This window comes from Callionymus lyra, chromosome 4 (genome assembly GCF_982586985.1).
Source record: "Callionymus lyra chromosome 4, fCalLyr1.hap1.1, whole genome shotgun sequence".
Classification (NCBI taxonomy): domain Eukaryota; kingdom Metazoa; phylum Chordata; class Actinopteri; order Syngnathiformes; family Callionymidae; genus Callionymus; species Callionymus lyra.
Genome location: NC_141821.1, coordinates 33,232,375 through 33,300,154, shown reverse-complemented (window position 1 = coordinate 33,300,154; position 67,780 = coordinate 33,232,375). Strand labels below are relative to the sequence as shown.

The 67,780-nt window shown below is 40.3% G+C and overlaps 3 protein-coding genes across 3 annotated transcripts; 1 reads left to right on the top strand and 2 right to left on the bottom strand.

Annotated features, from left to right (window-relative positions):
• Positions 1 to 16,365: 16,365 nt before the first annotated feature.
• On the bottom strand, positions 16,366 to 20,340 carry LOC148082679 (Golgi reassembly-stacking protein 1-like). The gene is made up of 9 exons (XM_087789932.1): positions 20,149 to 20,340; positions 19,619 to 19,699; positions 18,914 to 19,117; positions 18,739 to 18,825; positions 18,443 to 18,573; positions 18,080 to 18,221; positions 17,912 to 18,020; positions 17,727 to 17,849; positions 16,366 to 17,096 (listed from the first exon to the last, which is right to left on the bottom strand). The coding sequence occupies exons 1-9, from the start codon at positions 20,212 to 20,214 to the stop codon at positions 16,873 to 16,875; spliced, it is 1,167 nt and encodes a 388-aa protein (XP_087646058.1). The 5' UTR covers positions 20,215 to 20,340; the 3' UTR covers positions 16,366 to 16,872.
• A 1,076-nt stretch (positions 20,341 to 21,416) lies between these two features.
• LOC148082678 (chymotrypsin-like elastase family member 2A) lies at positions 21,417 to 23,879 on the top strand. The gene is made up of 8 exons (XM_087789935.1): positions 21,417 to 21,475; positions 21,564 to 21,655; positions 21,716 to 21,822; positions 21,919 to 22,047; positions 22,113 to 22,249; positions 22,472 to 22,620; positions 22,689 to 22,838; positions 22,904 to 23,879. The coding sequence occupies exons 1-8, from the start codon at positions 21,442 to 21,444 to the stop codon at positions 22,919 to 22,921; spliced, it is 816 nt and encodes a 271-aa protein (XP_087646061.1). The 5' UTR covers positions 21,417 to 21,441; the 3' UTR covers positions 22,922 to 23,879.
• A 2,295-nt stretch (positions 23,880 to 26,174) lies between these two features.
• Positions 26,175 to 37,031, bottom strand: csrnp1b (cysteine-serine-rich nuclear protein 1b). Its single transcript, XM_087789925.1, has 5 exons — positions 36,848 to 37,031; positions 29,939 to 30,137; positions 28,573 to 28,832; positions 28,211 to 28,507; positions 26,175 to 27,804 (listed from the first exon to the last, which is right to left on the bottom strand). The coding sequence occupies exons 2-5, from the start codon at positions 30,117 to 30,119 to the stop codon at positions 26,896 to 26,898; spliced, it is 1,647 nt and encodes a 548-aa protein (XP_087646051.1). The 5' UTR covers positions 30,120 to 30,137; positions 36,848 to 37,031; the 3' UTR covers positions 26,175 to 26,895.
• Between the last annotated feature and the right edge of the window lie 30,749 nt (positions 37,032 to 67,780).

Below are 67,780 nucleotides of genomic sequence, written 5' to 3'. Positions count from 1 at the left end.
TGGAGATGAAGGAAAGACAAATAAACTCCATCCTAGTTGATCAGTGCAGAAAGGCTATTTTATACAAACACATCATTCAATGAAATATTTTTTAATGAATTAACATGAATGTTAGCATAGCAGCATTCAGAGCCATCATATCTATCAAAGCTACTTTCTCGATTGTACAAAACAATTTTAAAATCACAATAAGGTAGGTTTATTTTGTTTAATTTGGTTGTATTATTTGAGTTGATATTAAGTCAAGTGTTCTGAGTATTTGTGAGTTTTACAATAGAAGCTGCAGTTTTTATTGAGAAAACTTTAAAAGCTTTCTAAATCCAGAGGGTACTACAGATCCCCACCAGCATTGAAGTATATCAGTGCCAAGAGAATATTAGATGATTGAATTAAACACTGCAAAAAACATTAATTAAACAATAATTTAATTTAATATTTTTATATTGAAAGATTGAATTTGTTGAACTACAATATGAATTCAATAATAAGTATATTGGGAGGTTAAATCTGGTTATATTAAAAATAGTTTAATTAAGAAATTGGAATATTTTCTAAATTAATGCATTTTTTCAATTATAATTCCAATAAGTTCAAATAATTTTATATTTATCTTTAATTGGTAGCGTTTTAAATTCAATATTGTCTGGTAGTGCTATTTTACCAAACATTTTATATTAAATGTATTTAATAGATTACGAAAGGTTTCAACATTTGAAATGTTAAATTCAACAATTCAATATTTTAATGGAACTGACATTATTTTATACACCAGAATCTGTGAGTTCCACCATCAATATTTCCTAAAAAATGTAATTTAAAATTGTAAATATTAACCTAATAGGACAAAAAATACAGATCAATATAGTAAGTAACTAAGTAAGGGTTATTTGTGAAGCGCCTTTCTAGACCAGGGTCACAAAGCGCTTTAACAATCAAAAACAATGAACAGTTAAAATATATACTTGAAAAGGCCAAGACACATACAACAAACACAGGAGTCTCAGAGAATCAAGGAAAAGCCTGCAAGAATAAAAATGTCTTAAGATGTTTCTTGAAGGAGTCAGTAGATCATCAAACACAGAGAGAGAGGAAGATCGTTCCAAAGCTTAGCTCTGGTAGGATTTCTCTCCTCTGGTCCTGAACCGTGTTCAGGAACCATCAGTAGATTCTGATCCACAGACCTCAGAGCCTGAGCTGGGGTGTAAGGCTGGATCCGATCACTGATGTAAGGAGGAGCCTGACCATGAATAGCTCTGAAAGTAAGAACCAGAATTTTCAAATGGATCCTGAAAGAAACTGGCAGCTAGTGAAGAGTTTTAAGGATCGGAGAAATGTGAGTTCTTCTACTAGAGCAGGTCAGAATTCTCGCTGCAGAGTTTTGTATTAACTGCAGGCGAGACAGATCCTTCTTGTTTAGACATGAAAATAAACTGTTAGAATAATTTGAACGAGTAGACACAAATGCATGGATTATAAGCTTCAAATCGTTGTAACATAATTTTCCTAAGTTTAGATTTTTTCAGTTGTAGGAAACAGGAAGATGTTGACCTAAGATAAGATAAAGACAGGTGGAAATAATTTTGTGCTCATAATAGTTGCAGCAGAAACTTTATGTACAGAACGTGAATTCTATGGTTCAGTGTTTCAGCCTCACCTGTGAGGGTCATCACTGTGTCTGATGTTCTGACAAAAAGGATTTCTCTGGTGACCTGACATGATGAAGCGCAGATATCTCTCGCTCCATAGATGTTACTCCATCATATAACGAAACCTCAAATGTCAAGTCTTTAGCAGCCGTCTTCATTGTTCCCTGCAAGCTGAACGTATCAACACATGCGACATTTGTGTTGTCACATCAAACGCTCCCCCGCACCGCTTATTTGAAACTCGTACGATAAAAGGTGTGTGTGCCTTTACACATCTATAATTGCATGTTTCCTGAAATGTCGTGACAGTCAATCTGTGGCTGTGAGTGAAGGTTCCTCAGCTGCCAGCTGACTGACTTCAGGGCACGTTCCTGCTGTCACGCCCGCACACCCACCTCTGAGGAGAATAGAAAGAACACAGACCTACGAGCTGTTGTAAGTGGCACAGTGGTGGGGAAACGCGAGCATTGTTAGAAATGCCACGATTTCGAGCCATCTCTCCACAACCACTCATTACCTCCTCCAAATTGCAGTTGCCATGGGAACAGAGACAATCAATTAAACCATGCACTGCTGGAGATCCAATGTTAACCACTGAAGTGGAGCTGGTTTGACTGCTTATTGGCAAATCACCTTTTATTCCAATTAAATCATATAATGCAGCTGATGCTTCTGGTCAATTCTATCGGGAGATTCATAATTGTGCAAAATGGAAATGATATGGATTTTTCATCTATAATCTTTGGGAAGTTACATCACAGTTTTAAAATAGAATTAATGGTCACTGCAATAGCAGCTTTATCATCCTAAGATATTGAATATATCTATTCTATTAATGTGACCATTGTTATTTTAGAGTAGTGGGCATAAACTTATTTGAAACTTTGACCTACTCCACCATGTGACTCTAATGGCTACCATCGGTTCGGTACTTCTTCACAGTGTTGGTGAAACTTGATGTAGGTCTACCATCATCTACGTCACTAAGATGGCAGACCTTGAGGGTGGAAAGTTTTACATTTTCTAGCTGTTTGAGTCTTTTTTGCACTCAGTGCAAAGGCACTTGTGTACTCAAAATATCAAGTGTAAGTGCAGAAGTGTGCAATTTGGGACACACCATTCCTCCAAGGGACTTGTTGTATAAGCAAAGCAGGGTGTGATTACAGCGGGCTGGAGGAGGAGTGAAGCCATTAGTTACATCATAATAGACTTCGCTCTTGTAACCTCTTGTTCGCCAAGATTTCAGACGGAGGATGAAGTAACATCGTCATGATGAGAGACTTACTGCATCTTGGAGAGGAAGACTTTAACATTTAAAACATGGGAGTGAGTCAAGAGAGTTGGGTTTTAACACTAGTTACCCTTTACTATCAAAAACTAAGGCTGGACAAATGTCCTTTCTTTTCTCTGTCGAGGAAATATTATGAATTACCCGTTTATATTTTGTGAGTAAAATACACAGCACTCCATGAACAGAGCGAAGATCTTTTTCCATATGATATGATGAGGTAGTGGCTGAACAAAGTAACACAGTAACATTGTCGATGGTCTCACAGCTGACCACAGCGGAAACTCGCCATCAGCACTTCTAATGACGTGCACACACAAACACACACATATTTTCTTGACTCCCCCTGCAGCTCTTCCTGCCCGGGGGCCAGTGTTGACTGTGGCCGATGACTCACGGGCAGCTAAGTGAGCATGTGTGAGTCAGCCGATGGCTCTGATCTCTGTTTATCACAGTGACTGAAGGCACAGGCAGAGTCATGAACCCACCTGCCGGCGTCTGTTTACCTTTTACTAGGCAAATAGACTCTTTATTTTACGTGTTGGCTCTGCACATAAACGCCGCCGTGGGCTTCTCACTGTGAACTAGGGCTGCGGACAACCACAGCTCATTCACAGCAGCCGATGGATTATTTATTATTCATTATAAATAATCACACTATATGTCAAAGCTGTACAGTATCGTACTACTTCTTGTATGGAATTCTGCAGGATTCAACAATGGCTGTTGTTTCTTTGTTCCTGTGACCATGCATGCCTCCAACATCTCCACATACCATTTATATGTCCTATCTACATTCTTCACCTGCAGACTGAAGGTGTCTTTGTTCTTGAAAATAATTTTTTTGTTTAAATATGTGTGAGACTATAGTAGAGGTGGTGAAACGTCCACTCGACTCGCTTTTGAACCACTTGGATAACCATGACCTGGATGACTGAGAGGCTTCACGGACAGTGAAACATTTTGATTCAATTGTAAGTTTGGTTTTATTTGGCTTACGATAAAATATTAGTTGAGGTATTTCTTCACTTATTTTTGGTCAGAAGAGGTGTGCTTGTTTGTGTTTGAGTGCTTGAATACCAGACAAGTTTGTTAAGATCAGACTAACTATGTCAAGTCAAGGTAAAAATCTGATTTTCCTCATTCAGAAACTCTAGTGACACTTTTATATGTAATGCATAAAAACACGTTCTTAAAACTTTAAAACATTTAAGTCTTTATTGAGGATGTTATGACCATTTATAATCATATATGTAGACTTATAAGCTTCATAAAGTAGTAAAAACGGTGGATGTAAAGCACGAGGTAAATTGGAGGTTAAGTTGGAACACTGTTTTTTTAACATATTTTTTCAATCTGATAATATCTTATTCGTAATTACATTGTAATTACAAGACAGTGTTCCCACTCTACTCTTAACATACTTTATAAACCTTGTTAAAAGTTTCCATACATGACGCCATAATGTCTTCTCATAAATGTTTCACAATGTCTTAAAAATGTGCACATGTATTATACAGGAAACCTTCATAGAAATGAAAATCTTTCTTTTGCCCCAAAATAGTCCAAACCTCAACAGCCTTTAGTATTGTTAACAGACAAAAGTTTTCTTTATTTCATCTGTTGTTGGACGAGTTGACCTCTAGATTGTAGTGTATTTAAGTAACATCAGTGAAATGTTGGGCACAAACAAGCTTGCAGTGAGATCTCTGTGGTTGTTTCCAAGTGGAGGACTGGAGGTGGGGACGGTTTTAATTTAAGTTGGAAAGTGCTGTATAAGGCGGGTTATCTGTGAGGGCAGACTGAGAAGCTTCGAATGACGTCCAGACAGTTAAGCGAAGAGAGACAGAAGCGTGCAGTCCACACACAGCTGGACTTCTGCTCGGAAAAGTAATTACCTTGACAGAAAACCGTCTCAAGAGGAGGATCTGGGCTGTTTGGCAGGACTCAAGCTGATCACAGTTGATCCGTACAGTTCTTCTGGCTCTGCTTTCAAGAGCGCTTGTATGTTCAGGTTCAGGTTTATCATCCGGGCCTCAGGTGTTTCGAACACGCATCATTAATCTCTGTCCAAAACAATAAAACTGCGTAGAAGATGAGACATTTGACATCCTGCTATATTACGTGTTTTCATACCAACAGGATTTCAACTTTAACCTTTTAAACTTTTACCTTCTCACGTTAAAATCTTTCTATTTCACGCATCCGTTCTTCTGTGAGATTCAACCTGAAAAGCTCTGCACTGATGAAGAGAAAATAGTCTCCTGCATTTCCTTCCATACATTCTGTGTCTCCGTTAATCCTCTCCGGTGCCTTCATTTCACTGTAAAGCTGATAACAGTCAATTCTTTCCCGCCATCCTCCAATTCCCGCAAACACACAGCTACTCAATTTTCTCATGGCTGCAAATTGTGTTTGCTCGGAAAGATATTACAGTCAGATAAATGTTTTGGTTGTGAGGCTCATTTGAATGAGCATTTTCAACTTGGCACGTTTTGAAGCATAATAAAGAGAATAAAGGCTATAGTACAACATAGTAGATTAATGATGTTTGAACGGAAATTCATGCACATTTCTGCCACCGTTGGGAAGTGCTGCAGCACTTATTTCACATTCCATCTCCAGAGCCGTTCAGCTACTTAAATGTTAAGAATAAAGTGGGCACACTGTCTTGTCATTACAATGTAATTACAAATAACATGATATTACATGTGTTGTGTCCCCCGCCTCTCTCCTTAAAACTGTTGTTTCTAACAAGCCTCACAACAAGATGCGTTCTTCTTGAAATGGTTTTTCAGCGACAACAAATAAATCATTCTAATAGGTTGAGGAGATTTAAGTGTCAGAGGAGTAATGTTGGGGTAACAGAAAGAAACTTCGGGGAGCAGATATTCAGGATATGGAACTGTCTGAATCTTCCTACTAGCTCAAGTATCAGAGAAGCGAAACGTAGAAGAATGACGAGATAGGAGTGAGAATTTGTTGGAGAAGCACCTTTCGGAAACAGGAGTGTGGTACACCAATATAGTCATGTTGAGATCAGGCAAACCAAACTGAAGGCTTCTTCTAGAAACTATCTTGATGGACCCTCCAGTAGCACCATTCATGTTTCTGGTGTTGGTAACTAGTTCCTCTGAGTGGGTTATGAAGGAGAGAACTGCTGAAACACGGTAAACACATGTAAAAGCAGTCCTCATAAGCAAGTAGTCTGTCCATCATGGTGTCTTCTCAGTCTTTAGAGGCACTGAGGAGGAGATCCACATCCCAACTCTGACTTTCCTGTTCCTAGAAAGACAAAGTGAACCATAGTTTCTTCAGTGTGTCCAAGGTCTGTCCTGAAACCTCATTCCACTGGGAGAACCTCCTGTGGGGAGCATTGAGGAGTCCTATCGACTATAGCTAATCACGCTATCTATAGCGGTGAGACCAGATACTTGAACGCCTATATCCACTGGCCAATCAGATCGATCGGAGAAACAGTTCCATTGTCCTGAAACGTGTCTGGAAATGCAAAAACACAAGCTAGAACCAGGCCGGGGCTGAGATAGAACCAGAACAATGGATTAGAGCTATAATAGAGGATACCTCTCACCCAACGTTGCCATCAGGGAAGCGATAGAGGAACATCTAAACACGCAACACTAGACTCTCTAGACACTAGGGATTGTGTTTCCTTCAACGATATTTCAAATCAACAATAGAGCACTTGCCAATAAAGTTCTTCTTAATTCACAATAACACTTTTCCATGCACTATTTTTTTTATATTTAATGTCGGAGTCTCAACGTTTTCTCGTGCTGTATAATGCCAATAAATATTCTTGAATCTTAGTTAGGAGCTAAGTTAGGAGCTTAGAACAGAAGATCGATAGCTTTACCATGTGACTCACCTTACTGTTTTTCAAACTTTTTCCAATGCGATTTGGGATTTGAAACCATGTTCTCCACAGTGGCCTCCCATAGGTATCAGTTTCAGAGGTGATCTGCACCCCTGAAGAGGGCACCAAACCGTGAAGGTCTTCCACAATGACTGACTGAGTGAATCTATCCATCTACAAACACTTCCTTATATGAATTCTTCATTTACCTGTGGGAGCCCTGAGGTAATGGCCTTGATGGGTTCGATGTAAAAACTTTGAATCAATGAAGTCTTAAAGTGATAGTTGAATCTTCACTAATTTTCTACTCACCCTCATTTCGACTAAGGGTTGGGATTATTTTCAGAGTAATCTGTTCCTTTTAGAGTTAAAGGTAAAAATGCAAGTCTATTTTAATGTAGCGACTGAGCGACCAGGGACAAACTTCTTCCAAAAAGATGCTTAAAAACATCCATACACCTCCAAACTGTTCGTCTGGGATGTCCATCTTGTTTTGAAGTCTGGGTGAAAAGAATTGGCCTGACTTAGACCCAACTAACCTCAGTAATTTAAGGCCTATTTCTAAGCTCCATTTCTTGTCCAAGATCTTGGAGAAGGTGGTGTCTGAGCAGCTTTCTTTGTTCCTGGATCAGAGCGACATCCATGAGAAGATTCAGTCTGGCTTCCGTAAACATCACTCTACGGAGACAGCCTTACTGAAAGTGTCCAGTGACATCATGATGAGACTCTGGTAAATTCACTGTTCTGGTTCTCTTGGATCTGTCCTCAGCCTTTGACAGAGTTGATCACCAGATCCTGCTGAGAAGACTGAGGGACGAAGTGGGACTGTCTCAGTGGTTCTCCTCATACCTTTCTGGCCGCAGTTTTAGTGTATCTGCCAATCAAATGGGGTATGATTACAATAGGTATATATATACTATATATATATATATTTTAAGCTTGTTAGTGGCAGATGTTTAAAGAATCACAAGCCGTATAAACCGGAAGTATCATCATGAGCGTGGGTAGAAAATGAGTGAAGTTGGAATTTTATAAAAAAAAAGATAAACTTTCACATTAAGTACTTGAAGTCTTTCGATATATTCTGTGGAATCAACACCAGTTGCTGTAATGATGTTCTGTCAATCATCAACAACATCAAACTCTTTACAATCATCACACGTTTCATAAACAGGAAGAAAGACCCAGTATTACAGTACAGCACGTTAGCTTATTTACACGCCGTCCTGGCCGGCATGTATGTTTGTATAGGATGAGTGGATAGGGGCAAGGCTGTCCAAGAACTGCTCGGGGAGGTGATGCTAGGCCAAAAGTGAGGCTAACCTTCGGAGACAGCTCCCTATCGGGTCAAAAACGGAGCCTCTGTGTTGGTGGCAATGTCACAGTAAATATGTCACAGACACAGAGGAACAGCAGGGAGCCTACAGAGTCGTCTTCCTACATCCACTCATGGACCCTGCGGGAGGGAAGTCAAACCCTTCTCTCATCTGCTGCCTCTCGCCACAGCCAAGAGCTGGGCCACATGGCAGAAGGGAGGATTTGGGGTGTGACAGTAGCTGCTGGACCACTGTGGTATCCTGACATTTGTGCTTGGGATGGAACTGAAAAGGGCAGCCAAACACTTCCACGTGTGTTTGCTTCATCATTTTCTTCAAAAATGATCTGAAGGAAACGTTCTTAAGTCATATTTTGAACATGGCTTATTGATTTTATTGAACCATAAAAAAAGGAATGATGTAACCGCCCGGGGGCGGCGTGATTAGATAATGGCCTGTTGAGAAAATAAAGGCTTATCTTCCATTTGTCCTGCAGATTTGAAGAGCATCTTAACAGAGCAGCATGTGTTCTGTCTTGAAGGAGCCTCACCTCCCCTTCTGGACACCAATTAGAAGTGGAAAGAAAGCAGGGCACCCTCACCACCCGCCTCAGTGGTAGCTGCTTTGTGTTTGTCTTCTCTCATCAGGACCACAGTGCAGATCCACCACAGCTGCTCGGACGACGGACAAGAGCTTTCAGAAACACACAAAAGTCTGATATAATGTCGACACTTACCTGCTCTCACGATGCACTTCTTTGACTACTGCTTCTGTTTTGTTCTGGAAGCCTCGTCTCTCCACCCACACTCTGTTCTGCTTTATACTGACGGGGAGCTCTTGAGCAACTCAAGTATTATAGTAAAAATCTATCGCAGTGGTGAGGTACATGTGATATACTAGATACTGTCATGTTAGTCGCCATCAGAACCATCCAATTATACAGCAGCGTTTGACTCCACAGCAGCGAAAATAATAAAGGTTTTGTGCTGCATGTGCTATTTTGATTTTTGTTGTTATTCTACACACCCATAGTGAACATCTGCTCACGGTGGTTAAAAAAGAAGGTGCCAGCTGCTGATGCAGGACAAGTCGAGCGGAAGAAATCTGACATTTGACATTAAAACTATTTAAAAATCAAAAGGAAAATTACAATTTCTTATGTGTATGTGGCAATGAAGGGTTGAATTGTCGTTGTGTGACGTCATCAAAACAAGCAACTCCAGTGTGCGTCTTATGCGACTCCTTCTTGGACACAAACACCACACAAGGAGACTATCATCTTTTGCATGCAGTATAGTTTTAGATAGATATTTTACATTTTTAAGCATCAAAACTGTCTTTGCAACTTTAAATCTACAATTTATTTTAACATAGAACATCTAGAACGTCCCACATATTCAAACAAATAATGCCCTTGAATTAACAAAAAAAACAACATCATTTTACATAAAATTTATTTATGACCCTGACCCCATAACGTTGCATGTTTGTTCTGACAAACACACTACTTCTTGAAGCTACGTCACAGACAGCAGATGACAAGCGCTTGTTGGAGCCATGGTCTCAAGCAGGCAAGTACCCCACACAGTTTAGTCTTGGTTGATGCTAAGCTCACCCCAGAACACCTGGCATGGTAGACAGGGAAACTGTTAGAATCAGGTCTGTTTAAAAAAAAACCCATCAAGTGTTGGATATTAGCCATTTAGTAACATAGTAACAACAGCAATATACTTTATATCATTGTCCTCAAAGTGAAGACATTTTATGAGGAGAAAACATGATAGTTCAGAAATAATTCAATCCTGAAATAAGTCCTACGTGTGTATCTTCTCCGTTATGTGGTTGTAAATCAATGTGCTAGTAAATAACTAATGAAAGGTGGCTTGTCCTCGACGATTAAAAGAAAGTAAATGGCATCAATCTTAAAATAACAAGATGTCCAAGCCACCTCCGCAGTCCTGTTCTTTTGGTAAATAAGTCATGACGGAAGGTGGGAGTGGGAGTCGTAAACTAATCAATACGCTCTGCCTTCCAGCTGAGCCTGATGTATTACGATGTTTCTCCCCACCCATGTATTTACATCCGAGCATTCCGCACTTGACTGAGAACCATGGTCTCAGATTAGGGTCTTATACGCCTGAGTACTAACAGTGAGAGTTGGACAGTCATCAAAAGACAAAAGATCCCAGCTAACCATCTTCTGACCGTCAACAGGAAGTTACTTTTATTTGATTGTATCTCCTCAAACGTAAAAAGAATCAGAAAGTTTATACAAGAAAAGGAAGACAGGGATTAATATGATTTCTATAAATAGGTACGACTGCAGCTACACCACAAACGCTTGTTACCTGAGCACCAATTTTGTTTAGAAAAGCACAGAAATCTGCAGTTGTTTACAGAAACAGGGGCTGGTAATGAGAGCAGCGTGTGACACCCAGAGCCATAGTTCTCTTGCATCAGTGAATATAAGACAGAATAAACATCCGAGGTCTGTAATGGATGAACATCCACACAGATTATTCCGCACAACCCCAGCTGCTCGCAGAAAAATCCCACCCTGGCATGTGTGGAGTTGGACTCGCTGTGGGGGCCAGAAAATTGGAGAGGGAGGTAATCTACACCAACGACCGCTTCTAAACCTCTCCTCAAACGTCTTCCCGTCGTTCTCGCTGAGGAGACTCTAATTCTCGATTTGTCACGCTGCAGCGACGGGCTGATGCCTCTGAGCCCGGCCTGCTTGAGATAAAGCGGAGCTGACAAGTGGGCTCATCTGCGTCACACGGTCCCTTGAAAGAGTCCAACGGTTGAGATGAAAATGCTGGTCCACAAAGGCAAGCGTTCATCCAGAGGTCGAGCGCTCGACAATCACCTATTGGCCGAGGGGAAAACGGAGGGAAATGAAGCTGAAACATGTGAAGGGGTCAACACACACGTGGCTGATGATAGTCAGGGAAGTTTGAGCGTTTTATTTCATGCACTTGCTGCCACTTCTCAACTTAATCCTGGCTTCACGCTCCCAGGTGTCGCAGAAAAAAAAGCAGTCTTCCTCCAGGGATGAAGACAAATCTGCCTCTTTGCTCTCTTTCTTTCTCGCCTCCCACCACCCAGGCTTTTTCTTTCCTCGCCCCTCCCCCCTCCAGCGAGGAGTGCCCTGGTAAATTATTGAGGCATATTCCCCTTTTCTGCTGCAGTTTTCAACCTTTAAACTCAAATTCACGTCCCCAATTTTATTTTATTTGATGTCTACGACCTCAAATGATCTGAGTGGTGATTTCCCCCTCCGATCACGTGTTATAAAAACTCTTATGAGCTCACGTTAAATTATTACATTTAAAATATTAAACGAGCAGAAATACGTCATGGCACGCAAAGATGTCGCTCAAAATGTCCCGCTACCTTCAGGCTCGACCAGAAAGAGGTGACATGTTGTAGGGGCTCAGAAACACATCGATCCATTGACAAAATCCACGAGAATACGATCAAATAAATCGGGGGGCGTCTTTCACGCTCAAGTGAAATCTAGGCTGGTGTTTGTTGCCCTCTACTGGCTAATAGTGGGAATGCTTCTTGGAAAAGCACGAGATTTCTTTTCTTCTCTTCATAGATTTCATGAACTCGCATGTCTCAATTATTCGTCGTTAAAATAATTTTGAGAAAAATGTCACTGAATAATAAAGTAAAAAGAAAATAAAGTTTGAATAAGAAGGAATACTCTGATCAGGGAAAAGGAAAGGCTATTAATATCCTTATAAATCTTTGTCAAAACAAGAATATCTCACAGACACATCCTGTGCAGGCAACTTCACACACACACCTTTGGGAAATTAGAAACAAAGAAACAACAAAAGCTCAGGAGAACGTCAACAACACAAGTTTCCTCAGCTGCACAACTGCTCCTCCTCTCTTTGAGATTTCTTCATCAGTTTTTAAGTCTATAATATCTTGTTTTTTAATAATTGGTGAAAGCTCCCAGCTCCCGTCCTTGGACCGAGGGCAGACCACACAGAAGAGGCGCCTCAATTAAAAGGAAGCAGAAGCCTGTTTTATATTTAACAAAGTTCTGCACATTTGCAATTCTTAAACATTTTGTGGCTTCTCTGAGGTACTGGATATTTTTTTAGCATAAGGGAAATATAATATTGAATCTCTGTTACAACATTATTAAGGTTTTAAGAGCGATCAGGATCGCTGAACGTTCAACGGTTGAACTTGAATAATATAGTGCAGTTGGGCTGCTCAGAAGTTGAATTCAGTAACAGACAAATAAAGAGTGTTGGATCAGGTCTGAGTTGGATTTCGGGAGAAATATAAAAATAAAAACAAGTATATAAAGGTTAAAAGAGAAAAAGCTAAGGATGAAAAACCTTCGAAAATATGGGTGACATCTCCCCCAGGTTCTGGAGGAGAATTGTGTTTAACGGTGTGGAAGTGAAATGAGGCTAGACTTCCCGGTAAAGACGTGACTGTGATGTGGAACAGCGCTTAACGGAAAAAGGTGTGTAATATGGAGTGTTGCCAGAATCAGCGGAAAGGAAGGCTCCGGCTGTGAGTGAATGGGAAGGATTTGTGAGAATGATCAAAACAAGGAAGACTGAGAAATTGGAAGGAAAAAGCAAGTGGTTTAAAAAAGATGAGAATGCATTGTACAGTGATGTGCTGATATTTGGTGCTGACATACTAGACGTTTTGAAGGTGTTTGAGAGTGATAATGAGGTTTGAGAGTGATAATGAGGAGAAAAGGGTGGGGAGATTTCCCTGAGACAAATAAGAAAAGCCATGTCTGAGCTTTACATTAAACAAGCAGTCAGACTTGAAGCTAGCGCCAGAGAGTCTGAGACTAACAAAAGGATGACAGATGAAGACATACACCCTGCAACTTTTGATTTTTTATACCAAAATGATTGCTGAGACTCCTCCTCCTATAAGAGAGGGAGGGTCTTCTTGGCTCATTCAATTGGTTAAGCTGCCGAAAGGAAGTTACATCTGCTTTGGCCTGTTCAGCCACTGAATTAAATACAGTTTTTCAAGAGCTAGAGCTAACAGATGGAATAATGCAACACCCTTTGAGCTTTTCAGAGATGACTTGTGGGAAGCAATTAGAGAAGTTTTCCCTCAAAAAGTGAACCCTGAAGCCTTGTATAAAGCTACACTGGCCTATGATGGTTCTATGAGTCTTGAAGACTATTTGAACAAAATGGGGTATGAAGAAGAAATATGGGCGCGATCCTTAAAAAATAATAAAAATACATATTGATATTTTCTTTAGACAGATTTGCTTCAATGGGCTCCTGGTTTCTGTGAAGCAAGCCCTCCTGTCTGTGGTAAATCTGTACACTATCCCTATGATTGGATTAATGCTCTCGCACCATTATCTAGTAACTACTTGGAGAGTAAATCCCAGGGTGATGAAGAGTTAAAAAACTTACGAATCAAAGTACTGAAGATGCAATTGAGAGAATTACAAGAGAAAGACAAACATGAAGCTAAGGTCCTCCCAGTCACCCTCCAACGTCTGTGGCTCCACCTCAGCAACAACCCTTCCCTGATCACATGATGTACCAAAGACCGCCTAGACGGAATTTCCAGTCCAGGGGTCTCCGAAGTATGTCTCTCTCACAGTTGCTGTAATCCTTGCAGCGTGTTGGCTGTGAGCAGCCCTGATAAGAGAAGCAGCAGAAAAAGTTAAATGACGCCTGCTATCAGAAATACATGAACAGCTCCTTCTATACAGTTTTGTGGGAGGGAGAGCTGAAAGTAACATTTCACTCCCAACTTCACCACCTCCACATGTTAACTTTAAGATCAATGAAGTCAAATTGCCTTCAGGAAAGGTTTCTGATCATTTGTGTGTTAGAATGTTTGACATAATAACCAACCTTCCCTCCAGAAAAACTCTCTCTAAGGTCAGGTCTCACATCTGGTGGTGGTGTGGAACACCAAAGCTTTACGATCATCTCCCACATGACTGGGCAGGCACCTGCACCTTAGGGAGTATGCTGTCTCCAGTTAGCATAGCCAAAGTGAACCGAGAATTCTGGACAGGCACCCAAAGTGACAAGTTAAATTATATATCCTCATTTTATGTTCTCAATTGTAAACCTTGACAATATAACCTTTTACTCAGTATCAAAAAACATTCTTGTTTTTTATCTTTTAAAAACTTGTTACTCCCAAAACCAAAGGTTCAAGAGTTGAAGCCAATAGCATCTGTGCCTCAACTTTGTACAAACCTTTGGGTGCGCCTATGATAAAATGAACAGAGATCTTTGTGCATCGATTTTTCCTGAGCTGTAAAAAGATATATATGTTTTAAGGAGAAAGCTGTCAGGCTATGACTTCTTCCGTGTTGAGATCAGAAACTTGTTCGGCTATAAAAATGTCAAAATGCAGAAATCATCAGTAACCCAGGTGAAGGGTAACAAGCGCGAAGAAAGACTGAAGATTCAGTGTTTAGGGCCGGCCCCAAAAAAATATACCAAGAATGAAAGTAACATGTGTTGTTCATAATGGAGTCAGATTTTGCAAACATACCATATCCTAAGTTCGCAATTGTATATTCAAGCTACTTCACGTGTAGGAGGAGGGCCCGGGGTCTTTAAAAGAAGGGACATGCTCAGAGGTTTGCATCCTTCCTCTAGATGAAACATGGTGTACACCAGGATTTCGGACAGACTGGACCGAGCGCTCAAACTTCTGGTTGTTCTGAATAATCTGCATTTTTTGTTAACTGTTGTATTTGAGGACTTGTATGGCCTACCTTTGTAATCGGACAGGAAGGAGGATTGAGTTCTCTTTACTTGTTAACTTCACCACTGTATTGGCTGAAGGAGTCCATGAACGATTGAGTGCCACTTCCCTAATGACTTAGTAAAACAGGCTTGTTCTGGATCAAATGTTAGCTGAAAAGGGAGGGGCTTGTGCTACATTAAAAGATCAATAACTTAATTCCCAACAACACAGCTCCTGGTGGTAAAATTACAAGCGCAATACACGGACTCAAAGCCATGTGTATTAAAGTTAAAGCCATGTCAGGTGTGGATGACAACTTTCTCACTAGCTGGATGGAAAGATGGTTCGTAAGCTGGAAAGGTGTGGTCATCCAGATCACAACTATTCTGCTGGTGGTCCTGATGGTCATAGGGTTCCTGGACTGTTGCTGTATTCCGCTGGTCCGAGCAATTGACGCATCAATAAATAAAAAACTCTGAGCTCCACCCCCTCATGAACTCATGCTGGCCCAACAACCATAGCCTGTGGTAACAGCCCAACCTACATCTCGGTCCCTACCATCAGCCGCACCACCACCCGAAGAAGAAGACTACCTACAGCTATGCCCTGCCGGAAGAACATATCTACAACTAAAGGGATTGGGAAAATCTCATTAAAATTAAGGTTGGGATGCAAGAAGTTTTTGGGGAATTGTTTATTCTTTTATTCTTTATTATTCTGCTCTTTTTTGCTGCATAGTCATTGTTGCTCTGACACTCTATATGTTAATCACAGCATCATGGAGAGAAAGACATGTTTATTTTATACACATACATGCTGACAATAGAAAGATTCCTATACTCACTGATGATGCAACATACGACACACTTTGTATTCGGGTGTTATTATTTTTTAAAGTTCCATCGAGTGCATTCTCCTGGTCCTCTGCCAAACCATCCGATGAGATGTTGGGGGGGCATCTCGGGACATAAGGCCTGTTTATTAATTTAAGGATGGTGCCGGGAGTTATGTGCTTCGGAACATTGCTTGATAAACTTGCTTGCTTGGCTGATATTTACACAAGTAGAGTTTCAGTTAGTTTTATTGTACTCAATTTGTTTTGAGATCAGAGTGGGAATTATAATATCTTATTTTTTCAGTTACTCTACCAATGATAATCTGGCACAGCTGAAGGTTCACAGGAGGGACAAGCTGGTCAACACATCCCACAAGGAAACTCTCAGGATGTTGACCTCAGAAGAGTAGATGAAGGACAGAGCACTATTTATGCTATTATCGCTGATTCCAGACTCAAGTCTCATTTTTACTTCGTCCACAAGAAATTCCTTTATTCAGAGAAAGAACCTGTTAGTCTGGAAGTCTTAAATTCGTGCTTTCTTTAAACTTAAGACGAGCCAGCCGTTCAATTCTCAATATTAGTGAAGCGTGTATACATAGGTGTATAAAGCAGTGCTGGGTTTTGATTTGGTGTACCAATATCTTATTTTGTTGTAAAGGAGACGTAAAACATTTGAATAGCTTATCTTTTTTTAATATCTGACAATCATTAGAAGCGTAAACCAGCATCATAAATTAACAATAAAAGTAACAGAAGTGTAACATCTTGTCAATCAAAACAATTGCAATCATTTAAAAAGGCAAGTGGATTTGAAAGGTGTGATTACAGACTTTCATAAAAAGGCACCTTAATTGAATCAACCTTCATCTTAAATCATATTTTAAATCTCTTACTTCAAATGATGAATTTACTCTTCTCAACAGTCACATTGTTATTCAATTTAAAATCATTAAAATATGCAGAAGTTATAAATTACATTCAAGATATTGATCATTCCCCAACATTCAACTCAAGTCTATGCATGTGCAATCAAGCAGAAATAAATCAATGGCTTCTGTATTCCAGTTAAATGTTAAAGACTCCCCACAGCGACACCACTCAGCCCCATTTCGCAGTAATTGTGCGACAAACGTGAAGGATTTCTAGCAGCTTATTCTCATTACATCTTCCCTTAACTGTTAAGTAAGTGATAAATCCTCGTGGTCTCCGGTCTGAGGTGCGTCCAAGGGCTCCGGGTGCTGAGCCTCAGGTGGGCTGGTGTCCGGCTCTGTGGTGACCTCCAAACTTTCAATTTCACTGACGGCTTCAGGCGGGAGGGTCGGCAGGGAGACCAAGGCTTGCTGAGAATCCTGGACTTCCACGTCTTCCATCTCAGAAGACTGTTGGTTGATGGAAGAATCATCTGGAATTCAGAAATGAACACACAAAACAACACAAATTAATAAACAATAAATAATTACTAAAAAAGCCAACTTCAAACACAGTGTTCATTCACCAGGAAAGGATATTAAAACACTGACCAGATCAGTCTTTCCATCGTCGTCCAGGTTAGTATATTAATATTTGTGAAGGCACCAGTGTTATGAGGGAGTACTAACAGTACAAAATATATTTTTTCTGTTTTGGGTGGAAACACTGCACTCTAGTGGTCTAACGCAATCATTGCAACAATGGAATCCCACATGAATATTGTGTTTTGGTGGAACCCTTTTTAAACATAGAATCCAATGCTGTTCACATCAAACAAATAAAAATAACAAAAAATAAATAATAATTGTAGTTTAGTGCCAATGCTTAAGTGGAGTCATCTTGCAGCTCTCTATGTCAGGCCTGACAGTAACAAGAACCTTCAAAAATACTATTTAAATTCTCGTGATTTGGTCAAATATAATCTGGGATGTTTATTTAGGAACATATTTATAATCCCAGATGCAGAAGGTAATATTTCAATTTTGAGATTTAGCATTAATAAGAGCTGCCTAAGACTTTAGTGTAAACATTTGTTATTTTAAGAACTTTTCAGTCGACTTACCCAAACTTATCTGTGCACAGGATTCGTCCCCATAGTTTACGATTAAGGAGCTCTGGTCCACTTGGTTGTCGTGACTGGTGTCTGAAGAGTGAGGAGCTGATGACTCGGAGAGGCTGGACAAATCTGCAGCGAGAAAAAGGGTTAAATCACCTGAAGCAGAAACATGAACGACATCATCAACTGACCCGAGATCAAAGGCGGAGAAGGCGATGAGGTGGCTTCACAAGTCTCTGCGACCTGACCAGATGATGTCTCGTCCCCACTCGACATGTTGCCTCCACTCCCCGAGGACCGCTGAGGACGAGGTGCTTGTGAGAATAAAGTCAAATAACAGTCTGGTCTGAAGTTCTCACCTCGAGCTCAGAAGAGTCACTGGTGATTTCCTGACTTCCATCAGCGACTGTCGACTGAAGAACAGCTTCACTGGGGGGGCGGCTCTCAAGAGGGCGACTGGGGATCCTATGCAGGTAGCCGAAGCCAATGCCACAACCTAAGCTGGAATTCAAGCAGATATTTATCACTTGGATGATTGTTTGCACGAGAGTGACAGTTGCTTTGAGGGATTATTGTATTAAAATGCTTGTGAATATTGAGAGCAAAATGTGTGGATGACATTATTGTAGCATCATAAATAAACTAAATGGCAAATGCTTATACTTACTATCATATATTACTAATTTTCTTTTTTGTGGTAAGTATTAGAGGAGAAATCTTACCTCCCTTCTCCACCCCAGGCACCATTTGGGGTCACCATCACCTCTCTGCACTGATCAGACGGAGTGTTGTACACAAGCAGTTTGAGCGGTTTCCCCTCAGAGGCTTCCACCAATGAAAAGAAGTCTTCAGACTGTGAAAAGTAAAAACACTTCATGTTGATCAAAATGTAACTTATATAAGTAGCACACTTTATCATTCTTGATGTGAATCATTGGACAAAACACTGTTGTTGATTTAACATTTAACGATGGGCTTTGAAGTATTATCAATAAGAAACTAAAATGAGGAAACGTACGTCTTGCAACACCTGATCAGCTCCGACAATAAAGTCTTCATAAGCAACAAGTCCAGCCATCGCAGCAGGAGAACCTGCCTCCACGTCCTGTTACAGAAAACATAATTAATACATTTTTGTTGATTTTCTCAAGAAAATATATTAGAAATGATCTACAAAGATGGAGTTTTCTTACTAAAACATGCCACACGTTCTCAGTGGCTCCTTCGAAGCTGCAGAAACGGACGCTGGCGCCGAGCAGCCCTTGTCCGCCCCACATGTTACTGGGAGTGACTTCCAGCTCCCGCACACGCTGCGTCTTTGAGTTGTACACTTCAAGTTTAACAGCCTTCTCCACGTTGGCTTTAAGGAGATCTTTGAGCAAGTCATTTTCCTTATTCTGAGAAAAAAGAGGAACATACCCAGCATCACATCACTGACTGGCAACATGAGATTCACCACCAAATAACAGAGGCAATCAAAAGTAAAAGAAACAGTGTAGAGGAATTATCATTGTTATCAGGGAACAAATATAAACTAGTTATAAATTACTTACTTTCTTAGTTACTGTTAATAATCAGTTAATAGGGTGTTATCACATGCTGGGGATGAAGACTGTATATTCATGCCAAACAAGATGATTATAAGTTTTAATAATTAAAATGTACCTATAATTAACAGGATTAAATAGAAATAGCCTTTTAATTATACATTAAATACACAATAAACATTGGGGGGTAGGTTAAGGTGGAGGAGACCGCCTTGCTGTGGCAACCCCTGCTGGCAAAAACATATACATATATATATAAAGTATATTGTATCATTACAGTAACCTTGGTAATACATGCACACGATAAATGTATATAATAAGACAATCATTTTAAAATATTGTTGTACTTACAAGTCTAGTGTTTCCAATAGACAGGATGAAGTCGAAAAAGGGCTCCAGACCAGCATTAAACGCAGGGGACTCCTGTTGTATCTGGTAAAATAAAATAAAGTTCACTTGTGGAAATAATTTGATAAAAACAACTTAAAAATCTCATAAAGTTCCTTCAACTACTAGACAGCTCTCTACTGCACTCTGGTGTCAGGTTCACACATTACACACAGTTTCTTCGCCTTGCCAAGTATTTAGTCAGAACTCTCCCCCGAGTTTATTATAACTTGAGATAAAAGTTAAAACTTTATTTTCTTCAGTTTCAGGACGAGGATGATCTGCAGTGACAGCAGTGACGTCGGTGCGGGAAAAGTGCCACCTCATCAGAACCGTCCAGGTGACAGGGACTGACCGAGTCTCTGATCCAAACATTGAAACCAGAGAAACACTCTTTCGTTGAATGACGTGAAATCTAGTCCAGCAGATAAACTTCTCAGACTCAGCGAGTGAATACTTTTCCAAACGTGTTCGACTCGTCGCCAGAGACCTACCCCGTGAACATGGTAGCCGCTCGAGGCGTCGCTGTCGGACAGAAAGGAGCCTTGAACCAGACCCATGTTGTCCAGCGGTGTCCCTGACCTCACGCTCGACCCTCGTGTCTGACCTTTGAGGACATCAACCCTTCAACTCTGGCCCCGCAGTGCTGGCTCACGCTAGGTTAGCCTAGCCGCAGCAGTTTGACAGGTCACGTCAGGCAGCGCTGATAAATAAAGATCCCAGATCACTCGATCGAGCTCCGTGTCCAGTGTTCGACTTGTTTGGTCTGGATGTCAAGAACATGATTATAATGGTCATTGTAACTAGTTTTAAATATTGAATACAATGTCTATAAACACTTAACAAACATAAACATGTAATGATAATAAGGTTTATGATAGTAACATAAACAAATGCTCATTGGAACAACAATAATAATAATAAACGTACAAATGAACTTAACTAGTTCATATTAATATCAATTTTCTGTTGTGGCTTCCTGGACTATTTATATCATAGTTGGTTTGTATATACAGTATGTATTATAATCATTATTAATATATTATTATTGACAGGTTAGGTTAGGTAGGTTAGGTAAACCACAACCTAAAGGGCGAATAATGTTAGCTAAGGATCTCTTAAAATTGATCTTAGACTCTCTTGTATCATCAGTATGTGTCTGTTTGTACAAAACCCTCTTTTCATTGAAATATTGACATTTGAAAATGATATGATTGTTCAAACATCAAGGTTTGTCACTCCGAATCATGAATACAGGAAGTCTCCACCTCCAAAGGATTCGTTGTATAAACAAAGTGGGGCGAGATAACAGCTGGCTGAAGGAGGAGCCATTATTACGTCATAATAGAGTCCACTCGTAACCTTTCGTTCGCTGAGATTCCAGAGTACTAGTCAGTAATAACTTCGACATGATGAAGGACTTACTGCATCTTGGAGAGGAAGACCTCAACATTTGAAACGTTTAGTTATTAGTTGACCTTCAACATACAATCCTTCTTTACTTAAAATGTTTGTAATTCAATTTATTTTCAGGTTTATGTTTATAAAAACCCTATATAACTATGGCCAATGTTAAAAGTGGTGTTCTTGACTAAAATATTCCAAATGCCAAATATCCAGGTGCTGGACCTCACGTCTTTCCCTGCACCTGTTCATTTTTAATCATGTTCTATTTCAAGTCATGCACATTGATAAGGATGTAGTTGCCCATTACCTCCCGAAGGTCACCAGCTGTTATATAAATATAAAATAAAACCCAGACTGCACCTGAGCCTGAGAGCGACAACATGATGCGGTTTTTGGCTTTCCTGTCCTGCATTGGTGAGCAGAATACTGACATTTTAATATTTCAACATTTATTCATTCATTGTTGCGTTTGTGTGAATATGTTTCATGTTAACGTGAGCAGGACTGATTCGTGCTGCCTCTCTGGTCAACCCTGAGGTCGACGATAGGGTCATCGGAGGTGAAAATGCCAAACCTAACACGTGGAAGTGGCAGGTACAATAGTTCACCGATCAGATGTTCCGTTCCGATGTGACTTTTGGAATTGTCTTGCAGGTCTCTCTGCAGTACGATTCCTACGAACAAGGTTATTTTGGTCACATCTGTGGAGGCTCCCTCATTGACGCCTTCCATGTCATGACTGCCGCTCATTGTATTCTCTCGTAAGTTCTTATCCGTGAATCATGAGCTCCTACTCATCTTCACTTCATCCATCACATGTTAAACCTACACTAAAAACCTGGTCGTTCTTCTCTCAGGATGAATCCCAGACATTACCAGGTGGTGTTGGGAGAATACAACCTGGATGAAGATGATGGCAGCGAGCAGTATGGCCGTGTTGAAACCATCATCGTTCACCCTCAATGGAACGGACAACTTGGAAATGGGTAGAGTGAGAATTAAAGCTGGAGGGAAAAACACCAGAAAAATGCTTGATTTTTTCTTCTTCTAGAAACGACATTGCTATCTTGAGACTGATCGACAGCGTCTATGACAATGGCTTTGTTGCTATTGGCAACCTCCCCGCGCCTGGACAAACGCTGCCTCATGGGTTCGAGTGTTTTATTACTGGCTGGGGAGTCATGGCATGTGAGTACACACACAAAAAGCTTTTAGATGTTTTATAGCAGCGTGAGTAGAAAATGAAAGATGCTTTCACGATTGTACAGACGGAAATAGTTCTGTGGCCGACTAAAAAGAATCCATTAATTTTTCGTTATATTTTATGCTTCCTTTCCCAACGAAAAATGATTCTCAACTTCAGCATCAGAAAGTGCATCTGACATACTGTCGCCTCCTGCTGTCTTCCAGACGAGGGCGTCACTCACCCCTCCATCCTCCAGGTAGCACCCATCCCTGTGGTGGAGCACGCGGTGTGTTCTCGGGGCGACTGGTGGGGCAGCATCGCTCTGGAGTCCATGGTCTGTGCCGGAGGAGACGGCGTCATCTCAGGCTGCCAGGTCACTAACACTGTCAACGACTCTCACTGGTGGAAAAAGTCCACAGGTTGATGAATGTGTGACGACAGGGGGATTCTGGGGGCCCCTTGAACTGCTTCACTGACGGAGCCTGGAGAGTCCATGGTGTCGTCAGCTACGGTCCAGGTGGAAGATGCAACCAAGCGACCAAACCTACAGTGTTCACCAGAGTTTCTTTCTTCGACGACTGGATCCATTCCGTAAGAACTGTTCGTTTCGGGTGATTTTTTCCTCAGTGGAACTTATCGGTTCTGTTTTCTTTCAGGTTATGAGAGCTTACTAACTCTGAAGAGGAACGAGTTACGATACAAATTAAAAATAAGCATCTGATAATTGTGGAGTCCATTTTTACTCAAAGAACGTGCGTGGTGGCAGTACCTTATGGAGGTGGGAGTTAATGAAAATATGCAACAGACAAGATGGTTTGAGTGAATTCTTGACTTGTGCCTGAAGCCTAATGCTGTGTTAAAGGCCAATGAAGCCTTTGCCAGATTCTTCGGGTAAAGTTACAGGTAAAAAAGAATCAAACTTTATGATGTTTCTTGGTCACACGGATATTTTATTCTGATACATTTTACTAAAAAGAGACTTTGTTTTGATCCAAGGTTTAATATAAGATCTGGTTCTGGCCACCATGAATAAAATAAAGCTTCATATTGAAATGTATTTAATTGGGAAAGGAAGCATAATTCTGGCCTATATTAATAGCATGACATAAACGGTCTCCATTTTGTTTTCCCTTATGATCTTCATGATCTTAACTTCACATTTGGAGAAACACTAAACATCGTCGTCATATGGTAAAAATGCAAACAGACTTGCAGCCTCCACCCTCTGGACCGATCAGAACTGCCACAAAAAGACAATAACACAACCCAGAGCTAAGAGAAAAACTCAAATGGGAGTTTCGCGTGTATCAGTTTGGCATTGTTGTCTGATAAATCTTACCCCAAAACCCCTCCGTAGTACTAACAGCTGCAGAAACTACAAAGTTGGCATGAAAAGAAGCTTCAAAGCTCTAATGAATGTAACGTGTCCACCACATGAAGTCACCGCCGCGACTACTCTTGCTCGATTGGCAGCCAGATGTTTTTGCTCAAAGTCAGGCAACTGAAGCATGACATCATTTTCTTCCTTCCTCTAGAAGCCACAGATGGTCGACAACAAAACTCGCTCTGATTATTGAACCACGTTGATTTAGGGCTTTGAAAATAACAAACAATAAAAATAAATCAACTGGATTTGCTTCACAAGGTCAGTTTTCATTTTTTTCCTTTTTTAACAGATGTTTTCAAGAACAATGTCCTTCTTTCACCTCAATAAAAAATAAACTTAAGATAATGCTAAAGCTAGAGAAATGTATTGAATGCCGAACAAAACAAATCCACAATGAGAATAGATTTAAGTGGTACATGTAATGTTTGTGACCTTGATCCTATGATCGTCAGTTATGTTATTATGTGTCGGTCAGTGACCAGAAGACATGATGAGAAGATCAACCATCCAAGAAAGGCTCCTCATAGAAGCCAGAAAGACGCAAGTTGAGACCTGTGGTCAGGAGGATGAAAACATCTCTTAGATGAATCTCTTATGAAGAGCAAAGACTTCTCTGCTTAGACCAGGGGTGAGCACAACATGGCAGCAAAGAAGAAAATATTATTTTGCATCATTTTAAATTTAAAAATAATGAGATATGAAGTTAAATCAAAATACAACTAAAAAAAAAAAAAAATGAATACAATTTATTTTTATTTTTCTTAATCAAATGAATCAGGGTTACTGTAAACTTCAGATTTGTTAAAAGTTATGAAGATTAAATATCATTTTAAGTAGTTTAACACTATACACTGGCATCACTCATTTTTCTTTAAAAAGACTGAACAAAAAAGTTCAGACAAACATTTATTCCCATTTATGTGGACCGGTCACTTATTTTTCAACAAATTAAGAAGGAAAACTAAAACTAAATAATGATTCAAGTGTCGTTAAGCAACTCAGACACACCCAGAGGGATGTTAACCATAGCAAATTAATGTGTGCAGCGGTGGGTTAATAAAGGTTGTGAAGATACGTGAACTTCGACAGCCTAAAAAAAATATCTTCGTGTCCCAACAAGTCATGAAGTGTTATATGCAAATAATCACCAACCAGGGCTGTGGTCCAGATTAAACAAGAGAAATACCTGTCAATGAATGGAGGAGACGAAGAGACAGTAAAGTTTAGAAAATGTTTTTTTAATTATTACTTGGAGGGAGAGGCGGGCAAGATGGCTTAGATGACGAAACTGTTAACAGCAGGTTTGAGTGAGAAGATGTAAAAAATAAGCAGCTTTGTTTGCTCTGCAGGACCATTCAAGCAGAATATGTACAACGCAAAAGGCAAATAAAGTAAGACACATCGTTTTTAAATTAAAAAAAGCTGTACTGTAATACAATTCATTGATAAACACTCACTGTTGACAGTTCTTCATGAGAATCGTTTTTTTATACAAACAAATCTGGAAAAAGGGGTGCTCTGGTCAAGGCGCCAGAAATGGACTTCCAAAGTAATCAAAAAGGCAAAAAGCGAGTAATACATTTCCGGTGTGCACGTCGGCACGTACACAATGAATCAGTTTGAACAAACAGGACCTGCATGCATTGTTGGAAAGAGGCTGAAGAACCAGCAGTAGAAAGAGTGAGATATGTACATCGACTCGCCTTTGAACACATGTTGTTCTACAATTAAAGGAGGCATCTTTTCATCGTCAGGCTTCGTGTGCGCAATAAAAATTGTATAATATATGCAGTTTTTATCCACAAAGGCCTTTTGAACATGATTAAGTGGTTACACACCGTAACCCAAGTCACAAACTTCCAAAATATTCAGAGTACAATCAGATTGATCTTTTCATTTCTACGACATCTATCCAGGCTGCCTATTAAAATACTTCAGGATGCAGGAGAGCCCTCATAAATACTTCTTTTTTTTTAATATACATCATAACAAAGGTTGCCCCGGAATTGAAAATTACCCCTTTCTTAATAAAATATTCAATTTTGTCAGTGATTAGAATTCTCTCGCTCAGCTACATAAATTACAAAATATTAGTGTCATTTGTCTACATCATTAGGCAGCTATATAATAGACCCATAATTTAATTTCAGTGATTCGGGAGATTTCCACAGTTTTCAGTCCCAAAGCTCACATGGAAGCACCATGTGTGTGTGTGCACGCTAACACACACACCCGCTGGTCGGCCTGGCTCCCTTCACAATCAGGCACATCCAGGAAAACAGCTCATTATTGCCATCTGATCATTAAATAACACGTGAAATAATAAGATAAGTTACTAAAGTCAAATGAATTAGATATTAAATATGCGATATGGAACATAAAATTAGAACGACGCACTTCCAGGTGGAAATGTCAAACCACAGTGCCGCCTCTGAAATGAAAGTTGTGAGAATAAATTAAAGAAAAAAGGTGGTTAAGAAAATAATTTATAAGAGAAAAAAAGTGAAGGCAACGTCCCTTCAGGTGATTATGGTATGAGCTTTTAATTCTTCTAGATAAACATCTCGGTTAGAACCAAGAAATCGACCCAGCCCGACCAGAACAATGCCTAAATTCATACATTTTCACAGATAAAGTGCTGACTGATGAGATTTTAGAGGGATTTTTGTACCATGTTAGACCCGTTGGAGACATCAAGGACGAGTCGGAGGAGACTCGAGTGAGACCGAGGCTGCGGTCACGTGGTATTCATGATGGACATGTGTGGTGCTCAGAATAATTCAGCAGATTAGAAGATGTTACCACAACACTTCAACTGTTGCTGTACCACAGGACTTGTGATGCGACCGCAGCCCCAGATCCAACTCAAAGCCCCCTATAAAGGAAGGAAACATGCCCTTTACTGCAATAGTCACCACATAAGGACTCCCGAAAAAAGCTAGATAAAAATCCCTGAGGTGCACATTCAGCCGTGTGGAGAGACTACCCCAAAAGTTCATCCCGTTTCAAGGTCGGCGACTCTGGTTTGGTTACAGTTTTCTTAGGAAGTGAGAGACTCACTCACAGGTTTGATCGTAGTCGTTGTTGCATCTTTTCCACTTCTAGCTGCCGACTCGCACAGCAACTTAGCCTCAGAACTGTTTTGAAGGCAAGTTTGACGTCTACACACGTGTCAGAATCACAGCTTTCCTCCCAAAAATAAGAAAAAGTGTTGACATCGTATGTGCATGTACACTCCCCAGCAGAATACCTCGAGTTTGTTTAAACTTTCACAGATTCCATCACGGACAGTTTCATGGCTTCTTCTAGCAACTGATTGTCTGTGAATGTGGTGGGGGGTTCCGGGACGGACTCCGAAAGGCCGATGAGTGACTCCAGCAGGCAGGTCCCGGGGTCGGCGGCCGGAGACGCGCTGGGGAAACTTGAAAACTGAAACTGGAAGAAGTTGTCCATGTGTTCGTACTCTTTCAGGGAATTGTAAAGCGAGCTCGGCCCCAAACAGGGGAAGCCGTCGAAAAACTCCAAGTCCGACTCCGAGGACAGGCTGAGGTCCATGTTGTAGCTCGCCATCCGGTCCACGGTGGGAGAAGGCGTGTGAGGGACGCTGCTGCTGTGGAACAGGGCGTTCCCTTGGTTGGCGTTCTCGTCCAAAAGTTCTGAAATGGCTCCGTTGTCCGTGTGGTCCTCCGACAGCTCCACGTTGTCGTTCTCATCCGCAAAGTCCGCCATGCTAAAGCTACTGAAGGCCTCCGTGGACGGATGCTCCCGCTTCCTGTCGTGATCCTCTTCCACTTCACTGAAGCTCAGGATGCGACTCAGACCGTTCTCGCCCACGTCCAGCTGCATCTGGTTGTCGCACCGGGGCTCCACCGGCTCAGAGTCCTCGCCGGTCCCCGACGAGTCGGACAGGTCCGTCATGTCGCTGCTACAACTGTTCTCTCTGGTGGCTGCCAGCTCGGAGCTGAAGCTGAAGGAGGGCACGGCGGGGACGGAGCGGACCTTCTCCTCCTCCTCCGGGCCCGACTGCTCCTCCAGCCTCTTCTCCAGCTCCAGCTTCATGATGGTGTGGATGTAGTGCGTCTGCACGCGGGTGGAGTTGAACTCGATGCGACCTTCGGTGTTGCCGCAGCCATCTTTAGTGCAGCCGCATGGGAAAGACGAATGATCCATCTGCGAGGAAGAGGAGAAGTTAGCAAAAGACTCCCTGGAATCCATTAACATCTAACATGTGATGCTTATTTTCAGAAGTTAAGCAGCAGCGATTAATAATAAGCTCAGAGATAATAAGCGAGCTGCCACATAAATATAGCTGATTAAATTATTATTATTATTTCAAAGAAAGACCTGCTTAGATCTCAGAAAAATTATTGACACACACGTGATAATGTGATGCATTCAATGACGTAGGAATGTCTATGATCTGGTAGGAAAAATTTCCAAAAAAACTCAATTAACTTAAAATGATTTTTTTTTTTATTGTAATCATTTTATTTTTTGCAGTTGAATGTTCAATAAGAAAAACATTCTCATACCAATAAAAAAAAAAAATCGATTTAATAACTATACATATAAGTACCTGGCACTTGATCCCGGCCAGGCTGCAGCTGCAGGTCTCGGGCTCACAGAATCCCTGGCAGTCGCAGCCACAGTTCTCTCTGGACAGCCTGAGCTCGTGCAGCTGCCGCTTCTCCTCCTTGTCGATCTTCTTGATGCCCGCCGCCTTCAGGAGAGCGTAGCGGCGCTTGGACGGGAACGGCTGCAGGAAGGAACCTTCCTCGAGGTTGGTCGCGCCGACGTCGACGTCCTGCTCTGGAATGTCGTCCACGGTCAGCCGCTCGGCCTCCTCGCTGTCCTGCGTGCCGTTCTTGGTCAGCTGAAGAGAGGAGGAGCAGGGATGAGCCTCGGGTCGTGTGAAGGTGGGAAAAACAAACGCTTTACCTTCAGCTTCAGAGCCTCCAGCTTCTCTTCCCGCAGCCGGTTCAGATGCTTTTCCCGCCGGAGCGCCCGCTGCTCCACGGCGAACTCGGCCAGCGTGTAGGTGCGCAGGGCGCTGTGGTGCTGCATCATGCCCAGAGTACAGCCTCCTCTGCTGGGCACGCTGGTGAAGCCCTGGCAGCGCGGGAAGAAGAAGACCGTCACCTGGTCGAAGGTCACGTTGCCTCGTCGCGCTCGCTTCGCTTTCTTGAGGATGGAAGTTGCTGTGGACAGAAGAAAAGGTCTTTAATCACAAGGAAACAAGTTTAGGCACCTGTGGAAAGTTGTAATGTTTGTATCAAAATCTGAGATTTTCCTTTTGATATTTTATGTTTGTTTCCCTCATCTTAAAGATAAACACTTTTTGGTCAGATATCTGAGTAAAATCCAGATTTGAGGAAATTAAATTACAAGGAACTGGGACCGGTGGGTAAAGAGAGGAACGGTGGAGTGAGCCGACAATCCCCACCAACAACCCGGACTAACACAAGTCAGAGGTCCCTCCTGGTAAACTCATTTGAGATCCAGAGCAACCAAGACCCACCTCAGTAAAACCATGTGTTGGAGAAAGCAGAACCATATGCCCGAAGGAAATGCTCAGAGACTGTATTATTAATACCACCTCCTCTGTAGAGGAATGTTGAACACACGTTTATGGGGTTTATTCAAGTTAAAGTCTAGCTTTTTAGTCATAGAAGTAAAAGTAGAGAAAACTGCCACATCTGTTCTCCATTTTCTACAAAGTCCCCAGAACTTTTTTCAGAAAAATTAGTAGTTAGATTTCATAATCCTGTCAGACATCATGGGTCACCGTAAGTAATCTCAAAGTGCTAACCTAGTTTAAAGTAGACAAAAACTAGGTGAATTACAGATCAATCCCACTCAAGGAAATGGCTAAACCTAAGCGACTATCACTTTGTCAGCTCCAGATCAAACAGCGGCACTTCTCCCGTTTCACCAAAATCCTGGAATTCAAAAGTCTCCACAACCTGCTTCTCTGGACGCCTCCGCAGGCTTATCTGTAATTGTTCCACTTTGAATCTGGCGGTCGGACTCTTTCAGCACCTGTGCTGCTGGTTGAACTCCAGACACGACAGACAAGCAGCCGAGTGTTCTCCCTTCTGGCACACGGCCACTCTCTGCTCTTCCTGGCCTCGAGCCCTGACATCTTGGAAACCTCACAACTGTTTGACTGTAATCCATTCCCAAAATCCAGGTCCGTCAAGCTGCCACCAGAGGGAGCCATAGACGCTTATGAGTTCTCAGAACGTATTCATATATATATATATTTTTTATTTACAAGTGGCACACAGGTCAGGATGAGACTCACTGGTGAAGTTTGTTGCCGGGGAACCAGGGTTGCTGGGAGTGGAATCCAGGGTGTCGGAGAAGCAACTCTCCCCCTCGGAGTCCCAGCCGGAGCAGGCGGAGGACAGGGATGAGGGGGAGGGGGAGGAGTATGCTGGGTCCTCATCCACCTCCTCGAACTTCCTCTTGAGTTGCCCACTCATGGTGCCGGTGTGAACGATCTGGAGAGGAGCAGAGAAACAGATTAGCGAGTTAAAACACTTCAATTGTGGTTCGAGTTTAAGATTGTGATTATAATAATAATAATAAAAGTACAGCAAGTCATCACTCTTAGATGTGATTTAACTGTAATTTAATGAAAATATATACTTTTTTTATTTTTTTTTTTAAAAAATCAATCAAGATGTTTGTGATAAGTTGATTGATGATTAATTCCATTCTGCTATATTCCCGCTATCACCTAAACTTTTATTTTCAAATGTAAATGTAGACAAAATAATGCTTCAGTATTCATTGACTCCTGTGTTTGTGTTGAGTTTTAATTGATGTAAATAGTGCTGACGGGTAACTCATCTTAACATCCATCATTTGCTGATTTGTATTGACATCAGTTGGATGAATTAGCTAGGATCCGACTACTAGCCAGTTAGATGATGTGACCATGCGTGGAGCAGAAAGTCGAGATTTAGATAGACACGAATAATACTTAAAAAGATGTAGGCGTTATTCTATTTTGATTGTACAACAGCTCATAATTCAGAACTCAAACTCAGGGTAAGTGCAAGAGCTCTGCACAGGAAGTGACCGATCAAGCCCAGTCACACAAGATAACAATTCACTTTCCCCTCATCAGCTGAGCTTCATTGATCAGATAAGGGATCAAGTCGTCGGCTGGCAGAACCCTCTCTCGGCTGGACTCGCACAAGCACACTGCCGCTGGCATTTACTGTTCTCACATGCGCCTCCGAGTGAACATTTGCAGCTTCTCGTGGTAGAGATTTGATGTTACACAACTCCTGAATGCTTTCTTTCAGAGCTCCCATGAGAGGAGCTGCTGCTTCAGCGATAAAAACAATCAATCCTTTCAGAGAGACGGACACGCAGACGGATGATATCCAGTTAGAGCTCTGCCATGGAGCGGGCCCGCATTTATTGTCCTCAAACACGTCCTGGAATATCAGTGATGGCCGTCGTCTAAATCTTAAATCAATGCATCACACTATCAACCTGAAGAGGATCCACTCCGAGAGAGCAAACCTCCCCACATGAATCATTTAAACAGAGAAAATTCTTACACTAAAGGGGCGGGAAAACAGTAGGATTCTCACTGCTCAGTTGCAGTACATTATGGGACGAGTACATGTTAGGGTATTAAAGCAGAACTATGTAAAATTTTGAAATACAGACCTCCGTCACATGTGGCCCTTCGACTGTATTTAAAGTGGCCCTCATGACTTTAAGAAATCATGTCGTGGCCAACCATTTTTATTTTCTATTCATTTCTAAAATTACATTACTAATCTCTAAATATGACTTTTAGGAATTTTTTTCTATGCTTTTATTTTTGAAAGCATTAACTACCCCTGAATAAGACTTATTCATGAACTAGAGGGAAATAAAAGTTTTTTAGTGTGTATTTTATGTTTACTTTATTTAAGTTAAGTATTAAAGTAAATAAACAATATCCTAGCTCACCTAAAATGGTTAACTTCTTAAACTGGTTTTGATAATTGTTAGTCTTGTAGTCAAGTACCCTGATAGCTCTTAAAAAAGATCATCCATTTCAAACAATATTTATCTTTAAAATCCTAGACAGCAACAGAAGCTACATCTGGCATCGACGACTTTGAACTACCCAATTTAGCCAGCTAGCCTAATCTGTAGCCAAGATTAATTAGCATCATACAATCAGTTTGCTTTAGTATGGATTTTACAATTGAACTTTTTATATTAATAATTAAAATTAAAATGGATTTAGTTTAATTTTTTTTAAATGGGGTAAGAGAATATTTGCTCCATTTCTAGACCCCTCACTCACTCAATTTGCTTGTTGGCCCCTCACAACAGTCACTTTATAAAATGTGGCCCCTGAGGAAATACTGAATGCATGAAGCCCAACACTGACTAAAAAAAAATGACAACCATCCAAATCGAACATGCTGACCACGTATAGAAGTTAAAGCTGGAAATTGAACGTAGTTTATGACTTGGTGTAAACGGAGGCTTTAACTGCAGATCACGTGACTCGAGTCTTTGTCTTATCAATGTGTTGCGTAAGTGTCAGCAGAGGACGAGCGCTTCATATAGAACATGCAACAGGACACAATTATGCAGAACCCAGTCGTCCCTCCAGCAGCATCAGCTCCTGACAGGGATGAAGGAGCTGCCACGGTCAAGGGCAAGAAGCAGCGCCACCTTTGCGTTCAGGCCCATGTGTGTGTGAGTGTGTGTGTGTGGTGTGTGTGGTGTGTGTGGGGGGGGGGGGGTATTGCTGCAGTCAGATATTGTCGTCCCCTGTGAACGTATGATGAATGAATCACCTTGCACTAGGTCGTCCCGGCTCACAAACTAAAAAAAAAAAAAAAAAAGAAAAAAAAGGCTGACAAGTCCAGCATGTTTTTTTATTCAATTATTAAATCGCTGGAGCAGAAAATCATCTCCAAATGTCTCTGCACCTGCAGCATCTGTTGCTAACATATGTACTTTAAATGCCCGAGATAAACGGATCCACCTCATGATTTTTTTTTTTCCCTGCTGCAAGAAAGTAAAAAGCGAGCTGCGGGGCTTCCTCGAGGGAGAGCATCGCGCCAGCTAAGCAAAGTCTTTTTAATTAAAAGCTGCAGTGAGCCAGAAGGAGGGGGAGGAGAGGCGAGGTAGGGGCAGTGGTGTCAGAACTGGGTCATTGTCTCTTGACTGCAGTCTACCTGACACATTGATTTGTTAATCCTGTTCAACGGGCAGAAACAATGGCAAGAGGTTAATCCCGGCGAGGGGAAGGTGGCTATTCAATCTGGAGTTTCTCAGAACCAGCGAGAGTGGAGCCACACAACCAACCAAAGACGGGAATCATCCAAATGAAAATAAAGGTTTTGAAGTTGGGCCAAAATGGAGTTTATTGATGTAAGCAGTGGCACTAAAAAATGTAAAGTGAAAGCCCATACATGTGTTGGAAAAAATACACAAAGAAAAGTTTGTGTTCAGACTGAGAATCCGAAATAGACAATGTATTTTAAAATACCTGCCATTAAAATGTTAAATATTATTTTACTTTTTTTCTTTTAATGCATTGCAACAGGTTAAACTCTCAACAGTAATTGCATTTATTTGTCTGATTAAATTTGATCAGACTGAGAAAATTCAATAAATGATAACCCTTGTTCCCTCGTGGTTGACCCCTGACCTTCTTCAGCACAAGACTGAAGTTCACTTCTTTAAAACAAGGTTTTGTTTTTTTCCAAGTATTTACACACAGACAAAAGTGCATCAAATCAAACGGCAAGAATCCCAAGAACCCGGCGAGCGTCGGCTCTAAACTGATGCGATCGGACAGCTGAGCGGGAGAGGGAGTGTAGCATGTTTTCAACGCACACTAAATTATGCATCACTGTCATTCCATCAAGCACACACAGGCAGGCGGATAAAGGACGCTCCCGCTGAGGTGCTCCCCAGCCACCGGGCAGGTGTTGTGAAGATAAATCTCCACCGAGGAATTTGTCACCACCAGGAGCTCCAGAGGAATGTCAGGGGTTCCTCTTAATGGCACTATAAACCCTCCAACAACAACAACGTCTCCGCGGTTAATTAAAACACATTCATCAATGATAGAAATGCTTAAATAAAAAAAAAAACACAGTGTAGCGTCGCTCGCCGTGCACTGGATATCCAGCTGTGCTCAGCAGACCTGCTGCCACAGGTTGCACGACGACAGGACATCTGTGTCACATGCTGACCCCGTTTAATTATCCACTTCCTTTCGACTCGGTTATGCACCAATAAAACCCACAAATCACTATTCAATGAAAAATAACATTGCTTTTTGAACAGAATTCAATTAAATTTAAGATATTAAATATTAATTTAATAGATAAGAATTTTTATTTTAGCCATGCATCTTCATGCATCATCTGTTTTCCATATATTAAAAGACAATTATTATTTTGTAAAAAATGATCAATTCAGAGTAAAGTTCCTTTTAAAAAAAAAAAAGCACTGAGTCTCCACCTGTCACAGCCTGTTCAGACTGCCCTCGTCTGGCCCATAGGCCAGCGGGACATGTCACTGTGGACTTTGTCCCTCTACACAGTGTCCAGCTCCTTCGCCGCTGATAACGGTGTGTGTGTGTGTGTGTGTGTGTGTTTGTGTTGGAGTGACAGCTAATCTGAGCCGGTGGAGAGCGTTTAACATGGCACACTGACAAGCATGGTGCAGCCTGTGAACGAGTGAGTGACGGAGGCGAGCGCTCATAAAACGTGATAATGATGAGTCCGGGAGTCTTTCCCTGCGTGTCTGGGCTCGCTGCCCCTGCAGGGCTTCCCGGCGCCGCTCACTTCCAGCGCCGTCACCGAGACCGTGTGAGTAGTTGATCAGAGTCATCAGGGTGAGGGGCCACACTATGTACTGGGGTCGTTTGGCTTTTGATAGTGAGAGTTCATATAATAATAAACAAATTAATCTCAGTTCTACTCTGACCAAATAGTCAAAGGGCAAACAATGAGGAACAACAATTATCACTTTTCAACAGGAAGCAATCGGTTCAAATTTAGGTGATCAATTTCCTTATTATCTAAATGATATTTCCAGGTGTTGTTCCTGGAGTAGAAGCTCCTCCATGTGTGGGGGGGGTGAAATAAAAAAGTCCAGAAGTGTGCCTCGGCTCCTGTTTTTCTCCTCTATGAGCCTGTTGTTCTCTCCGGCTGTGCCACAGAAACATTCTGTTCCTCTCCTTTTTGACCCTCGCGTCCAGAGAGGAGAGGTAGTGGGAAGAAGGAGGAGAGGAACGTACAAAACAAATAAATAATGTCATGTCTCCCAGCCACAGGAATTCCACTCTGGCAGAGCCGCCGCGACTGTAATGGAGGGAGAAGAACACAGGCTTTATCTAAGCCAGATGTGCTTTTCTGCTACTAAGCGCTGGAAAGTCGGGGTCCCTTGAGGCAACAGGGAGAGCAAACGCTACCTTTCCACAGCCACACCTGCCAGAGCATTAGCCTGCACGTGGACCTCACATGCCCTGGGCTCTCATTAATCTGTTATGCAGCCAAAGTTTTGGGCTCATCCTCGCTCAGTTGCTCAAGTCCAATATTAGGAGAAGAAGTGTGTAAACCACCCACACTTCAAACGTTGATCTTTAGTTTGACTCTTTAAAAAGCACTTCTAAAACCTTTGTCTCCACATTAGACCACTAGTCTAATTCAACCAGTTCATTCATTGCTATAGTAACAAGTGCTTTGAAAATGTTTATGAGCCACAAATATGCAGCCTTCATGCGTGGAGGAAGGGAGGAGAGGTTTTTTTTTGTGGGGGGGGTTGAGAGGTCGTGCTCTAGTCTGACACGGGACAAAAGCAGATGGGAACCCTCCTCCGCCGCCGCCGCCGCCGTGCTGGAGACTGAGAGCAGACTCCCCTCGCCCGCCTCGCCCCTTCACGTCCCCCTCACAGCACAAAAGAGTGGGGCCAACCTGCGTGACCAAACTGAAGCGAAGGCAACCTCATCTGAACCCCGACTGGCAGAGCCTCTCACATGGAGACCCGGCATGTTCCAGAGCTTCCTGAGACGGCGAGAGACACTGCGGTGCACAGGAAGTGATCATCCACATTATCTGACAGCTGCAGGCGCCACAAGGTTACAGGATGGACGAGGAGCTTCGGTCAGGGCTCCTCTAATTGGCGACAGGGATCTTCACCGAGGGTGGACTCGAATGCAAGCATCTTAGCGTGCATTCCACCTAAACCAGAGGGATGTTTCATGGGAGAGCCAACAAAAAAAAAAGCAGCTTCTCCACAGACAAAGGATCATTCAGCTCCAATTCCAGAAAACATTATTCCATAAATGATCCGGGTGAGGTCGCGCTAGAGACATCTAATGTGCTCCTCAGAAGAGGGAACTGTTACACCGCATGAACAGAGAAACCACCATTATCCTATAAAAACACTACATTAAGTGTTTATCGATCTACTGGACACACATTGTGCAGATATTCTCACGCTGAGACGATCAATGGTGCGCTTCTCACAATGACAATACGGTAACGCACCGGCACATGGTGCACATCAGCACGAGACCAATTTTCATTTTTTTTTTTTTTTCTAAGGAAGGGTGAGATGGTCGTGCGGTTCTGACCCACGCGCGTTCCCGGTGATTGATCTAATGACAGTCAGCTGTATGTTCGGATGTTGTGCCTTCAGGAGGCGCACCAGAGCCGAACAAAACAACTCAATACACAAAGAGCGCCTCATCCAAACTTCACCAGCCTAAACACACATTAGAAATATATTCATAAACAAGATGTGTGTGTGTGTGTGTGTGTGTGTGACGATTGAGAGAAGCACACACACACTTGATTGAATCGATCCCAGGATCAATAAGCGGATGGAATCGGTTAGCTCGCTTTTTAGTTAAATTAACATGTTTTTTATTACATTATTAAATTACTATATGTAACCGTTACACTCTGTGGATTTCATTACATCGACCGATTGTGTCTGAATTTAATTTAAATCGTTTATATATTTAAAAAATAAATATTTAATAGGATAAAATCATTAAAAGTCGTCAAGTTTGTTCCAAACGTGTAGAAATCCACGCAGACAAAGTGGACAAAACGCTCGGATAATAAGACACAATTGTTGTGGATTGTTACACGCGGACAAACACGCACAACTAGTTGTCTTGTGTCATTTCAATAAGCAGCCGTTTGTGCGTTAGACTCACCACCAGGTCAAGTATCCGATCACCATCAGGAAAACGCTGCTCCAGGATCAGCTCTTAATCCAAACACCGCGGAACGACAGGATGAAGGAGAGAGAGATAAAAAAAAAAGGTAGAGAAAGAATGAACCGTGCGTTGGAAGCTCTCGGTGCTTTTGTCTCGGCGGGTCCGCACGGAGCTCCACACTGGCTGGAGCGTCTCTCTGGTCTGAGCTCACGGACGAGCAGCTCTGGCTTTTCCGTCAGTGGAAAACTCCCTCCCGGCGTGACGCAGGCGGTGACACGCGTGGAGCCGGCCCACGCTCCTTCCGGTCTGCGTGACTCTACCAACACACGACAAACATTTAGAAGGATGATTATTTTATTATTGTTCATAAAAGTACTATCTTTTTAATGGTTAATTTTTTCTTTTTTTTAAAAATAATTAAATAGTAATTTAATGTTTCTTCTGCTCAAGTAAGTAAGTCATTTTTATTTGTATAGCGCTTTTCCAGACCAGGGTCACAAAGCGCTTAAACAATCAAAACAATATTCAATAAAGTATATATTTTAAAGATCAAGATAAAACTGATAACACAACAGGAGTTCCAGGAAATCAAGGAAAAGCCTGAACAAATAGAAACGACTGACTTATATTTATTGACTTACTTATTTGACTCTACGGTTTGGATTTTTAAATTTAAGATGTAGTGACGTAAATATTTATCAAGAACTTGTATGTTTACGTTAGTCTTGATGGCAGATGTCCAAGTATCTTTCAGGCGGTAGTCATTGAGAATAAATGATGAATACTGATCTAAAAGATAAAACATTTAACACTAAATATTTGCCATATTATAGACCCAAATAAGGTAAAGCAAAGCTACACAGACTATTATCCTAACAATCTAATGTAATAACTTAAAAGCAGACTAGGAACAGAAAGTAAAAGTAAACTGTCATTTAACTATGTATTGTTTTATAAACAAATATGTGTTGACAACAAAAGAAAGCTGAATAAACGTCTGTAAGGGAGGACAAGATGGAGTCGTGTTGGAATTATTCAGCTAAAGTAACGTGGTGTGTCTGTAGAGAAGGAAATACTGTAAATGTTGCAATGCGATCACACGTTCTTCGTGAAGTTTCCCTCCACCAGCCTGTTGCTCGGCCAGGTCTTGTGCCACAGTGACGTGGGCGGTGTCGTCACATGGCAGTTCCAGCGAAGAGAGAAACAATGACACCAATTTCTGTTCGAGTGAATCACAAGTGACGTTCAGTTTCAAAGGAAACAACGGCTTCCTTAAAATGTACCCAATCGCTCTTCCATCTTTTTAAGAGACTGATCATCTGAATCACTTTTTTTATAATTTCGTTTTTTTATGTGATTTAGAGAATGGCTCTTTGTGTGTAAACAGAAGCACATGGTGTGAACGCTTCTTGGAGTTAACAGCTGATTGAATCATATTCAAGACCAAAGCTAAGCTACGATGACTAGCATGAATCACCATAAATATATATCATCGTGAAGAATGAAATAAAGATTGTTAAGGGTTTGTGTCAATGTATCAATCCATTATTACTATGAAGTCTTTCTATTTCTTCTCTCGTTCTGTCTCCGTCTCATCCAAACACCTGTTTTCCATCTCTCTTCTACTACCTTGAACCCTAAATCACTGTGTCATTGTCAAACATCATGGTCCATGGAGACTCTTCTGCGACATAGAAGGTCATACTTCAAGTCCCATAATGCACTGCAGCAGTTGAAGCTGATATATGATTTCATGGCCAGTTTTAGATAATACATGTTTAACCTGTTTGTGGTTGTTTTTGTTCCTCTCTTTTAATTAAACAAATGATATCCGGGAGCTTATTTTAGACTCACACAAAAAAGTGATAGTTCACCCAAAATTCAAAATTCACTTGTTTTCTACCCACTCATGTCGACTTTATTCAGAGAAATCTGTTCCTTTATATAGTTATAGACAAAAATGTATGTTCATTTAAATAAATAACGACTGGAGCTCAGTTGTTTCCAAAAATACACTTAAAAGCATCCAATAACTTCCATACTGCTCATCTGGAACGTCCATCTTGTATTGAAGCCTCGAAAAGAGGAATTGTATCTGAAAACTTCGAAAATACTTTTGAACATACATTGAAGGCTAACATCCTACACAGACAGGAAGTACTACGGGTAAATATCGCAAGTGTTTGCAGTATACTGTCTACACTGGAGAGCGATGTGATGTTTGTAAGTTTGTTATTGTGGACGAAGACAACTAAGCTCCAGTCCTAAATTAAAATGCACTAACATTTTTGCCTATAAGTCTAAAAAAAACAGATTACTCTGTAAATAATCCAAACCCTGAGTCGTCATAAGGGTTTGTAGAAAATGAGTTTGATTAGAATTTTGGGTGAACTATCACTTTATCTCAGTACCGTTTTACTTCCTGTTTATTTGAATTAGTTTGCACTTTTTAATTCAACCTTATAAATAACTTAAAAGATCAACATAATTTTGAGTGTTCACTCTGTGTATAGTATATTAGGTAATAATAGAGTGGAAGATATTTTCTGGGTTGTGGTGCTGGCTGTGTCAGCCCGAAGGTGTTTTGAATTCTAGCGTGTTGCGATCACTGCTGGGATCTACGAGACTGCGAATACTTTTGTTCCGAAGCCGAGGAGCTGCTCTCCATCCCCTCCTCCGCACAGGAACACGGAAAACTCTCCGCATTGTCTCTCAGCTGGAAGTGGGACGCCGGAGCGCTGCGTTGCGCCCGTGTGTCGATACAGGTGTTTAGCTCTAATTCAGGGAGGTCTGCTCTCCTGACGCCGTGTGATTCACTTCAGCTTCTAATTGGAGGCACATGAGAACTATTGGATTCCATTTAAGCCCTGATTGTTTAGTTTTGAGGCGTATGTCACGGCGGGTCCCCCGGTAACATCCCAACTTCCAACACCAACGACGCCCCTGGCTGTGTACACATGCTATGCTAATTCTCCCCTGCTAATCGAGGTTGTTTCTCACATGCATGGTGAGCCTAAGGGCCCGAATCATGACGTCCCCCTCTGAGTATAAACAAGCACATCTGGTTGAATGACACTCCAAATGGCCCGCCTCCGTCCCCGCAGCCCTTCACCGCTCTGATTGCAAAAACGCACGTAGACATAAATGATCAATACGAGAGTGATGGTTTTCATGATCTCATCTGTTTTGGAAGTAATAGCTGCATTTGCATTTACGCAGAAGTGAATGTGACAGTGAACATAATAGAGTGATTACAGCCAGCCGAGCCCGGAGGAAGTAACATCAGAGTTTCCATAGAAATAGCAGCAAGACGAGAGATGCGTTCGAGAATCACATGAGTCATTCGATCGTCGCCGTTACTTAAGGTTTGTGCTTCGGGAGGAGGTGTTATCACTTTACTAGAACGCCATCATCACCCATCGTTTTGCATAATTAAGTCAATCATGTGTTGCATGGACTTCAATCACACGAGGAGCTAAAATAACATTTACCAAATAGTTGTTTTTTTTACCACCAATGTTTTAGGTAAAGGCAGCAAACTAGAGACTCACATCTTTCAGGTGTTTATCCTGCACATCTTTGAGCCAAACTTATTTGCGTTCAATTGTTTAGTGTTTATCTGTTTAATCTGTTCAAACTGAACAGCCCCTTATTCAGCTCGTACTCATAAGCACTTCAGAATCAGAACTTCATTGCCAGTGATGTTGGAACAAAACAGGAATTATGTAAAAACAAATCTGGAATTTATGAAGTGGAAAAAGGCCTTAATATTATATCACAGGCCACAAGTTTGAGATCCCATTTCTAAAGCATGTCAGAGAAAAAAATCCCTCACTTAAAGATCTATAGACACCAGAAACCAAACTGCACAATTCTCATGTATATTAATCCAAAGACAACTGGAATGGATTTCCCCTTAACCGTTTCAAAATGTCAATTAAGTTCTATCTCTGTGAGTGAATCCTACTTTTTTGTGTTGTGAGTCAGTTTTAAGAGAGATGATATGATTGTATTTTAGAGTCTGACATTAGAGAACGAAAAGCTTTGCTTTGAAAGACAACATTTGCGTCTGATCTCCTGAGAGACACAGGTTAGAGTCGTATCAATTAATGCCTCACCTTATGTAAAAGTGTCTAACACAAAATACACATATATGGTTCTCTTTTAAAAATATTCACTTCATCAAAATTAATTAAATGATCCTCCACTAACCTGAGAGTTTGGGATTGTTTCTCGGCTGACAGACTGAAACTCAGCCTCTCGCGGGTCACATGAAAGAATGTAGTCGTAACCTTCACGCCTTGCAGTGGATACAAGCCGCTCTCAAGAACAACTATACATCCCAGATTTCTGACTATTTCCTCCTTAAAGAAATATGTATTAACCCATTATTCAATTACCAAAACAACTGTGTTGCAAAAGTCTGTTTAACTTGATTATTTTGGGTCAGCAAGTCTCAGCCAAAAGGGCAGAACATTGAATTAAAACACTCCTAGTTGTAACACAACAAATGAAAAGAGAGATTTCCAAAGCCGTCTCCCGAGGTCCTGAGTCAGCACATCGACTTGCAATGGTAAAAACAGCTGAGAAACATTGAAGACAATATCAGTATGTAATTGCTACTGGTCAGACGGAATGCTTCGGCGATGATCCGGCCGTGATGACTGTTTTCGCGCTCACGTGTCGGAGGTGTGTAATAGAGGGTGTGCGGGTGTGTAATGCCGAGGAGCTCCGGTGAGCGCCGGGAGTCAGTGTGTCCAGACAGACTCCACCCAATTAGCTTCCCTGACGCCCTACAGCTCTTTAAGTCACAACAATGAACCGTCCACGGCCCCCGGGGAAAGAAACCAGTGGTCACATGAGCAGCAGCAGCAGTCAGAGGCATTACTGAGGAATTTAGCTCTTCACGAAACAATACAAGCAACATGAACAATTAGAGCACTGTCGGTTCGGACCCAGAGAGCATGCACTTATTATCGTGCGGCGCGGTGTTGCTAATCATAGTGGTCCGCAATCTCCAGGTCCTGACATGGAATCGGCTGTAGTCGCTTCACCTTCAGTCATTATGTAACATGCAGATCAGAAAACCCGTCGGGTCAACAAGCAGTGCTGATGAGATAAGAACGCCGGAGACGAAAGGAAAGGAGAGACGTTTAACTGTCATGATGAAATGAAAGTAAAACCTTCACTTGAAACTTAATCAACAGTTTATTTTGGCAATAAAGCAGTAGATCATAAATGCATCTAAAAATATATTTTAACATCTTGAACAATGGCTTCATATTTTGAAAGTACATTTAACAACACTAAAAAAAAGTATTGGGTCGAGTTCTCAACTCCTTTTTTAAATGAAAAATGTGTCTGAACCACTACATCAAGAGTCAGACATACAAGTCTCTTTGACAAACAAGACAACAAGTGCCGCAGAACTTTGTGTCCCACACATGTTTACCTCACAATCAGAGACTATGCATGTTTGTGTACCGGGTGGGGGGTGTCATGGGGGAGGGTCGCTGTGTTGCCAAAGCCACTGAATCAGGCCTGAATACATTAAGGCCACTCTCTTTAAAAGTGTGCCAAAGATTTCATGGTGGAAGACGCCCCTCCTAGACCACGCTAATGGCTTTCAATGGCTTCCATCTGCAGGCTGCGAGTGCACGTGCTGAGCTCCGTCATAGACGGAGTGTCACTTCATATAGCACATATCTGAAAGGTCCTGGAACTCTTGCTGCAGCCACGACTGGATTCTTGAAAGAAAGTCATTGATGACTGACTGTGTCTGTGAGTTGGTGAAGTGGGAATATAGTGGAGATTTAGGCTGGAAAGGCCAGCGCAGAACAAGATAGCACTTCATTTTCCTCATCGTGCGTAACATTACACAAAAGTTAAACAAGCTCGGACGAAACGTGAACAGTGATATCAACCAAACTGGTCATCTTTATTTTTTCCAGTTCAACATAAAAAAAGAAAATATTTACGGACAGACAGGAAAAATGTATTGAATAATTAAATAAAGATTTATTTTTAAACAAAAATAATTATTATTATTTTTTATTATATACTCTGGTTGAATAATAAAGTTTTTAACAGAGAACAAGGGCAACAAATGGCTTCCAGGCCAGACCTTGGACATAGCTTATAATGATGGTAACTGAAATCAGTCCTACAACATGAGTTAACAGTCTCAAGGCATCCTGTTTATGTAAATGAAATGCATGTTTGTCAAATACAAACACTAAAATATGAATGGAAGATGAGCATAATCACCAGAAAGGTTGATGGTACCCAAAATCGTACTTACCTGACTCACTCACATGTTTCAAATGTTGAAGTCTTTCTCGCAAAGATGTAGTAAGCACCTCATCATGACCATGTTTTGAACTTAGTACTTTAATAAGTTCTCCCCGTCTGAAATCTCAGCAAACGAGAGGTTATGAAAGCAGGTTGTTAATGTCGTAATAATGGTCTTCTCCCACTCCAGGCAGCTGTAATCACACGCCGCTTTGTTTATACAACGAGTCAGTTGATGGAGAAGACTTCTGGGAATGATGACACGTGGTGACAAACATCAATGTTTGACCAATCACAGCAGCGGGGGTGTGGTTATGGTAAATTATATTTCATCGCCAAAAAAAAGTGTTTTCATTGAGCACATTATAAATATGTCATTAAAAAGAGTTTTGTACAAACAGACACATAATGATGATACAATAGAGGTGAAATATATATTTAAGATTGTTTAAGATAAGTTGTTGTTTTTTAAAATAATTTCCCAAGCTGACGACATATTTAATGATTGTGTAACATATGAGAAAGTTATATTTACAAATGTCCTTTCCGTTTATACACTCTTCATCAGCTAATCTAATTTATTAATATTTACTAATATACGCTTCTGATAATTATGGAATAGGACATAATTCCATTTTTTAATTTATTATGAAGTTGTTTCAACATTTCTTCAGTGAACATTTCAATCTATTGTGTTTACAAGTCACTTTGTCTACACTGTCATTTTTTCAGATAATTTTTCTTCAAGATATTAATCAGATTAAATCATTTGCTCACTACTAATCTAATCCTAACTGGCCAGGGCAGGATCTGTGACTGTTTTGACCATAGTGGTGGAGTCAGGACTGTAGACTGTTGGTGTAGATAATGCCAGTCTATTTACTATGAGGCATATTATGTTTTTTCTGCCTGGAATATGCTGAATATAGTACTTTTCTATAACCCATTCTCGTAGGTTTGTACATTTTCTTTGCCAATTCTAGTCCTTGTCAAACAATGTAACCCAGAACTTGACTTGCTTAACCTGTAAGTGTTTTCTAAATCATCTCCAGGATTTGGACCCCCCACATGTCGCGGTGGTCAGACGGAGCATCTGATTGATGGCTCCAGCTGTCCCACCGGAGAGGAACACAGGCAGACAGCTGGTCACCTGCAGACCCAGACTCCACTGTGATGGAGGCGCTCGGCGTTGTGTTTCACTGCAGAGGGCGACCAGTGCAGAGCAGAGTTCACCAGACGGCAGCGGCAAGAAAAACACCAGCAGAAGTCGTTCATCTTGAGCCATCACTGACTGCTGGATGTTGACCAGCGAACTAATAACTTGTTTTTGTTTTACACTTATGGGAACAGACCGCTTAGTCGTGTGTTAATCCTGACGCAAGAATGGAGGAAAACACACACATCCTCCCCCTCTCTCAACTCACTAACCAATCACAGGACACTTCTCTAGGAGACCAAAGAATCTGTGCACAGATATGACATCACCAGCTGTCCATTAAAAGAGAGGTGACTCTTCCTCTCCACCTTCAGAGGAGAATATTGGGACATTTAAAGTCACATGTTTTGCATTTTTAATGACTATTTGATGTATTCATAACGGAAGTACAAGAAAAAAAAAGGAGGCAATTGTCCAAACATTGAGCAGCTGTTCTGAGACAGGCACAGTTCAGAAAATCCAACAATCTGCAGTCTTCATTTGTCTTGGCCACAGACACAAGTCGTGTTAATAAAGCGTCTATTCTTCCAGTAACAAACCAGCTCTATGCTGGTTCTGTATCTTCTCTTGGTGGAACTTTTAGAGGAAAGACCTGGATTTTCTTGTGCCAGTCAACAAACACTAAGAAAGGGTAGTGATATTAATACTAATATTGTATATCAAAATTGAGTTAAAACATATTTGAAAATATGAAAGACAGTGACAATGGAATATAATACATGTAAGAAATGAAATTGGGAGAATTAGAATATTATATGAAGCCCTTTGGAAGTTGGATACTGATGCATCAACTAAAACATATTTTAAATATAATAAAGACTTCTTACTATTATTACTATTTTAAAGATCTCACTCAGAATGAAGGCAAATGGAAGGTTGATATGGAGTGGATTTTTTGTCGACTTGGCAACTCTAGTCACTGCCTGACTAATGAATGCTAGATTGTCTCTCCCAGGACGTTTGTTCGATGTTTTATTCATTTCATTGGCGTGCAATAGACTTCCCTCCGACACAATATTATTGATCGACTGATAGACTATCATAAGAAAAGCCTCAACAAGGCCCCCGGAGTTAATAGTCTCTTTATATTTATTGATTAGCTTCACTGAGAAAATAATAGACCATGGAGGATATGTATAATTTCAATTACTATGACATAGTTACATTAGATAAGTTGCTTTTGTGTTTATTGTAAATCATTATTGCGATTGTTTTTAAAATGTGTAACCCATTTGAATGGGTCATTCTACTGAGCGTAACCACCACATTCCGAACAAGATGGACTTCATTTAAAATAATGCGTGTATTTATTAAAACCTAGAATGATGTTCAGTCATAAAATACCAATTTGATTTGATATTTGAAATTATGGGTTTGTTATGAAAAGGTCCATACCCAGAATTTGAGTTCTAATCTCAGTGTGTTATGTGAAAACACTTCGCAGCTAAATGTGGACAAAACTGACTCTGGTGATTGCTCCTGATGATAAGATTCCAGGGTTGAGTCAGTACTTAGTCGAGTCTGTCGAAATGAGCCTGAGAAACCTGGGTGTTGCATTTGATAAAGACATGTCTCTTGTTCAACACTGCAGAAAACTGACCAGATACTGTTTCCTTCAACTGAGAAAAATCTCTAAATTTAGGAAAATGATGTCACAACATGATCTGGAGCTTTTAATCCATGCGTTTGTGTCTTCTCGCCTGGACTATTGCAACAGTTTGTTGTTTGCTCCTAAGCTTTGGAACGATCTTCCTCTCTCTTTGCGCTTGATGGATCTACTGACTCCTTTAAGAAACATCTTAAGACGTTTTTATTTGTTCAGGCTTTTCCCTGATTTTCTGATACTCCTGTGTTGTTCTCAGTATTATCTTGACTTTTAAGTATATACTTTATTGAATTTTGTTTTGTTTGTTTAAGCGCGTTGTGACCCTGGTCTAGAAAAGCGCTATACAAATACAAATTACTTACTTACTTATGTGCACTGCTACCGGCTAGCTAGGATTTTAGCTAGCTTGTTTAACAATATCTTCTACATCTTGAAGGTGTGTTTAAAATTATATCCCATATTAAAAGAAAAGCATATGTGTGGAAACCAATCCGTCTACCTGTATAAAAAAGATTAGCGATCACACATGGACAGGAATATACTACATAAACAAAAGTCTCAAATCAGCTAGCTATGACTATAATATGCTAGCTGATCTGGCAAAAAAAATCTAAATCACATTTTATTAAACTTCACAGAAAAAAGGCAAAACATTTTTCCAAAAGTCCTCCTCTCTATTGTGTGTTATCGAGGGGTTAGGTTAGTTTAACAGAACTTCCAAAAAGCAGATAAATCATTGTTGCTGCTGCCATGATATTTTTTTCTTAAATGTCACTTAAATAACCAATATATTTGTAATAGCCAGAAAATGTAAGCACAAGAGGTTGCACAATGGGAAAAATCTATAAGAAATGATTCCTAAAAAATCATATTGTATATAATATAGTAATAAACAGTATGTTAGGTTCTAATTTTCCGTGGGATGTTCCAGGCATGGCCACACACATATCTGAACCAATTTTGATATTTTTGAAACTGGTCCACTAATGGGATGGATTGGACACACAAGAATGACCCATTTACTGTTTAAAGAAAAGTTTTTTTCAAAATGTCTCGGGAAAGCCTTCTAGCATTCCACTTTACCATTTAGAAACCACCTTTGACTTCTCTCTAGACTGCAATTGTCCCTCATCTGGTCCACTTCATCAGAAAGACCTAAGAACAGCCATCACACTTTCCTCGATTGCTCTGAAAGTGCTGCCAGAGCTCTGGCCGCTGTGTTGTCGAGACTCATGTCTCGCAGAATTTACTGCTCATGATGGCTCCCTGCATTGCCCGGAGATCAATACATGGCAACGGTTGCTTTATGGCTACATAACACTTCAAAAAGACGTAGTGTAGGAGCACACAAGGAGATATTAACTTGCTCCAGAGCCATACAACAAAAGAGAATGCCCTCATCAGCTTATTTTTCCTTTCACTGCAGCACTTCCTCATTGAGATGTTTACATGCTGCACACGTGCTTTCAAAGAAAAGAGGCACAGGAAGAACTCTGCTACAAGAGACTTCTAGAACTGATAAAGACCAGACAACAATACGTCACACCGGGAGACAGGTCAAGATTAAAATCCTCTGGCTACAGGAGAAATAAGTGATCCTGTTTTGTCACTGATCTGGACTCTGTTCTCTTTCAGAAAGGTTGTACATGTTCGACATCGTACACTCCAACCACACACCGTCACATTTCCCCTTACAAGCTGAGAACTTCCTTCTATTTTCATGTAACTTGAAATGTCAAAATAAACAAGAATTGGAAGTTCATGAGGAAGTTCAAGTTGATTCTTGCAAGATACCTAAAATCAAGCTTAATAAGCTTAAATGATGATTTGATTGTCTCTTATGTAACTTTTTAACATTTTATTACAATTATTGATGATAAAATTGAACACAGTTTAATACATATAGGCCAAAGGTAAGACATTGATGATGCCCACCCTACTTGGTTACAGGTTAGGCTAACCAGTTGGTTAACCAGATGTAGCTAATCACTTTGATCTTAAAGAGAAATATTGTTTCAAATATAGTATATTTTAGATGTATTTTTGTATTTAACCAAAAAAATAGGTTTATTAAGTTAACCATTTTAGGTCACATAGTATATTGTTTCTTTACCAACCGGTTAGGCTAACTTGATATACGTGACAATACTGCTAATGATAGATGTAGCTATGCTACTGTAACTCAATCTTTTTTTCCCTATTCTATTCACGTTAATAAAACATGTATTAAGATTTCATATACATATACATTTTATACAACTAGATATTTTTGAAGGGAGATAACACAATTGTCGTGCAACTTCATGTAATTCTTATTTCCCTCGAAAGATCAGCGTAACTAATGTGATTTTCATGTACAGTCTCATTGTTGAATAATATGAAGTGGGGGTTGGGGGCACTCAAAGACCGTCAGCTGCACATGTGGTTTGCCAGGTGTCGTCATGTGACAATATAGATACCGGAGCGTTGTTAACAGCTGAGAATCAATGAAACTACTAAAGGTAGTGGAAATAACGTACATTGACAGAATAATCAGAGCTTCATCTTTTTCTAAAAAACCCTCTTTCAACTCCAGATGAGAATTTCTACAATCGTTTTAAGACAACTGACTTTTGTTGGGAATGGGATAGTGGGATGGTTTTAGCTGGCTAAATCTCAACTGTTTTTCTGTCTTGGAACAAAATCACCACCAGCATCTAATGAGTGCCACTTATTCACTGGCTGGATGGTGGACAATAGGAGCTGGTAATGGGGAACAGCAGGGAGGGAGCAGGTGGGGGTCGACGGAGGAAGTGTCGTCGCAGAAGCTGGACCAGTCAGCAACACAGCCAGCAGCTGTAACCACGACTGCGAAGACGTCTAGTCCAACTGCAGGTGCTAGACCGACAACACAACACGGTCCAATTACAGAACCAGGAAGTGAGAAGTTGTCCTGAGACATCCTGTCCTGGATGGCCCAACATTACACTTGTTTTTGTTTGTGAAGATTTTAATTTGGAGGCCCGGAACTAACAATTGACGTGACAAAAACGTTGTCAGACTAAAGTAGTACTATAAGGAGCTAGAATGAGAAGGTCACAGTATTGTTAAGTTAATTTAAATTGATCCATTTCCAATTGACCAAGATCAGCCAATTAGGGTGGAGAAAAAGGCATTTTTAGAGTCACAACATGTCCTTGAGCTTGTTAACCCTGACACAATAGCTTCACTTAGGAAAAGCAACACCTGAACTTGACTGGCATTATATAGGCTTTATCTTGATGTAAAAATACATCTAAACATTTTAGCAATTATTATAAAATACAAAGAATAAGCCAAATGCAATTATATTTACTTAATTATTAAACACATGCCATTGATACTTTATAAGCATAATATCTTTTAGCCTATCGCAGTGTTTCACATACCACGTCATAACACTTACATGTTCTGGCCGTTACAAAGACACCGTTTCTTTTAGTGCTATTACAGAGCAGAGATGACATCACTCCATCGACCCCTGGGTCACGATAAAAACGGATAAAGTGGAAATGGCTCAGACCTCCCTAATAAATTGCGTTTTTATTAGATATTCATGTATTATACGTAGAGAAATAACACAACTTGAGTTTGACACTGTCTGTTTCTATAGCAACAACTGTTTTGTATTAGTATTACCATCAACCAAATCTATTTATGTTCTTCCTCGCTGTGCCTTAAGAAGGAAAACCTGAATCCCCCTTAAAAGAAACTGAGCCAGTCAGCAGCTGGTTCAAACAGTTCTTGGAGCCTGATTTACTGAGATTTCTTCAACTCTATTCCCTCTTTTCCTTTTTCACTCCCTTCTGATGTTTTTTCTCACACACACGCTTTCCTCACAAGCAGCTTCAACCTCCGGGCACAATGGCTTCAGAATGTGAGAAAGGGACAAGTAGCGGTGTTTACCGAGCACTAGTGTCCACACATCCGTTCCCACAATGGCCCCATTGAGGGTGGGCCCAGGTTAAAGCCCATTTAAAAGGCTTGTTTAACACTGGAGAAGAGGGGCCACATAGCCGAACTGCAGGGAGGGGAGGAAGGGGAGATGAAATCACAGCAGGCTCCTCACCCTCCCTGGGCTTCTCTTCAAAGCTCCACTGGTGTTACATTGACATCATCTTTTTTTTTTTTATTTCTCTCTCCCTAAAAGTCTGTTTTCTCCATCATGCGGCGTGTTTTCACTTTGACACATTGTGTCTGCACATGTGCAGGGAACATATGAACAGTGTGAGTTGAACAGAGGACAGAGGCCAGGCGGAGGGAGGAGGGAAAGGGGGGAGAGGGTGGGAGTGATCGAAGGGAAAAGCAGGATGGATGGGCAGAGGAGAGAGGAAAAGGACAGGTAGGGTTTTTTTTTTCCTCTCTCCTCCGCCCTTTCTCCTTCCTCTTCTCGGCGTGTGAAGGACAAGCCTGGCAGGGCTGCGGTCTGGCCCAGTGATTGTGTACTGCCTCACACAAGAACCCCATTAATCACTGGAGCAGGTCGACACAAAGACCCCACACGCCGATGCCGCCGCGTGCACACGCACAAAATATCCCCGAACTGCACTAATATCTGCTCGAGTGCGTCGCAGGGAAATGGACTCGCAAAACACGGAATTGTTTCTTAAATGTTTTGGCACGGCTCAGCGGAGAACACGGAGAAAGGAATGCCAAATATTTTTGAGTCACACCAAAGAAGCATTCTTGAAGTGCCTTAGCATTAAGGAGTAAACCAAAACATTTAACTCGTTCATTGTATAACACGAAGTAAGACAGCAAAAACGCTTACGTTTGTATTGATAAACTGCATGTACTGTAATCCAAACACCTGTCATGTTCCTGCGAGAGCTGCTTATCATATAAATGTCACTTTTTATTTTCCAGCAAACAGAAGCGGCCGTGACTAAGCAAGATTAGACATCATCAGAGAGACTTGCTAGAGATCCAGATATGATCCCACAAGTCGACCCGACAATGTTTTCCAGGTCATTTGGTGGAGAAATCCCTGCAGCAATTCTATTTCCATCCCTCCCGCCTTGAGCTGGAGTCCATGTGTGCACAGTTGGTCTATAGTAGGAGCCGAGGAAAGGACACCACTGAGGTCATCCCCTATATTAAGACTGCATGCTTCCCTTACCCCCAACAACACCTTCATTGGCCATAAAAAAGACCCTTGGAATTTGCATCTTCAGCATTTTGAAAACAAGTACTGATCATTGCATGTACTGACGACATTACCTACCTTAATGAAAAGGAAAAAAACCTGATTTTAAAATAATATCAGTTTTGTAGGGCAACTTAATTATGTATATTTCAACTAGTTGGCTAAATGACAATTTGCTGCAACTTACCTCTGGGTTAGATTACATGCATTCAGAAGCGGTTCTACATGAATAAACCATACCAGTGTTCCTATAGAAGAATGATGATGTCATGGACAAGTGTCCTCTAGTGTCTTCCACGATTCACCTGCAAAAGCACAGACTCAACATTGTCCATATTTTACATTTATTAAGCAAATATAAATTATTAGAATAGTACAAGGAGTTTGTTACGTTACTTTTGTTTTTTATTATGCTGGGCTGAACCATTCTCTTCTTCAACATAAGTCGGTTGATCAAAAATGTATAATATCATATATGTATAACAACAAAACTAAAAAGGTTACTGACATAGTGTTGAAGCTACGCAGACAATTATATGACAGTCAGTGTAAACAAGCAGCTGCAGTATGTCAACGAATAAATACAGTCATGGTCTGTAGAAGCTCAGTGTTCCAATGGCTCCTGTGAATGTATAACACTTTTATCTTTCCTAAAATATCACAATGTTTTTGAAGCAAGTTTGTCAGGACAATGATATTGCGAGTTCTCAAACTTTTTTTCTCAGCACCTTTCGGAACCTTTCGGATCTCTTACACCTGATTCCGTATCCATGACCCCATCCGGACTCTGCTAATTAACCCAAATCTACCTGTCCTTCAATTTATTTTTCTCTTCTACTCCCACCCAACTGGTCAAGGCAGAAGTCTGTTCACATTGAGTCTGGTTCTGCTTGAGTTTTTTGCCTGTTACATGGAGGTTTTTCCTCACCACGTCGCAAAACACTTGCTTATCCCAATTCGCGCGGACCTTTTCTTCTGTTCCTTTATGATCTTTAGTTTCTTGAAGTAATGCTGTTACGATAAGTCATTTTGACAAATTGCTATTAAGTATTTATCAAATCCATTACTTTGTGGATGAAATTAGATTAATTCATAAGAAATATTAATGCATAGTTAGGACATTAAAGCTCCACTTAAGTTTGGGGATTTGTCTATTTATATTACAGTCACAGTAAAAAGTTACGCGTACGTTTTATGTGTTTTTGCTTTATAGCAGAAAACAGGCCACTCAAGTATATCGAGTTTAAATGATAATTGTCCTCATTAAAATTTAATCTGCGATAAAGCAAAGATGACGTTAATGTCGAGTGTATTAGAGTACATAAGTATGCAAAATTATCAAACAGAAGACAGCAGATTCATTTTTAGTGGGTTATATTATTATCTGACAGGCGCTGTTCTTCCCTAAACCCATGTTGGCCTAATGTGGAGCAGACGCCTTTGCTATGCAAACAAACAAACACTTGCATTGACTTCCTCACATTCAAGCCGAGTGTTTACTGTCTGCACAGATGTTGTTCTCAGCCAGGCACGTCTGGCGGCCCGATGCGCATTCAAACATCCACATCAGCGCGAGTAAAACGTCAAAAGCCAACAGGAAATTGAATTGATGGATGAAGCAATCTGCAGGTGGCAGTAAAATGTGGAAGTAGTCTGGCATACAAAAGACAATCATCTGTGGGTGTCAGTGTGTGTGTGTGTGCGTGTGCATGTCCTTTGTAACCTGGCCTCTCAACCTTAATCCGAGGCAAGTCTCTTTAATTTACTGCCCCATTGGTAACTAGCCATCGTCGGCGTTGAGATGAGGAAGTGGCAGCAGGCAGAGGGTCAACAGCTCCATCCTGCACATAAACCCCATATAATGAGCTGTGTTTGTGTCCGTGGAGGGAGGTTGTCAAGGTGAAATGGAGAAGGATTTGCATCACATTTTGCAATCATGCATTTTCTGCATGAGAAAATGATGTAATTTATATTTAATCTCCAATTTCAGAGACAATGACCCCTTAAACTAAGTGTGCTCGTGACCATGTTGATGGTCTAGACATGTTTGTTGTGTAAACATTAAGTCGCAAATTCTCCACAGCAATGTCACACTTCTGTTCCAGCAGTAGAAATTGTAAAAGCAAAACCGAATTGAGCCTCTGTATAAAATAGTTTAGAGTTGAGAGACCCTGATACGGAATAAGGGTTGCCACGGTAATAACATTTTTCCATCATCACCTCCCCCATCACCATGTGGTACTCTGCTGCAACAGCTATGGACAAGAACAGACTGCAGCACACTCTGCTGAGAAGGTGTTTGGCTGCCCTCTTGCATCTCTGCAGGAACTGTACGTCACCAGAACATCAAGGCGTGCAGGCAGGATCATAGCTGACCCCTCTCACCCGGGACACCCCCTGTTCCACCTGCTCCTGTCCGGCAGGAGACTGAGATCACTACGGACCAGAACATTACGCTTCAAGAAATGATTCTACCCATCTTCTGTCAGGATCATTAATATTGTTTAATAAATTGAATGTAATGTGTTGTCTTTTTCTTTTTATAAATTATTTTTTCATTATTTATACGTTTTTTTATGTTGTGTTTATAAAGGTTTTTTTATTCAATCATTCAATACCAAAAAATTCCATGATAGATAACCTTTTCGATGCCACAAGGTTAACCCCAAATTTAAAATAAACATTTGTTTTGCAACTATGATAAAGAGTTTCATGTTGAGGTGGAGCAAAAATCAACAAACAAAATGTGTTATATTTCAGGGTTACAGCCATGAAATAGGATGTGTTACTTGAAAATGAGTAAGGTATCCGGATATTTTGGTTCTTTCTTTCAACCTTTCAGTTGTATTACTTTTGACAACCCTGTACAGAGGTACCCAAAATGTACCTCTGTTATAGTGCAAGATGTTTTTTTTTAAACTTTTTTGTTTTTCATAATTTTGCTAGCCACGTTTGTCTTCAGATGATTGTAAAAACAGAGTACAAAGGGACTATTTTACTGTTTATTCCGATGACTGTCGTTCTGATTCGACAAGATCTTCTGCTGCGAGATTAGGATCAGATCCTGTGATTAAATCATGGACATCCCGGTAGATCACACAGCATCGTCCTCACATGTCGACAAGCCCCCGGGCCTGTTTTACGCTCCGTCCACGGCGGTGAAAGCCCCGCTGGGACCGGCCCAACATAAGCCTCTTTCTTAAGTGATGGGGTTCCGGGAGCGACAGAATGTGTTTCACGATGATTAAGACGCACGTGAAAAGCCCATCAGCAGCCAGGCATGGGTTCGCTCACACCTCCAGGTGCCGTTCATCATTCAAACAATGCCGCACCTCCGTCTCGCTCACAATGGATCCATACGAGAGTCTGATTGTGCTGATGACGGGCGTTTGCTTTGGCTGGATGGTCCAGCTAATCCACATACACATGCTAATGACGTCCCCACGCTCTAATTAATTCAACTTGTAAAGCACGTGAGCATTTATTCCTTTTGCAGCATCCTGAAGTGTTTTCTTTTGTCAGCCTGAACTAGACCCTGATGGAATTTGTCACTTTTGTTAAACCCTCAGCAGCCCCAATTTATCCTGACGCCCGAACCAACACGCAAAGAGGCATTAGAGGAGTGTAGAAATGCATTATTACGTCAAATATAACAAATCCACTTGCAAATGAATCGAAGGTGTTGTTAGTCAAACCGCTAACTGTCGTGAAGATAAAGTGTTTTTTGTCTGGTTTCTCGAAGAATGAGGTGAAATCTGACAACAAGAGCTTTAGTCAAGAGGAGGCATTACAGAATAACATGTTTCCTTTCTGTCTGATTAATGCATCAGCGGCAGATGCTGAGGGGATTAGGTCTAGATTAGTATCCTTTCCACCGGCCGTGTTTTCCTCCGTTCGCCACATTGCTTGACCAATGGAGCTTTAGAAAGAAATAAACAGGATGAGATTGGCCTGTTTTTTATTTTCATGAAGAGCATTGTTGTTTGCATGTAACCTTGTTTTTAGAATGAAATAAAAAGTCTACTTTGCATTTGGAAAAATCAGGACTTCTTGTGGATGCAATTTTGATAAAAGCTGGTGTGTTTTAACACCTTTGTACCAAAGCCAGACAGACAATTGGCTTCCTGTTGAGGTGATTATTCACACATCATGGGGCAACCTTAAAATAACACTCAAAGGAGACTGAAAGGTAGAACGGGTTAATATTTTAAAATCCTTCTGGTCGACACATACCTACAGTACCTTTTAGACGCCGAGGCTCTCAGCAGGAAGTAGAGTTGTGCTCATACACAGTAACTAAAAAAAAGAATCTGCTTACGATGTCCTCCTGCCAGCTCCTATTTCTATGCAGGAGGCGGACCAACCATGTTTGTTAACTATCAGAAACCAGAGCTTCAGTTAACGTTATCATTGTTGCAACTATCAATTTCATCTGACAAGGAGGTAATGTCTCTGACTTTTGGTACATATAACTCAGTAAGGGATTTTTTTTTTAATTGAATTTTTGCAGCGAGTGCCATCGAGACAGCATTTTTGAAGGAGATCCCATTCTACCATGCTTCTGTGTGTGTTGTGCAAGCGGGTCTCTGATAGCTGTTGACCTACTGAACTCATTACCATCAACAGTACATATGAACGCATACCATAATGAAGATAAACTGAATAAAGGAATTTGCCTAAATCAAAATTTGAATCTCTTTTCTATTTACTTTTGTAAAAAATGTAATGTTGCTCTCAGTGTGTTAACTAAAAAACTCACAAATGGATTTCAGTGATATTTTTTTAAAAGTAGTTTGTAGTACTTGAGGTAGTTCAAGATATAACTATAGCACAAACTACAACTTTCTTCTTCACTTGCTTGTGTTTTTGAGAGAACTCTTAACTGTCCATCTGTATTTGACAGTTTTAAATTCTAAAAAGCATCAATTTAAATATGATCAATAATATCATAATTCATATTCATATTAAATCTAGTCACTATAACAGTTTATTTCAATGAACAACACCATAAAAAAATCACTTTCGACATCGCTTAATACCATCCTGAGGAAATCCCGGGAACTATTCTCATTATAAGAAAAACAAATATTGTCAATATCGTCAAACTACAAAGTTTCCCCCCTGATTTGTAATAAGGACTTCCATGATGACTTATCATTTCTTTTATATCACTGTGACTCAACTACGGGCAGGATACAGGAAGTTATCTGTCGATTCCTGCCGAAGCTGGAAATGTATTGGCGTAACTCTGGGTGGGTTCTTGGCGCCTGTGTAGCCACTGGAGATAAAGCTATCAGGGCTAGAGCCTGTACTCCATTGTTGAGAACACCCAAACACTAATGAAGAACATGTAAGCAGTATTAAGGCACCAGGGTGTGTCCCTTCCCCTCCATGCAAAAGTAGCACCGGATTTCTCCAAGGACCCTGAAAGTGCATTCACAAGCAGATGTCTGCTGGCTGGGCCTGTCAGATAATGACGAAGGATTAAATCGCCTGATTCCCACACCAGCAGCAGCAGCCCACTCTGTTTGTCTACCCTCGTTTAGCCACAATTTATGGGCTCTGCAGAGCGGAGATAGATCGACCAGGAGTATAAGCTTTAGAGGAATAAAGAAGAGCTCTAATCGGGCTGGAATAATTCTAATTCGTGGCAGTTTAATTAATCTGAAAATGGTGTTACGTGGTGGAATGATTTATGTTTATAGTTCCCTGCCTGTTAACAGACTGTGTATACAAGTTTATTGAAATAATCCAGGCTGAATATTACACGTCAAATGTTGAACATTTGTTAGGTTTGATTATTTATCGCTGGTATGTTAATGGGAATATAATGATTTCTACTAAGAAGACACGTTGCACTGGTCCCATTGATTACCAGATGTCACGCTCTTTTATCTATTTAGAAATGTTTTGTATCACAACTTTATGTTGTTCAGTGTGACAGGGTGGCGTGTTCAACTGTGAATAGATAGAATCTATCTTTTAAGAAACCCTTCTTGCTTGAGGAGCTCATCATTTCTTTTCAAGAATATATTGGTTATCACTCGACTTCTCAAGTACGGCCTTTTATTTAGAGCACAGGTGTCAAACTGGTCCAGAAAAGGGCAGAGACGGTGCAGGTTTTGGATCCAACCAGTCCAGCACATATAGTTGAACCAATCAGGAGTCTGCAGACAGTGATCAATTAATGGTCAATCAGGTGTTGCTTGTTTAAGTTCACACCTGATTCACTAACTCATGTGTGCTGGACTGGTTGGAACAAAAAATTTGCACCGTCTCGGTGCTTTTCTGGACCAGTTTGACACCTCTGAGAGGGTATTGGTCTCCATCTCACGAGTCTTGGTCTCGTTTGTCGTGGTTTTTGGTCAATAGTCTTGTTTTACTATTATTCTTGGGCTCATATAGCAGCCCTTTGTAAAGCTGTATCTAGGCACGCGACTGGCTCAGTGTAATAATGAGACGATTAAGTCAAAAATATATTCACATCGTATTCTCTAAATGGCATATTTGCATCAACATTGTGACAATTTGGTAAAACATCTCCAGTTAGCTTTCACATAAGACATTGACACAATAATAAAATGTTACGTTTATACTGTGCACTTGAACCAAGTTCACGCTAGTCTTCTAATGACTTGGTCCTAACACTCTTTCTGTATCTTGGTCTTTGCTGAGGTGGACCTGACTACGAGTCCAGTTAGCGCCTGGTTAATATTGTCCCCACAAGTTTTCAAAATGATACAATAACACCACGCATAATTGATTCCAAATTCCAAAGTGTTCATTTAGTAAACTTCTCAAGTAGGCACTTGCACAGACAGAAGCAATCACTAGTGCAGTTACTGTCCTTCATTCTGTTGAAGATCCACTTGATGGTTCTATAAAAGTGTTAAAAGTTGTACATTATTAAAGCGACTAAGTTCACTAAAACAATATGATTTTGTAAACTGCATACCACTTCATACTTAGAGTTACATGCAGTACTAGTCGGTAGCAATGTAGAATATGTGTTTAATGTGCTTTGGTGTTGTCATGTAACACAAGAAGACCCTGCAGGAGTTACTACAACATGCCAGTGTTGCCACTACTGCATGAGGCGCTTATGTCAACAAAGTACTGGAGTCATGACGTGTTCAGCATAAATAGAAATGACAACGTTAAGAATAATTTGTTTGAGTTTCATTCCTCTTCAGCTCTTCATGGATTAGCAAACATATTCGAGTAGGTTAATTAAAAAGCTGTAGTGGAGCTGGTTTGTCTTATTTACTCAACAACACTTAGCAAACACAACCGTCAAATAGTGTCTTTTCATGCCCAGTTAGATATTGTAATTCTCAATATTAGGCTTAAAAAAAGCCTTGTGTACAAGAAACGCCTGAAGCAATATTCAAATAAAATCCCTGTTGATCTACTCGTCTTGTAACACAAACTTGGCAACCACTGAATCGGCTTCAACCGTAAGAAACATTGTTGGAACTGTGGTGAATGTTTTTTTTACTGCTAAAGGAGTGGGTTCTATTTTATGGCGTGGCAATCAGAGACAAAAATACTTTACTAGAGAAATTCACAACATAAACATGTTCTCATAACTGGAGCTTATATAACACATCCTTCCGTGAAAAGCGTCTTGCTTCACTAACTTGACACCATGGATTGAAAAGGTTTTATTTTGGTGAGGTCCAGGGTCATACTTTTTCTTTGCAATGCCCAGCTTTTGATAAAGAATGTTGCTTTTTTTTCATAAAGTGACCTTAAAAACACCGACGTTTTAATAGACAGCCAGCTGATCCAATGATGTCGGCTCTCCAACTCAATGGGCGGACATTATGACAAAACAAAAACATTACAGTAGATGGATCTTCACAAACATCGCTTCTGGAAACATGTAGAGTTAATACTGTTGTACATATACTTAACAGAATAAAATTCGATTTTTCATGTCCAATTCAGGTACTGATGTCACACCATCTGCTACTGGCTATTATCATCATCATATTATTTGAGTTTTAACTACACATTCATATTAACAAAAATACCTTTTCGACAACAGAAAATATTTTAATTGAAACAACAAAAATAAAATACTGTGAATGTCTTATGATCATCCCACCTTTATTACTCGATTAAAAACACTATTAGATGTTCAACACACGACATCAGCTGAATTAATGGATCTTCAAATTATAATATTTTACCTTCACAGGAAATTCTTTGTTAGTTGCTAATGAATGAAAAACAAGATGTCATGTTTGTGTTTCAATTAAGTCGACAGTGGAGACGCAGAAGACTTAGATTTTGGCAAAGGCTATTAGTGGCACTGATCCTGTTCTAAGATCCTTAAATTCATCCAGTGCTTTAAGCAAGATTTAACAGATCCACCAAACCCTCCACACAATCCCGGGTGAGTTCTTCATCCTACTTTTCCCGTAGATCCCAAATCAGCGTCATTTAGGGATAATGTAACCGACTGGCAAAGTGGAGCAAAGCAACAATTAAAGAAGTGTTTCATGAGCAGGAGACAAAAGGAGGTATTCATCTGCTCAGGTTGTCTTGGCTGCAGCGCAATAATCAGCTGGCAGATTTCCTCGCTGTAAAACCAAGCTCAGCAGAAGAAGACGGGAAAAGACTCTTTCTTTTTGGGCGTGTTGACTCAACCGTCCCTGTTGTGTGACAGCGAAATGCCTCGACAACGGCTCTCTGTGTTTCTTAGTTCACTCACCTGTGGCTGCGATTTGACTTCCAACTACCCCGGCTCATCGTGCATGTGTGCAGTGCTCAGGAATAAAGCCAGTCAGGCCTACTTTGCATCAGTTTGCCTGTTACTGCACAGTCTGGGCCCTGGAGAAGGATTTACAGTCCAGATAGGATTAGAATCTCCGTCTCTTTACACAACAATGATGGGGGATAAAGAGACCACAAGGCTCAGGAGAACTCTAAAGCTCTGCTGATACACAGTCGCAGAAAACCAAACAGACGATGCGTCCGTCAAACAGCTGAGCACATTTTGTTCATGTTTAGTTAGAAATGCCAACGGTCAGTTATGTGCTTACGTGTAATACCTAATGGTTGCTAATTATCAGGCTCATCTTCACGAGTCTTCACTTAATACCATGATGTATTAAGAACGAGTATATAAATATAAGAATATAAGTTCTGTGATGCCCTAAATGTAGCGTAAAAAAAGGATGGTGACAGATCCAGATGCTCATGTTGACAGATACTAGCTGTGGTTTGGACGAGGCCAGCAGTGAACTCTCTCCAGGGACATGCTTTGTTAGAACATTGATTGACTGCTTAAGATTAAATGGTCTCCAATAAAAGCCCTCAATATTGAATTGTGCTTCTACAAACAAAATAATCCACTAAACCTTCATTGCAAAACTGCATGTTCATCATTATTTTTAATGTCCTGTATCCAATGAAATCTCAAAGATGAGAAGGGCTGAAAGAAGAGTCATCAGGTGAAATATGTTTGATTACACTTCAATTAAAATAAAACAACATCAATTGTGTGATTAATGTTGAAATGGTTTGTTTACATCTTTAAAAGGTTGGATTACATCTTAAAAAGGTTGGATTACTGTTTAAAAAGGTTGGATTACAGTTGAAATTTGTTTAAATAGTTTGAAATCTTTTGATTTTAATTGAAAAAAAATTGATAACATTACAAAAAGGTTTGATTACAATTAAAAATAGTTTGATTAGAATTAAAAATAGTTTGATTACAGTTTAAAAATTGTTTAATTACAGTTTAAAAATGGTTTGATTACAATTACAAATTGTTTGATTAGTTTAAAAATTGTTTAATTACAGTTTAAAAATGGTTTGATTACAATTAGAAATTGTTTGATTACAGTTTAAAAATGGTTTGATTACAATTAGAAATTGTTTGATTACAGTTTAAAAATGGTTTGATTACAATTAGAAATGGTTTGATTACATCTTTAAAAGGTTGGATTCCATTTTAAAAAGGTTGGATTACTGTTTAAAAAGGTTGGATTACAGTTGAAATTTGTTTAAATAGTTTGAAATCTTTTGATTTTAATTGAAAAAAAATTGATAACATTACAAAAAGGTTTGATTACAATTAAAAATAGTTTGATTACAATTAAAAATAGTTTGATTACAGTTTAAAAATTGTTTAATTACAGTTTAAAAATGGTTTTATTACAATTACAAATTGTTTGATTAGTTTAAAAATTGTTTAATTACAGTTTAAAAATGGTTTGATTACAATTAAAAATGGTTTGATTACGGTTTAAACATATTTGATTACATTTAAAAATTGTTTAATTAGGGTTGAATTTTTTTAATTAAAGTTGAAAATTGTTTGATTACAGTTGAAAATTGTTTAAATATAGTTTAAATTGTGTTTACAGTTGAAAATTGTTTAAATATAGTTTAAATTGTTTGATTACAGTTGAAAATTGTTTGATTATAGTTTAAACATATTTGATTACAATTGAAAATAGTTTGATTAAGGTTGAATTTTTTTTTAATTACAGTTGAAAATTGTTTGAATACAGTTAAAAATAGTTTGATTACAGTTGAAAAATGTTAAAATATAGTTTAAATTGTTGATTCAAGTTGAAAATTGTTTGAATACAGTAGAAAATTGATTGATTACAGTTGAAAAATGTTTAAATATAGTTTAAATTGTTGATTAGAGTTGAAAATTGTTTGAAAACAGTAGAAAATTGATTGATTACAGTTGAAAATTGTTTAAATATAGTTTAAATTGTTTGATTACAGTTGAAAATTGTTTGATAACCATTGAAAACTGTTATTACTGAATTACTGAATACAGATGAAATATTTTGGGAAAATTCTTAAGAAATACATTCTTGAAACGTTTGAAGATTGCATGTTAGATGTATACAAAAGAGAAAATTGATGATGATTGGAATTAAAACAATTTATATAATGTAAAAAAAATACTGGTAATGAGGAGACGCGACTGCAATAATAACAATAATTATCAAGGACACTCATTATTCTTCAATAGCATGAGTGTGAGGTCAGGTACCTGTGGAAGGTAAACACAAGTGAGGGATCTGTGGTGGCCAGCGAGGGCACAAAGAACACTAATCACATTAATACAAGCCACTTGCAACTGAGTTGAGTCTAACGGCAAAAGCTCCCTGAGCTCAGATCAGACTTCTCAAGCTATAGGCACGACAGCGGAGGCTGTCACTCATCAGATCAGCTTTTAGTTTCTCTTTGATCTCCGTGATCAGATCTCGATGGCGGGAGGCTTCGGCTCTTTTCCCCGGTTAGTTCTACAACACTGATTCATAAAACGTCTGTCGTCAAAACGACACTCCGTTCAAGTTTCTTCCCACATGCTTTTATCCTCCGTGCTACAGCTTCACCCTCATCTTCCGCTCATCTCTTACCTCCTGCTGAGAGTATTGATCCGCCCACAATCTGTCAGAGCCCCTGACATGAACACCAGTCAAAAGATATCAAGCTCCATTTCCAGACGCATTTACTCCTCTTCAATATTAACCACTAATGACTTCTTACTGAAGAACCAAAAATGAATATTGGATGTTTTTCTCTTTTCTTTACATTTTATCTTTAGTTGTACTCACCAGTCTTTAGGACTTTATGTACACATCCTAAGGGTTCACTAAACCGTTGCAGTGATGGTACTGATGTATATTTCCCCCCACACTTGCTCTGAGGTCAAAACTCATGCTGGTGATGTAAATAACACATCTTTTCAATAGAGGAGCAACAACTCATTAAAGGGTTAATTTAGGAAAAAACTGTTCTAACATAGTGACTGCCAGCCTTTAGTTTGGTTCTATAGACCCCCCCATGCTACTTTCCTTTAGTCCATTGAAGAGCAGTTTTTATCGTATATATATATATATATATATCACGCAATAAACAAGTTGGTACTTGCTATACTTGGCATATACTGGAAATCTGGATTTTCTTTTGTTCCCTAAAGAGATCAAACTTGACTCATATTCTACTCGCCATCATGTCATCTTAAAATGTATATCCATTTGAATGAAGCGAATGACGTTCAGTGGTCGTTTTCTTCATCTTCGTCTGATACCTCCATGGTGCTCGTCTGTAACGTCCATCTTGAATTGAAGCCTTAACAAAAATAATTGTTCTACAACTTAAACAAGTTTCTATTTAGTCAACTGTGTACACTGGAAGCACTTGCCATATTCACTCAGAGTACTTCCTGTCTGTGTACGATGTTGGCCTAGCAGCTAGCCTAGCAGCATCCGCTAAAAACTACCTTAAAAAGTAAAGTAAAGAAGTGTTTCTCCTCTTGTTGAATGTTTTTAAGTGTCTTTTTGGACAAAAATGAAGGCGTGTGTCCCAAATCGCACACTTCTGCACTTACACAATATTTTTAGTACACACAAGTGCATTCACACTGAGCAGTGTAGTGCGCTATGCACTCTCAATTGGCGCACTGAAAAGGAGCCGATACCAGAGTAAATATCTTGAGAAAACACTAATTTGACCAGAAAACAACACAACAAAAATAATAACATAAAGAAACACAACTTAATAACTTATTTCGATGTAAAGCACTGTCAAATGTCTGTCCGATAGTTCCAACGGCCGGTTGCAATCAGCTTAAAAGAGAACAAGCTGTCAAGTCATTTCCAGTAAGTGTTGTAACGGCAGTGTTTGATTTGAGAAAGTACTACCCTGTCGAAATTTGCGCACTGCACAAGTAAGTAAACTGTCTTACAGTGTACTGTACGGTATAGCAGTGTGCCATTTCCAGTCGTTACATTAAAATGAAAATCAATTTCTGCCTGTAACTGAAGTTATTTGTTTCCTTTCTAGACCCGGGTCACAAAGCGCTTAAACAATCAAAACAATAGACATTTAAAAATACCTATACATTTAAAAAGTCTAAAAGGCCAAGAATGAAGACAAGCACAAGAGTCCCAGAAAATAAGGAAAAAGCCTGCACAAATAAAAAGGTCTGAAGATGTTTCTTGACGGAGTCAGTAGATCCATCAACAGTGTTAGGTTAGAGTAAGGTTTCTGGACACTGAGAGAGAAATACGTTTTCAAACTGTGACTGATAGTTATGTGCCATAGAAAAGGGTGATCACAGCCTTCTGTACCAACTACTAGTTTGCCAAGGAAATAACTAAAGTCCTCAGGATTAAACAGGTTTGATTAAATCAAACGGCACATTTTAAATAAATGTTTTCATTTCACTCCGACTAGCATTCTAGGTCCACATTATGTTAGCGGTACCTGACTGTGTCCGACGGTCAGACCACAGTCCCACACACTGTTAATTGAGCTGTAAAGGACACAAAAAGATAAAGGCAAGCGAGACCACACTGAATATCTGTGGAGGGAGCTTCATGAGGAAGCAGTTTTTGTCTCCTGTTCATGCAAACCTGTAGATGCAGGAGGGGAGGAGGGCTGGGTGAGGCGGGGGTGGAGGCGCGGGTCAGCTGTATTTAGCAGGAGAAGCTTCCTGTGAGTGGGCCTCATGGCGCCGAGCGGGGGACGGATCCACAGTCCAACTTGCTGTCTCCACAAAACACCCATTGCTACAAAACACACACACACACACACACACACACACACACACACACACACCCCTCTGGCAGCGATTCTGTTCTCAATTTCCTGTCTGTAACTCTGGCTGCCGGTCAGAGAAACAGCTACTTCCTCACTGTGAAAGACTCGCGACAATAGTTCTCTGCTTAGATCACTTGTAAATAATCCGCCTTCACAATAGAAGGGAGCAGTTATATAAGTGAGGGGGAATGGTGATGAGGAGGAAACTGGACTCAAACAAGTAGTGACACTGATCGATGGCCACGTGAAACATCCAGGAAGGGAAAGGAGTAAAAAATGTAGACGATGAAGGCGACACTTAGCATTAACACTCATTTATCTTCATGAGATCATTTACTCATCTTGATCATCATCATCATCATCATCAACGGGCCACTCATGAATCACCAGGCAATTAAAAGCAAAGAAAAAAACCTAGTTCTCTTTCCTTTTGCTCGTATTAAACAACACGTTACATGAATAATGTAAATACCAATAATGATAATGTATTTATTATAATCATATTAGTTTATGTTTGAATTGTGAATTTAAAAAAACTCAATTTATTGATCACCATCCTTTGTTTCTTATATTCTAAAGTGTCTCTATTTCTCTTGTGTTATCCTGGTGTCTAACCTCCCCCTCCTCATGGATTTGTCAATTGGTTCCTGCACCACAGGGGGTGAGGGATCAAACCCTAGTGCCTTACAGCAGGAGTAGAGTAGAGTGGAATTGGGAGATTTGCGTGAGTGAAGGAATCCAGTTTTTATTTTTGGTTGGGTGGCTTTAAAATCCCGTCCTGGCTATTTGCAGATGATATGGTCTGTTTGGTTTAGTCAACCCTGATGGTCACTGACACAGTTACAGAAATAAATATTCTATGAAAGATAGAAATCTATTGTTCTGTATGAAAAGAGTGGAATGTCTTCTCTGGATTAAATCAGTGCCCAGAGTGTAGAAGCTCATACATCTTTGGATCTTGTTCAAAAAAAGGGATGGATTGTGAGCTGGTCAGACGGATACGTTCAGTGTCTTTAGTAACTAAAGTCCCTTTTTCACCGACTTGTCTTTGGCCTAATTTACTAGAGTCAAATCAACCTGCTTTTGTAGATTCTTCACCAGCACAGTGTATGGAAAGCAGTAAGGGTTAGGGTTAGGGTTAGGGTTAGGGTTAGGGTTAGGGTTGGGGCACTAGCAATAGGGCGCAGGCACTAATAGGTGAAGTCGACCTACTGCCAGACACTGATTGGTCAAAGAGTGACGTCGATTCCCCGACTGAGGTTTAGTCCTTTTTGTGTCTGGTCAGTACAGCATCGCCGCCATCAATTTTCGCAGCACTATTTCATGACGGCCCGGCCCACTGCACTTTGGTAGAAACACAAGACAATAGAGCAGTGTTCGGTATGAACGGAACCGTGTAGTTGAAAACCGCGGTATGCAATCGTCTATCTATTCATGATCGTATCTAGTCCACACACCTGGTCCTGGATCTGGTCACAGGTGTAAGTGGTCCTTCGTTCCAAACACTCTTAACCAAAAATGCAAGTGTATGTGTCTGCTTCACCATTCATACCCTGTTCCACTGCATTTCATCTGTACTTTAATATATGAATCATGTTCTTTACCATACATTTGATTCATTATCATGGTACTGAGTAGACGGCCTGAAAGATATCCCTGTCATTCTTACTGTCTGTCTTTATATCTCCCGACTTAAGGTTCCAAACTTCAGAAAGCGGCTTCCAAATCACCCCAGGTAAGAGTTTGGGGACACCCTGGATGGATGGCCGGTCAATCACAGTTGTGCCAAATAACCGGTCACTATACCAAATTGGGCCACAGTTCAAGCTTGTGATGTGGTGAAGAGGTAAAAAGTGAGGCAGAAGGAATCATAATCGCTGGATCCAATCATACATATGGTTTTAACCTGGTCACAACTAAGTGACTTGAAATGGTCAATCTATCAAGTGAGTTTCTCTGATTAAAACCAAACGTGATAATGGATCATAACCAGCTTCCTACAGACGTGTCAGGGGTTCAATCAGGATGAATAACATGTTTACACCGGCTCAGTCGTCTGATCTAACCCATCATAAGAACGGCCACAAGGTGCCGACCCTCTAATTTGTCTGACCTTTTTCGCCCCATGATATGCAATCTTAATGTGGACCAGACTTGTAATTAAAAGCCCAGAAACACAGTGTTCGCGTGCCCTTAAACAAACATTCATTACAGCAGACTTGATATCCCGGCGCTGGTCATCTCCTAACAAAACAAGTCCCTCGCCACAGACGTTACAAGTGCTCGGTGGATGCTCTAATTACAGGACGCGTGTAATACCATAGCAGGCCCGCTCACGCCTGGAGGGGTGAGAGCACGAGATCACCAGAACCAACTTCGAGTGCCGTTGCCAAGACTTGAGGAGGATAGAAGGAAGTCCTAAATCACTCAGTGAAGCTGTCATCGACAGGAGGTGGATCTGTCACATTCAATTACTTCACTGCCGGGAATTGCCCTAATGAATTTCAAAACCAGTTTTTGTCCTCTTTTAGGGTAACTTAAGGACAGCATGTAGAGGGTTTTTGGTCTAGGTTTAGGCTTGTTTCAAGGTTAAACACAACATGTGTGTCATCACAAGTGAACTCACGATAAAATTACTTTTATTGTGATTTATTTGTCAGTCAGGCAAACACAAAATTGTTATCGCAAATAAAAAACTATTGACATTCAGTGGCTGTTTTAAAAACTGTTGTTCAAATTAAAATATAAAAAAAGAAAAAGCTGTTTGTCAGTAACCCTGGAAAAATCTAAGCAAATCAACTTTTTTAATTGTTATTTTTCAATGAGCCACTTGTTTTGTCAATGATCTGAACTGGACTCATGAGACGTGGATCACACAACAAAAAAGAAAACTTAAGCAGCTACTTTTTTACTTGTTTAAAACACGAACATTTATTTAAAACGTCAGAAAGAAAAGTTGTACAAAGTTTACTAATTATTCAGTAATGACATTCCTCTTTAGTTGTGTATCATGGTAAAAAAAAAAGAAATCTTGTTGCTAATTTAACTGTTTGGTTTATTGAAGCTTTC

Excerpts from the sequence above, each read along its gene's own strand:
- LOC148082679 (XM_087789932.1), bottom strand. The coding sequence starts at position 20,214 with ATGGGTCTGGTTCAAGGCTCCTTTCTGTCCGACAGCGACGCCTCGAGC. Across the intron at positions 18,222-18,442 it reads GCCTGGGGTGGAGAAGGGAG|CTTAGGTTGTGGCATTGGCT; the intron begins GTAAGATTTCTC and ends CTTGAATTCCAG. Across the intron at positions 17,850-17,911 it reads TTCTCCGCCTTTGATCTCGG|ATTTGTCCAGCCTCTCCGAG; the intron begins GTCAGTTGATGA and ends TTCTCGCTGCAG.
- LOC148082678 (XM_087789935.1), top strand. The coding sequence starts at position 21,442 with ATGATGCGGTTTTTGGCTTTCCTGTCCTGCATTG. Across the intron at positions 21,823-21,918 it reads GCCGCTCATTGTATTCTCTC|GATGAATCCCAGACATTACC; the intron begins GTAAGTTCTTAT and ends TTCTTCTCTCAG. Across the intron at positions 22,621-22,688 it reads GCGTCATCTCAGGCTGCCAG|GGGGATTCTGGGGGCCCCTT; the intron begins GTCACTAACACT and ends GTGTGACGACAG.
- csrnp1b (XM_087789925.1), bottom strand. The coding sequence starts at position 30,119 with ATGAGTGGGCAACTCAAGAGGAAGTTCGAGGAGGTGGATGAGGACCCA. Across the intron at positions 28,508-28,572 it reads TGGAGGCTCTGAAGCTGAAG|CTGACCAAGAACGGCACGCA; the intron begins GTAAAGCGTTTG and ends TCCTCTCTTCAG. Across the intron at positions 27,805-28,210 it reads TGGCCGGGATCAAGTGCCAG|ATGGATCATTCGTCTTTCCC; the intron begins GTACTTATATGT and ends TCTTCCTCGCAG.